The 72,089-nt window shown below is 40.2% G+C and overlaps 1 long non-coding RNA gene across 2 annotated transcripts; it reads right to left on the bottom strand.

The window, feature by feature from the left end:
- Nucleotides 1-25,814: 25,814 nt before the first annotated feature.
- On the bottom strand, nucleotides 25,815-69,353 carry LOC129011615 (uncharacterized). Of its 2 annotated transcripts, none has more exons than XR_010123581.1 (3): nucleotides 69,259-69,353; nucleotides 44,342-44,455; nucleotides 25,815-26,210 (listed from the first exon to the last, which is right to left on the bottom strand). It is a non-coding gene; the product is annotated as an uncharacterized LOC129011615 (long non-coding RNA). The 2 variants fall into 2 exon arrangements; XR_008493379.2 differs by lacking the exon at nucleotides 69,259-69,353 and adding an exon at nucleotides 61,694-62,145.
- Between the last annotated feature and the right edge of the window lie 2,736 nt (nucleotides 69,354-72,089).

Genomic DNA, 72,089 nt, shown 5'->3' with positions numbered 1-72,089 from the left:
TGTCTGCAGTAAGCTGGTAGGCCAGAGGCTGGCTGGTCTGGGTTGGCCTCAGCTGAGATGACTTGTTTCTGTTCTGTGTGGTCTCTCATCCTCCAGCAGGCTAGCCCAGGCTTGTTCTTATGGTAGGGTTCCAAAAGATAAGGTGGATGTACCCAAGGCCCCTTAAGGCCTAGGCTTAGAAATGACCCCCACCCCCGTCACTTCCATTGCATTCTGTTAGCCAAGGCGAACCACAGGCCAGCCACATCCAAAAAGGTAAAGAACAGATTCTCAACTGAAGGGGCAACAAAATCACACTGCAAAGGTAAGAATATAGGGAGGCCATTAATTGCGGCCACTGATGCAATCAATCTACCAGAATTAGATTTACCCACAGCAGAAATGTATGTCAAAGAAAGACAAGGGCATGGAACCAATGGACAACATTTGACCCTGTAGGTACATGGAAGAATCCATCACCTTCTGAGTCAATGTGAAATAATGCCATCATCCCTCCACCCTCAGAGTGGTAGGGTGTGTCACCAGCTGTCACTTGGTCAGTGGCTGTGCCATGCTTTTTAAATACTGGCATTTTTTATTATCATTATTATTGGTGGACACAAGGTCTCAGTTGATTCATAGGCAGCGTTTAGTAAAAATACTCTGGCAACAAATGCTTCATCTAGCACCACTATCTCTAAAGCATAGGACTGGCCATAAGAGATGAAAAGTGGCCTGTTTGCACATGGATAAAGGCCCTAAGACCTCTAGACAGATCCACTGTTGAAACCTCTATTTTCTATGTGTTCTATTCTATGTAAAATTTGTATGTTTTTCTAAGGTTCAACTGGACATGACTTTCACATGATCATTCCAGAAATAAACAGACAAGGATTTAGTGACTCTGTCAAAGCATGTTGTTTTGTTAACTTACAAATGTTGACACTGACTGTTGACAGGTAGTTAGGAACTGTTTATAAAAATTGTAGGCAAAAAAAATTGTAGGCATTTTCAAGTGTGTATTTACTCAACCCTTAAAAAATTAAACTTAGACTTTCTATAATGTGTAGGAACACATCATCTATTTTGAACTTAATATGACACATAAACATGTTTATAAGAATTGTATTCCTTTCTGAAAAGTTGTTTTAATCCCAGTCAAAGAATTTTTATGTGTTTTGGAGCATGTATTTATTTAATCAAAGGTTTAAAAATTTTAAGAAGTATAAAAATGGCTGAACCATGTGAAGGAATTCTGAGAAACCATGGATGAGATGCTAATGAAATATTGGAGAAGAAGTTCAATAAATCCCAAGACTAAAATAAAATTCTAGGATGATAAAGACAGTGAAGGAACATTTGAGAAAGAGAAGAACACTTGGAAAGAAGAGGAAAAACTGTAGATAAAATCAAAGAGAAATACCCAAAGCAAATAATTTTTTGGAGAAGTACTTCAAAGAAAATATATGAGTTAAAATATGCACAAGACAATGCAGATAATGTCAACAAGTTATACACATAGAATAAATACAGTCACATTCTGTTAATAATTGCTAAGAGCTGATAGATGACATACATTATGTCAGAGATGGCTAGCATACAACAATGTGAGATGATCACATGCTACTACTTATTAATCTGAGGGTTATAAATCATCTTACATGTGTTAGGAAATTCTTATATCAGCTCAGCTGATGTTGTGGCATCTTCCATAAAGCCAGGAAAATAGGACTGGGGCATGGACCCAGTCACAGGGCACATTAATAGCATACCTGGAAGAAGACCAAAATCTTAACCCATAAACTTCTTTCCTACTCTTGGTTCTACTTCCCCAAAGCAATCCCTTGAGATGGTAGATTGATTGCCCCTGAATTAAATTGCCAACTTGTAACTGTTACTTTTATTCATGCAATGCTGCTGGGCTGCAGAAACTCCAGTTTGAAATAGTCCTTGGCTTTGCCTATTAGCCCAGCCACAGGAAAAGTTAAGTGCTGGAAACCAACACCTTCATGTATTTCCTCATTTGATTTAGTCAAGTTCAGTGGAAAACTCTTGTGCCTATTTCTATGCCTGGAAAGCCAGCTTGATGACCAGAGATGTTGAGTCAGGAGCCTGGACACAGGGAGCTCTTGGCCACTCCTTCCTTTGTTGCCAGCTCAGCTCATCATGTCCCATGAAGACTTTTGAGTTGACCGTGATGAAAGAGAATATGTCGACAGAAAATTCATGCTTGGAAATATTTCTTACACAACTTCAATTTTTTTTCAATGAAGTTTGTAACCCATTCAAGAACTAACAGGGTAGCGACAATGTGTACCAATCAGCTAAGCCCAATCTTCAGACCAAAGGTACTATGTCACCTGCTGGGTACCCAGAACAGTGGAATGTCGTTCCATAGCAAGAGGGTTAAAAAAGGCAAAGGCACCCACAGGCACCAGATTCAGAAGGGAAGGCACTCTCCCTTTTGAATTCATCCTATTCTTCATATAAAGAGAAAGGGGGAATTATTATCCCTAGGGTAGAAGGAGTTATTATCAACAGATTTCAGCAAAGTTGAAAAGGATTGAGGAAATGAAAGAAGATGACCATAGGAATAGGACCCATAATGAAAATTACTATCATTACCAAGAAAATAACGACAGTTGGGAGCATTATGTGTAAAATACAGAAGGAAGACCATAACAATAATGAGAAAGCAAAGACAGAGTAAATATGCAACACAGAAATCATAAAGGTGTATGTGTGTGCGACAGAGATTCAGAGACAGAAACACAGAGATGGAAACATAAGAGAATAAGGCTGACATGCAGATGCAACTTTCTTTCCCTAGGTTTACCTGATTACAGCAATGAAGCCATTGTCCAATCCTATTCCTGAAGGTTTGGGGCTAGAAAAGAGAACAGGAAAGGAAATCAAGAATAGAGAACGGACCACCATGTTAAGATTGGCTGTAGCTGCTGAACTAACCTTTAGAGATTGGAAGGAGAGGTCTTGGACGACTTTGGACACACATGAAACAAAGGGGATTCCCTTAAGTAAAAGCAGAGCAGGCATTCTGGTGATTGACATTAGATAGGAAGAACATAGATAACCTGGGCTTCCAATTAGGCCATTTTCTTCCCCGTTGAGAACGGACCCACATGGCTTGGTTACGAGCTTCACTCAGGTATTTTTCTGCTTGTTAAAAAAAAAACCCATGGTAGTTTTAACCCCTGGGTCTGCATGAGGAAGTGAATGGAGGAGGCAGGGGCTCTATCCTCTTGTGCAACTGGCCTACACTGACCCACCAGCTCATGGGCCCAAGCCACCCAGACACCTCTGTGCCACCCTCCAGGTGTTTTTTCCCTACCCAATCACATTGCTGAGTTGTCCCAGGAATGGAATGGAGCCATAACAGTGTCTGGCAACTACACACAAACTCACAGTGCCAAAGTAGGATTTGGGGAATGAGTTCAAGCAGCTGCAAGATCTAGCCAAGGGCATAGAGACAAGAGCCACAGTGGACAAGGAGGCTGGAGGGCAACCCGAAGACCATGAGTTATTCAAAAGAAGATGAAAGAGGAAAAAGCAACTGAGCCTTTTCTCAGCAGATGGTTCTCTGTTGTCAATTGACTTTTATTTTTCCTCATCAGTTACCACAAACTTTAAATTCCACCTCACAGTTGTGTTTGCTTAAAATATTCCTTCTGGGACTTGTGAATTTCATGTTGCTTCTCGTCATTAGCCTATGTTCCTGAGTTTTGTTGTTCTTTGTTGCATATCTGTTTTCCTGAGTAGTTTCTGGTCACCAGATGACTTTGCTACTCATCCCTCTCCTTGGCAACTCATAAAAAAAAAAATAGCAGCCAGTACTAATCCCAAGGATTAGCTCTTTATTATTGCATTATTAATACTGTGTTTCATTAGCTATACTTTGTTGTTTTTCTTTTGGCCTGGCTTCTGGTCTTGATTTGAACTGTGTGATTTTAAATCTATAGTTTAATACAGTTGAAAATGTTTACACATATGCTATGTATGTATGTACACGTGTGTGTGTGAAATTATTTCAAACAATTATGTATTATATACGCCAGGTTTTTTAAACTTCCTTTTTTTTTCAAATAGGCCCAACATATCTGAAAAGTACAGTTCACCCTTCTGAATATGCATTCTCACATATATCTTAAATATTTTGTAAGAGTTTCTCAGTCACTTTGGAAGCTGTTTGAGAAGGAAACTCTCAAATGAATTTTTCAGTCTTTCATAAAGACAGGCAACTATTTCAAAATCAGGCAACATCCTCTAGAATTCTAATTTCTGCAACAATGTCATGCCCCCTCCAGACAGGCTTTCTACTGAAATGTGCTTCACTCCCTGAAAAAGCCCCTTTAAGCCCTTGTAAGTATGGCCTATTTTTTCAAACAATGTAATATGGGGGGTGAAATTCCTGATTCATTAACTAAAAAATTTACTGCAATGTCACAGATAATAAACTCTGAATTACTTTTCAGTCAATCATAGAGTAAAAGACTCCTTTTTGAAAAACTAGAAGTGGATTTGTTTGTGTGTACGTGTGTGTGTGTGTGTTTTGGTCATACATGTTCATGGCAGAAAAATTCAGAACTAAGAAGAAAAAAGAAAATGAAATTGCCCATCATCTGTAATATGGCTGATGTGTTCATCTCATCAGTCTTCACGGTTTAGGATTGAGGCTGACAGATATTGCAGGTGAGCCAGATGGCTCTCAAAAGCAGCTGAAGTATTAATAAATGCTCAACCATTAATTTCCCGGAGAGAGTCAGAGCCTTCAATTTGCTCCAATCTCTCTAATGATAGTACTGATAATAATAACACTCATAATTATTATTATCAGTTCAGCTAATATTTGAGTATTTATCATATTAAGCCACTAGTTAAACACTGGGCAGACAGTATCTTATTTAATATTCACAAATGTTTTATGAAGGAGTCATGATTATTCTCCCCATTTTGAAGGTGAAGAAACTGAAGTAATAGCTCAAGTTCCCATAGGTGGAAGGGGAGGCTCTTAACCTGGTGATCTGTTTCCAAAGGCAGGTTTTACTGCCACACCAGTGGACTGTCAAACTTCAGTGGCCATAAAAATCACCTGGAGAACTCGTTCAAATGCCAGATACCCCAGCTCCAATTCTTGACACTCTGATTCTGTAGGTCTGGGCTGGGGCCTAGGGATCTACATTTTCAAAGTGGCCCAGAGGCGATACCGATGGAAATGGTACACCAGCAAAGTGCGCTACTATTCTGCCTACAGGAACGCAGAAACCGTGAACTCCCTTCAGATAGCTCTCTAGCCTAGAAGGTCTTTATCCACAGTGCTTCTTAACCTTTTTGGAGGGATCCTGAGACCTCTGAGAATCTGATGAAAGCTATAGACCTTCTTGCAATCAAAATGCACCAAAAATTTTTTTTGCATTCGTTTTCAGGGATTTAAAGCCCATAACCCCAGATTAGGGCTCCTGTTTTATTTAGTCTTTCTCTACCTCTTCTTTTCTCTTAGCCTCATTATTCCCACTTCTGAAATAAGGACACTAACCCTGCTGACTGCCTATTTTGCAAGGCTACTTTGAGGATAATTTTTTTTTTCATACAAGGGTTTTGAGATACAGAAATAGAAACACTGCATGTAAACTTCATGCTCATAACAGAAATAGAGAAAGAGGGAAGAAAAGATGTGAACAGAAGGGGTTCCTCAAGAAAAACTTAGCACTTGTTAAGAAAAATGACGAGCAAACAAGCATGGGCATAATCACAACAGTCGTTTGCCATTTGTTGAGCATCTACCATGTGCCAGGCATTGTTGTTCAAGCCTTAAAATAATTTTTTCTAGTGTTCACAACAGCCCTTTGATGGCATCATCCTTATTATACAAATGAGGAAATCTAGGCTGAGAGAAATATTAAATAATTTGCCCAGTATCAAAAAGCTAGTGAAGTGACTCAAACTCAGGTCTGTCTGTGTGCAAAGCCCATCCAATTTTTATGATGTGAGAATATGGCCACGGCTCCTTTCCAGACCTGATTCCATACACGGACAAGTCATTGGTTTCTGGGGCCAGCCCCTGGAACAGGGAGCCTTAACCACCTCACTCTTCCAACCATCAATTTCCCTCCTATGATGATAGTTTGCAGCACTCCAACAGGCCTTAGTTACTATTATCAATCAGTTGCTTTGCAAAACAACAGAAGGCACTGGAAATACTTAGGTTCCTGGTGGCAGGGCCACAGAAGACAAATCATGGCATTATAAAGGTTAACATCTTTAGGCTTGCTCTGTGGCAAGTCTACTCTCGAGGCGCTTGGGACCAGCTGCATGAATCATACTTCTAGATGTCGTTCCAACTAGTAGGAAACAGCTTTTCCTTTAAATAAATTTCACTTTCAGAAAAGGCTTTAAAGCACATTACAGATAGGCCCATGAAACATTTGGCTACATGTAAATCCTTCCACAGCAAAAGGAAACCTCCTTATGTACCAAAAAAGGGAAAACTAAGTCCAGGAAAGTCTTAGCTATAAGGACCAAAGAGATATCTGGTGGAAAAGAGTGCTTCATTCTCTTTCTGTTTCAAACCCATAACCATTCTTTTGAAGGACTCTTTAGTAATAGATTTTAATAGCAAGAACAATAACCCAGAAAAGTGTTAACTGAAGTGTTCGGCCCAGCAAGTCATCTGTTCTCCTTCCCACAAGTAACCCTACGCCATCCTCCTCCACTGCCTCAGCCCATCCTAATGTCTTTTCCTAGGGCTGCTTTTCACATCCTTGTTTTGTGGAATAAAGCAGTAACCCAAGCTTGCCTCAGCACGAACAGATGTTGCAGGGAATAGCTTCAGCTTGAATCCTGTCTCTCTCCCTTCACCCCACAACTCCTCTCCTGTCAACACCACCAGCCTTTGCAAAGAAATTTGTAACTCCAAAGGCACTGGTTATTTTTTTGCACCATCTGATGAACCTTCTTCAGCAGAGTTTTTTAAAAGGAGAGCTGGCTCCACTAAATATCTTAGCCTATTGTTGGCTGGTTAGTAGAAGAAATTTGTTACATCAGTCAGTTGATTTTCTTGTTGCCAAAGATAAGATTTTCTGATCTGGCTCTGCTATTTATTAACTAATTTCATGAATTTCAACAAATTATCATATGTCTCTGAATCTCAATTTTCTCCTCTATAACACTTTCCCTTACCTCTGACATAAGAGATCATGTTTTCAAACACCATAGAAGAGGGTACAAATATAATGCCTTATTATAACAATTATTGCCATCAATTTTGTATTACATGTCATCCAGAGATCACTGAGATACCCAGGAGCAATGGCTTATTAACACAACAGACAAGACCATCCTAAACCCAGGCCCTGATGGATAAGTTAGCAGGCTCAACAGTTTTCTGAACATAGAATTTAATATGTAACAGATTCAATATTTTATTAAACATAATAAAATGCAAAATCGTGAATTTCTAATTGCTTACCACTTACTAGAATATAGTGGAAAAAACACAATAGCTGGAATTCAGGAATCAAAAGTAACACATCAGCAGTTTTGCAAATAATTGTCTAAAACCAAGGCAATAGTAACTGGGGAGGGAAACCCTCTAATACCTAACTCAGAAAGTTTGATTCAGCCCCTCATTGGCAAGCTGTAGGGGTCAGGGTTTCATTGCAAAGAAAAGAATTCAATCTGGCTAACTTAAGCAGAAAGGGATTTATTACAATATACTAAATGGCTTACAGAACATTGGGAGGGCTAAAGAAACAAACTCTAGGTTCTTCTAGAAACAACTTACAAGTCACACAACAGAACCAGGCCTCCAAAGTTGCTGCCTGCTGATTGGGAAGCTGAGCTACAAACACACCCACTGCCATGATAATAGACTTGGGCAAGCCCTGACTGTGGCTGCCGGCTCCAGGACTCCACCAGTTGTGAGATGATCTGTGCCAGCAACAAGGGTGCCCTGCTCCCTGCCTTCCCACATGCATACCCAGTCCACACCCATGGCTAACGGCCAGGCAGTGGGGCCTTTGCTAATACTGGTACAGAGAAACCACATGCTTCCTCAACCATCCTTGCCAGGAGAAGTGATGCACTTTGAATATTTGTTCTCACCCAAATCTCATGTGGAATTCTAACCACCAATGTTGGAGGTGGGGCCTAGTGGGAGATGTTTGCAACATCGGGGCAGATCCCTCATGAATGGCTTGGGCCATCCTCCTGGTGATAAGTGAGCACTCACTCTGAGTTCACAGTTCTGGCCATTTAAAAGTGTGTGGCATCTTCCCCACTCCCTTGGCTTGCTGCTGCTTCGCCATGTGACATGCCTGCTCCAGCGTTGCCTTCCGCCATGATTGTAAGATCCCTGAGGCCTCCCCAGAAGCTGAGCAGATGAAAGCACCATGCCTCCTATAAAGTTTGCAGAACTTTACTGCAGCGAGTCGATTAAACCTCTTTTCTTTATAAATTACCCAGTCTCAGGTACTTCTTTATAGCAATGCGACCACAGCACAATACAGGAAGCAATGCCTCTGCTTCCCTTTGCCTTCCAAATAAGAATGCATCTAAACCACATCCACAACTCTGACTGCAGAGGACTCCGGGAAATCCAGTTTTTAGCTTTTAAACCTCTGCATTATAGAAAGGCCCAGCAGAAGAAGGTTGAAATGGATGTTGAATGACAACCCCTCAGGCCCATTACATAAGTCCTTGACTAAAAGACTCATCTTTGCAATCCCTTCTCCCCACCACCCACCAAGACACCTGGAAGGCATATGGGAAAACTAAGGTGACAAATATAGCAAGGGTTTGGTTGTACAAATAAATGGCACATAGTTGGCGGAGCTGTTTACATTAGGCTTCTCAGGAGGGTAGGTTACAACCAAGTTGAGTGAACTTCCCCTGTATGGTAATCAGGGAGCAAAATTTAAGAAAAAGCATTATTCTTCCCCTTAGGTCCATCAGGGGACATGGGATCATTTTTGTCCCACTGGGGGTCTGAGTTCATTATGTGGCTTTACTATATGCCCTATTCACAAGCCAATATAGGGCAACTTCTTTTCCAGTGAGACAATCAGATTACTTACTGGGCAGGACTTCCTGGTTCATCAAGGGCTCTATTAGAGAGGATAGTAGAAAATCATCTATTTGTTAATAAATACCTAGTCAAAATAGTCTTCTCCCTGCAAGGACAGTTGCTGTAGTGTTGATGTTTGTATGTATTTCACAATACGGTCTTGCTTTCAGTCTCATTACTATAATGTTGTGTTTGCACCTTCTGTCATGTGACTCTGAATTCCAAGTTCCCACCACACATTGAACAAAACTCTTTTTTTTTTTTTTTTGCAGCGAGGTTTTGCTCTGTTGCCCGGGCTGGAGTACAATGGTATGATCATAGATAACTGCAAGCTTGAACACCCGGGCTCAAGTGATCCTTTCACCTCAGCCTCCCAAGTAGCTGGAACTACAGGCATGCACCACTGCACTCAACTACTTTTTTTTTTGTTTTAGTAGAGACATGGTCTCACTATGTTGCCCAGGCTGGTCTTGAACTCCTGGGCTCAAGATCCTCCAGCCTCAGCCACCCAAAGTTTTGAGATTACAGGCATGAGCCACTGCGCCCAACCTGAACAAAATTCTATTGTGCTACTCCATGCCAGGTGCAGGAAACACAGAAATAAATAAAACAGCACAGTCCCCGCCCTTGTGGAGCTTACAGTCTAGTGACAGGTTCTGAAAAGATGCTTGGCATAATAAACAATACCATTACAGCTCTGCAATCTGTGTGGGAGTTCTGAGAACGAATTCCTCCAGAGCTACTCACCTTTGGACTTTGTTCCCACACATTAAGAAGTCTTAGCTACAAAATAAAATTGCTTCAGTGTTTGAATGTGGACAATCCTCTGAAAGAACACACTAGGTCAGGGCAATCTATGGACGAGGTGTCGCTTGCTAGGTCCTAATGCTAACTCTGGGCAGATATTTCTGTTCTGCAGTGAGGAACCTAGAACTGAAATAGCCCGTAATTGAGGAGTGGGGCTTCTGGTGAAGGTTCTGGTGTAGTTACATCACTGCAGAAGCCTCATGGAAACTCCACCTCACTGATGATTAACTGGCCACATATCACTTCCATTATCTTCCTGGGAAACAGGATGACAAACAAGCAAAAACAACCCAGTCATGATTTCCTTCACTGTCTGAATCGTACCTGCTTCCATTTAGCAAAAGAAAAAAAATCATTTTTAATTAAATTTCCCTCAAAATCCACATGGGTTTAGATTAGAGGGAGGTGTTAAACAAAAAAAGGGAAAGTTTTGCCAAAAAGATTTTAAAGGAGTTCTCTAGAGAGTTAGCGAAATGCAGACTGCTAAGCTCCCCTACCCCCAAGTCAATTCCAGTTTGTTTTGCATTTACACTGGAATTTGTGGTGACATTTCCTTCTATTGAAACAAGACACACTAGTCACATTGGGCTTTCCTGGTTCCATATTGGACAAGAAAAGGCCTAAACTTTGTGTGCAAGACTTCTTTCCAGCTCTTTTCAACAATCTTTATTATGAGCAAGGCAAGTGCTGGACACTTAGATTACTGAGATGAGTAAGTTATGATCCTTGCCATCCAGAAAAAGTGCCTGCACCTCACAAAGAGACCAAGTCAAGTTCCATTAAAAACAAAGGGCCCTGTCTGACAATGGCTACACATGAGCCATTCTACCTGGGCTTCAAGCAAGTATGGACATAAATTAAGACCAACCAGATGAGAAAAGCAAAGGCTGTTTATTCAGAGCTTGCCATAACAAGGGAGTCAGCTGCCACCATTTGCATTTTGGCAGAGACTCAAAAGAGGGCAGGAGAGTGAGAAAGATTTAGAGTGGAAAAAAGGGAGAGTCCATTCCCACTTCCTTATGCTGACAGGCTCCAATCAGGCCATACCTGGGGCTGTGCCTGAGGAAGCTGTAGGTGAGCTAACCAGAAGCCTGGCATTCTATGGGATTGGTTAGGGGGCATAGTTGGCTTTCTCTGATTGGTCCAAGTTGGAAGTCAGGATAAAAATTAGGGAAGCTGCCAATTATTAATCACGTCCTGGCCATTTGGGGCTGATTGTTATAGAAGTTATTGTTTAGCTTCTTGGATCATGACTAAAGATAACAATCTGGTTTCCAGCAAGTCTGACTTCTAGCAGGCTGGCTACCTGGGCTTTTCATTGTAGATAAGAGGATTGGTTTTTTAGGCAGGTTGCTGCAGGGTGTGGGTCAGAGTTCTATTTTTATAAGGGGTCCAGCCGTCGTCCATTTGTATATTCAGCTCTCACAAGTCTAGGTTTCACTTCTGTCCTGGCCCCAGGACTCCATTTGGCATTGGCTCCCCTTCACAGTGCAAGCGCGAGAGGTTCCCACCTGGGCCTCCCTGGTGTCTCCTGACACGCTGAGCTTGCCCCTGACTGACTGCCTCTGAGAATGGCTGTTTTTGCATCATTGCTCTTATTCCACTCTGTGTAACATAAGAAGAATAAGCCTTGTCCACAAAGAAACAGCAAATTATCATCTATACAACAGCAAACCCTTGAGTCATTCAAAACCCTATGCCAAGGACCTGGTTTATTTCTAATGGTTTTAAGCATCTGTGGGCATAAGCATCCATTTGCAAGCATAATAGCAACACTATGGCAAAACAGAAAATACAAACATTACTGAATAAAAAGGCACTTACAGAACAACAATGTATAGTAGTCCATTTTAAATAATATGTGTATACATAGAAAAATATAGAGAATAGACAAAAATCTCAGTTAAGTTCTCTCTCAGTTATAGAATTAAAGGTGTTTTGTTTGTTTGAGTTCCTACTTTTTTACTATCAGTGTGCATTTCTTAGGAAATAATAAAAATTTTCATTTATTGAAAGTCTATAGCATATTAAAAAAAACAGGACCTTCTCATAGCAAAACATCTGACTCGTTAATTCAGTAATAGCTGCCACCTACCATTCTCCACTTCTATAGTTATTATCCTCTTAGTAACTACAGCAAACCTATGAAGTGGGTGTTTCTGTCCATCTTACAGATGAGGAAACCAAAGTGCAAAAAGTTTTTTAAAGGACAGGGCCAAGAGCAAAAAGCCTGAAACCCACGGCCTAAAGTGAGAATGTACATCCCTGTTTTCCTGCTTGAATGCTGCCTTTTCCTAAACCACCCATGGCCCCACCCCACCCCATCCTATGCTTATAAAGACCCCAGACTCAGCCAGCAGAAAGAAGAAGCAGCTGGACAATGGAATGACTGTGGCTGGACATCAGAGAGAAGTAGCTTGACTTCAGAGGGACAGCTTGACGGTGTAACTTCAGAGAAGAATCCAGCCCTGCAAGGGGTGGATTGCAGCTGATCCCAGTGAGTGGAGCTTGTTTCCACCAGTATTGAAATGGTCAGCCAGTTCCAGCACTAGTGCACTCCAGTTCCCTCCTCATCTGCTTGTGTGCTCCCTTCCTTGAGGAGCTGAAAGTGGGCAGGCTGAGTAGACAAGGCACCCCCTTTGTGAGTCCCACAAACGGGTCAGGGAAATATCCTGCTTCATATGGAGGTTCTTCAAAAAATGAAAAATAAAACTACTATATGATCCAGCAATCCCACTTCTGGATATTTATCCAAAGGAATTGAAATCAGAATCTTGAAGAGCTATTAGCACTCCCATTCTCATTGCAGTGTTAGTCACAATAGCCAAAATATGGAATCAACCTAAATATCTACTGACAAATGAGTGGATAAAGAAAATGTGATATATACATATAATGGAATGGTATTCAGCCTTAAAAAAAAAAAAAAAAAAAAAAAAGTAATTCTGCCCTTGGGACAACAAGGATAGACCTGAAGGACATTATGGTAAATGACATAGCCAAACACAGACAAATACTGTATGATCTCACTTATATGTGGAATGTGAAATATTCAAACTTACAGAAGCAGAGAGTAAAGTAGTGGTTGCCAAGAGCCAGAGAGTCGGGGGAAACGGGGAAGGGATGGTCAGAGGGTACAAAATTTCAGTTATGCAAAGTTTGGAGATTACTAAACAACATAGTACCTATGGCTAACAATACTATATCATATACTTCAAACTTTCTAAGAGGGTAGATCCTATGTTAGGCATTCTTACCAGAAGATAATGATGATAAACATAAAGGGACAGGAGGAGACTTTGGGAGGTGATGAATATGTCCATGGCCATGATGGTGAGGATGATTTCATGAGTGTATACTTGTGCCCAGGCTCATCGAATTGTACACATTAAATATATACAGCTTTTAAAAAAAATTTATTATTTGAGATGGGGCCTCGCTATGTTGCCCAGGCTGGTCTTAAACTCCTGGCCTCAAAGTGATCTTCCCACCTCGGCCTCCTGGAGTGCTAGGACTACAAGCTTGTCACATGTCAGTTATACCACAATAAAGTGTTTTCTTTTAAATGAATGCTAATCGGACTCTTGTTCTTTCCTCCCCTGAAACAATTAATTTTCAGATTATCTGCTGCTTAATTTGGCTATTTTGATTCTACATTTTTGAATGTGAAAAAGGAGTGGATATTCATGAAAGAGATCTGGTGTGGGAATTATGCAGAACTTGAAGCAGTATAATTTAATTGTGTAAAATGACACAAGAGGAAAACACAAACACTCAACTTCAGAATTTGTGAACCCTGTTATAAGGTTTTTGGAAACTAAAAATGTCACACCATCTTAGATACCAGATCTATACTAGGAAACTGAAATTTAAAACTGTGCAATTATATAGAGTATTCAGCACACATCCCCAGGGGTCCCTTTAATTTGCGTAAACTAAATAAAAGAGATAAATGTTTGCATGGAGCTGGGGAAGGTTAGAATCTTGAATCATCTGAGTAATTTACTAAAATAAACCTCACCATAAACTTTGCTTACTTTCTTGACCCAAAATCAAGAGACCTAAAAGTAATGAAAGAATGAGAGGAGAGGGTTTATATATTTTTTACGTTTATGAGACAGCTGTGTCTTTTACTGCAGAAAATGTCACTGTCAGGGTTAAAGAATAATTTTCATCAAAAACTCTCTTTTGTTGATTGCTTATAAATATATGGTCTTTTTTTTTAAAAAAAAAAAAAAAGGCTCTAGCTGTCTTTTGGTCTTGAATGTCTCCGACTCTCAGACTTGGTCTCTGCTCCCCAAGGTAAATTACTTTGCAGCAATTGAACAAAATAACCTTCAGCAAAAATGCTATTTTTCACATTCAGTGAAAAGCATCTCTACCCTTAGTGTTCCTCCAAGATATCTAAGTCCAGGACTTCAGACTTGGCAAATGTTTTTAGAAGCACCTATGAAGAGAAACAGAGCCAAACCTGACCCCACTAGCTGAGTGTTTTATTTAAAATGCAAAGGTTTTCATCTACAGATAAACTAAGTGCTGTAATAGGAGTATTTCTGCTCAGTGGTGAAGTCTACCAGAAACAAAATAGGCTACCAGGTAAATTGAACTCACTAAAGTTTCCTCCAGACACTAAAAGCCAGTTAAGTAAGACAATTGGAATAATTCATGCCTCCATAAAGCAAAAGGGGCAATATGAAATGTGATTCTTAGATTGGAAAAAGAAGTATACAAGAGTCAGAAACATCATTCCAAAATAAAAGTGTGGGTGGAGATTAATTAAATGTTAGAAGTTGCTCTGATATGTTTTAGTCCACAAAAATGAATTCTTTCCTGCCAGGACTAAGTGTCAGGTAGCAACCTCAAGTCTAGCCACTTGAGGTTGTCAGGTAGCAACCTCAAGTCTAGCCACGGAGTTGGCAGACATACCTGGCACTTCTTTTGTCCCCACTTTCAGCTTAGAGTTTGCAAAAAAGCCTTTCTTCTCCAGCTCTTCTTTGTCTTTATCTCTGGTATTTGACATCCCCCAAATCCTTATGATCTACTGTTATACCCATCCCTATATACACTTGGTTATATTCTCTTAAGAAGATAACTTCAAAATATATAAATCATAAATTGATGAGTTATAAAGAGAACCTGACACATTACAACTATAGTGAAAGATTTTAATGTTCCCAAAATAAATGAGGAGGAAATAAGTAAAGACATAAAAGATTCAAACATAGAATAAACAAGCTTAATATAAGAATGTGTATCACACACAGAATGTCATTCATTTTAACTACACACAAAACAATTTTTTAAATATCTTTGAAGTAAATTAAAGTAGTCTCAACAAATGCCAAATAACAGACCACAGTCTCCAAGAAAATAAGGAATTAATTAAAATTTTTAATTCATATATTTAAAAACTAAAAAATACTTCTAGATAATTCAAGGGTCAAAGAAGAATTGTAATAAGAAATATAAAATATTTATAATTAAACAGTGGAAGCATTTGTATTCATGTGCAGCTAAATAGGAAAAGGTATAGACTTAATATCAGATTAGGAACAGAAATTTGTAAATTATTAATTAATACATTTAACTCAAAACATTATTTTAAAAACTACAGAGTAAGGGCCGTGTGTGTTGGCTCATACCTGTAATCCCAGCACTTTGGGAAGCCAAGGTGGGCAGATCACTTAACCCCTGGAGTTTGAGACCAGCCTGGGCAACATGGCAAAAGCTCATCTCTACAAAACATACAAAAATTAGCCAGGCATGGTGATGCACACCTGTAGTCCCAGCTACTCTGGAGGCTGAGGTGAGAGGATCATCTGAGCCCAAGGAGGTCAAGGCTGCAGTGAGCTATAATTGCACCACTGCACTCCAGCCTGGGTGATAGAATGAGACCCCATCTCAAAAAAAAAAAAAAAAAAAAAAAACTCAGAGGAGGGAAAAGGAATAAAATGTGGTAAAAGAGGAAATTAATTAAACAGAAGAGAAAAAAAAGACAGTATCAACAAAATTGCTCTTTCTTTGAATAGATAAGTCTTTGGTAAAAGAGAGTAGAAGAAAGAGAGAGTGTGTGTGAAAAATAAACAATATTAGAAATGAGGAGAGACTAAGTATAGATACAGTAAATGTTTTAGTCTATTCATGCTGCTGTAACAAAATACCATAAACTGGGTAATTTATAAACAAAAATTTGTTGCTTACAGTTCTGGAGACTGGGAAGTCCAGCATCAAGGTGCCTGCAGATTTAGTGTCCGGTAAAGGCTGCTTTCTGCTTTACATATGGCATCTTCTTGCTGTGCCCTCATATGGTAGAATGGCTAAGAAGCTCCCTTCCATCTCTTTTATAAGAGCACTAATTCCATTCAGGAGGATTCTGCCCTAGTGACCTAATCACCTCCTAAAGGCCCCACTTCTTATTCTATAGCACTGTGGATTTGGTTTCAACATATGAGTTTTGGACACAAACATTCACATTGTAGCAGTAAAGATTTGGCAAACTGTAAGAGAATACCATTAACAAACTTGCCAGTAAATATGTAAGAACTTAAAGATCATGGAAAGTTTCCTGGAAAAATATTACAATTTCTGAAAACTAACTCAAGAAGAAGTAGAAAACCTAAAGGGAAAGTAACTCAGTAATCTAAGAAAGAAAGAAACAAACAAAAAAATCACCTTGCCCATAAAGAAGCACCAAAGCATGAGGACCAGACAGGCTTATAGGCGTATTTTACCAGACCTTTAAGAATTAAATAGCCTTTTTCTTTTTCAAACTATTGCAGAGACCAAAAGATAGGAAAGTTCTCTACTTCCTTTCATGAGGCCAGCAAAATTTTAATATCAAAACTGAACAAAAAACAGCAAGAGAAAGTGAAATTATAAGCTCAATCACTTGTATAAGCATAGATGGAAAAATGCTACATATAATATTAGCAGTCAAGCAAGTTTTAAATAGGAATGTAAGGATAATTTAATAGACGTAAAACCTATAAATGTAAATACTGTATTTATAAAGAAAAAATCTCAAATAATACCATATTATGTGATAAAAAGATCAACATCCTCTTATAATACAGAGTTTTAACCAACTAGGAAGAGGAAAAAAACTTCTTTTATCTAGAAAAAGTATATATATATAAAGTAAACCTCCTACTTTGCTATCAATGATGGAAGCATCTGCTTTAAAGTCAGAAACACAATGAAGACCCTGTTATTTACAAAACTGTTCAACTTCTAACTGGAGGTCTTTCCCAACTCAATAAGACAAGAAATAACAATAAGAGAAAAATAAACAGCGATTCAAAACTGTCATTAATTGTAGAACTTATTGTCCACAGAAAATATTTTGAAAATTACAAACTTTTAGAACTAATAAGAGAATTCTGTAAAATTGCAGAGTACAGGATCAATTAATAAAAAATAGATCAATGACATTTCCATACACAAGAAACAAACAATTAGAAAATGAATGACAAATTAAAATATCTATTCCATAATAAATGGAATTTTTTAAATCTGTAAGGTTCTTGGGAATAAATCTAAAGTAGTATTTTACTTGAAAGTATGAAATTATATACCTTTAATGAAAAATGTAAAGGGAACACTCAAGTAAATGGAAAGATATGTCACATTCATTTACCAGAAGGCTTAAAATATCATGAAAACATCATGAAGATATCAATTTTTCCCTAAACTGATCTACAAATTTGTATTTTCCCTAAACTGATCTACAAAATATTCCCAGTGAATATTATAGCTTGTCATGAAAATTAACAGGCTTAATCTGAATTTTATTCGGATGAATAAATGATCAAAAGTGGCCAAGGAGATTAAAGAAAAGGAACTTGTTCCATCACATACCAAAACTACTATAAGGCAGTAGAAGTAAAGCAGTGTACAGAAAGATTGACAGGCAAACAGAAAAGAATGGAGAGCCACTGTGCCAAACACAATGATACTAGGTGTGCATTAAAGCATCTTAACACAATGCCTTGCACCTAGTAAGCACTCAGTAGACATTTATTAAACAAAGAGTTTGTGTTTTTAATATTACCATTTGATTTCACTTCAGCATTTACAGGTTGCTTAGAATTTACTATATGAAACAAGACAGCAACTAAAGCAAGAATGTATCTTGCCCTGTCACCCCCAGGCTCAAGTACAGTGGCTCAATCATAACTCACTGCAGCCTTCAACTCCTGGGGTTCAGTGATGCTCCTGCCTCATACTCCCAAGTAGTTGGGTCTACAGGCATGAGTCACCATGCTTCTCTAATTTTTAAACTTTTTTGTAGAAACAGGGTCTTGCTATATTACCCAACTGGGTCTTGAACTCCGGGCCTCAAGTGATCCTCCTGCCGTGGCCTCCCAAAGTGTTGGGATTATAGGCGTGAGCCACCTAACCACAAGGATGTTTTAGTTTAAAAGTCATTATTCTGGAATGAGAACATAGTCTCCTTCCAGTGTTTCTCAAGCTTCACAGTGCATCAGGGTTACTAGAAAGACTCATTAAAATGCAGATTATGAAACCCCACCCCTAAGGTTTCTAATTCAGTTGGTCTGAAATGGGGTTACAAGAGTTGAATTTCTAATAAGTTTCCAGGTGATGCTGATGCCATTGGTCTGGAGACTGTATTTTGAGAATCACTGGTGTAATCCTTCGGGGGTGCTTAGAGAAAGTAAAACACTATTTTTTTTTAATCTGAATCATATATAAATATATATACACACACACATATATATGTATATATAATATAATAAGATATATATATACCAATACATATAATATGTAATAATGCAATTATTAAAATCATACTCCTTATATTACAAATTTATGAAATAAAAAGGACAAATAGCTACCAATTATTGAGTGTTTATTATGTGCAGGGCACTGTGGTAATTGCTTAAGATACATTACTTATTTTAATCTTAACAACTCTATGAAATAAACATTATCATCCCTATTTTCCAGATGAGTAAATGGAGCCCCAGAGAAATTGTAAGTGGCCTAGCCAGCTAGAGAGCCATGACACTAGAATCTATCAGACTCCAGATCCCAAGCTCTCAGCTTTTGCACTACATTGCCTTTATCTCTGAAATAACAAGTGGCTGTTCCTGATCCGCCTATCCACAAACCTGACAACTGTTTACAATTTAAAGCACCAATAATTGGAGCCATCAAGTCCACTCTGAAAGTCAGATTATGGGGAAAGGCAATAAACACCTTGCTTCTTTTTACCTGAAATTAATCATTCATTCTGCTGAGAGGAAAGAAGACTCAAACAAATTGAAGATGTTAATAAAATATCCAGGTAGTATTGGTCTTCTTGATCTCCCCAAACCACAGAACAAAGATTCCTATGCAATACATTCATTTCCTCCCTCAGTCCCACTGCAATCATTTGCAAACACAATGAAGAAAAGAACTAAACTGCACTTTTTGGGAAAATGTTCTAGCATCCTTTTGTTTGCCTTTCTCTGTGTAGCGAGCTATTACAGAAACTCTGAAAGTCTCTAAGTGTAAGGGGATGGAAGCAAAGCCACTACTTACTCTTTTGTGATCCTGAAAGTTTGCTGATAAAAGAGAATGAAGGAGCAAGAGGATATGTAGCCAGATTGGCCCAGTCAGAAAGTAAAATTTCAAGAAAACAGAGATTGGGAAAATTGAGACAAGCTGTTCTTTAAGAAGGAAGGAGCAAAGTGTCATCTTTATTTTTAAAGTTGATGGCTTTTCATTTTTCAGACTTTTATAGTTTTAAGTTTTAAAGAAGGAAAAAGTGAAAACATTAAAATACTGAATGGACAGAGCAGAACTTCCCTTTAAAATAAATACACTTTGTTTTATTGTTGGGAAAACTCTAACGAGTGCCAGACTATTAACTAAATTCTGTCATTTTTTGAAAGAAGAAATTTCCAGCATATTTCCAGAAGGTAGATTAAACTGGTATCTACTTAATATATCTTGGAATTATAAAATTAAAAGAAAATATGCTAAAATACTTTGAAAAACTACACATCTTAAACCTCCTGCATACCGTGTTCATGCCAAAACCTGCTTCCTTTGTGTCTGAAATATGAGGCTATTAGCAACATTAACCTGAAGGAGACTACTGCCTCAGTCTACATGGGGATCATTTTGCTACATGTCTAAGAATGCCAGCTCAGTTGGTGTTGATCTTATAGGTGTACTGGGGACTGAGAAATCTGATATCTAATTAGCACTAGTATTTATGCATTGCTCAAGATTAGACCTTAAATTCATCCTTAACGCCTCTTTCTCACACTCTGCTTTGAATTGACAATTCCTGTCAGCTCTGCCTTCAAACTTTATCTCAAATCCAGCTCTTTTTCTCCCCTTCACCACTTGCACCTTAGCTGGAGCCACCATCATCTTTCTCTTAGACTGCTGAACTAGTTTTTGTCCTGCTGCTGCTCTTGCAAAATATTCTGTACAGAGTGGTCAAAGTGATCCTTTTAGAACCTAAGTCAGATAGTGTCACTCCACTGCTCAAATTCTCCAACAGCTGCCCATCTCACTCAGAATGAAATCCAAAGTCATGACCACAGCCCACAAGGATCTAGTAGATCTGACCCCTGGTTACCTCTCACACCTCAATTCTTACCTGTCTTTAAGTCCTTCGTAGACATAACCGCCAAAATGCTGCTGAGCAATCACAGTAACACTCCTTGCCCCATTCATTTCCCTTCTCTCACAATTATTTCTCCTCTCTCCTCAAAGTCCTCTCTCATTCCTGCTCCCAGATGATGCTCTTGCTCCTTGTTGTGCTAAGAAAGCTTTAGAAGAGTCCACATTCTCCTATCTCTATATTTACCCACCTACCAGCAATTAGAAGAGTCCACGTGGTCCCATCTCTATACTTACCCATCTACCAGTGTCCATGTCCATTGATTTGCCCTCCCCATGGATACACTGGCCGTGCTTGTATTTAAGGCCAATCTCTCTTCTCATGCATCAGATCCCTCCTCTCTAACCTTCATCAATTCTTTTCTCTCACTCCTGTATCAATTTTTCCCTCTCCCCTGGATTATTCTCATCAGCGTACAAACATCATATGATTTCTCCCTTCTTAAAAGTAAAAGAGCTCTCTCAACTTTGCTTCTGATTTGTACCACCTTATTGCAGCAAAACTTCTCTTAAAAAAAAATCTTTACTTTCTCTCCTCCCGTTCACTCTTGATCCCACTACACTTAATGCAAATCTAAACCCAGTGGTCAGTTCTCAGACTGCGCCTCGTGTGACTCACCAGCATCGTGTGGCATAGTCCATCACTCCCTCCTCCACACATTTTCTCTGCCTGGCCTCCAGGATGCCACAAAATTCAGGTGTTGCTCCTAGTCAGGACTTACTCTCTTCTGCTCCCCTCCCCTATTCCCACCCCAGAACTCAGCTTCTCTGGCCTCATCTCCTATCAGGGTCCCCTCATTCTCTATCACTAGTAACACAAGTTGGCCTCTTTGCTGTTCCTCAAATAAGTCAGTTTAAAAGGCCTCATCTTTGCTCTCATCTCTGCCTGGAATGCTCTTTCCTCAGCTCCTTTAAGTTTTTGTTCAAATGTCACATAATCAATAACATCCTCCCTGACTACCATATTTAATATTGCAATATCTACCAACCCTTAAACTTCCTACTCCCATTTATTTCCTTCATGGCATTTACCACTTTCTAACATACTACAACATTTATTTATTCAATTTAAGTCTTCCCTTTGGCCAGAATATGGTCACCTTGTCATTCAAAAGTTATTTGATGCAGATTTTTTATTCTAGACACCTGGCCTGTTAACCATGTAGCAAATCATTGTCAAATTAATGAAGCTTTAGCTTCTAGCATATGAGTTAAAATAAATATCACTATTGGAGACATTATATCAAAAAGCTGAGACATACTTAGGACCCCAAATTAATGAACAAAATATTCATTAATAAACTATATTAAGTTCCCAGAAGATTGCTCAGAGCTGGCTTGGCCAACATAGAGAACCGTTTCCATAGCCATAGTGGGAAATGCTAATCTTGAAAAGAGATGCCTCTCAAATCTTTAAGTGAGCCAGTACCCTAGGTAACTAAATGAGTAGAGAAAGGTTCTATTTTACACATAAGATTATCCAGTTGCCAGCCCTCAAATATTGTCACCCCGTGAGCAGTTTGCTCTTAAATTCTTCAAGTCTTCAAGGAGACATAATCATTTTACAGAAGCCCAACTCAGAAACAATTATACTGCAACATAAGCAGTAGAACCATTTCATGCCAAGCTAATGACTCTGGGACATGCAAGGCATGACTCTCTGTACAAATCCACTTTAGAGCAGAGGTCAAAACCATTAAACTAATGGTGAACTTGAGTCCCTGGACTCTGAGTGCCCCATGACTCCAGGGGATTGAGATTTGTAAGAAAAATACTAAACATAGAGCCATGTATAAACACTCTAAAGGATTCTTTATACAAATGCCTTTTTGTCTAAAATCAAAACTCTAGAAAATAGAACATAAGTTTCTACATTTAAATTGTTAAAAATCATTAAAAAGACATTCAAGAGTTAAAGAAAAAGAAAAACATTCTCAGCATGAAGTATGAAGATATCGCTGCTTGACTTTAATAAGAGTTCTATTAAATCTGTTCTTTTCTGTTTAAAATGTTCATTATAAAGCTGTAGTCCCTTTACATTTTCTTAAAAATTCAAGCTTTGCAACTTCTGAGAGCTTTGGTGATAGTGTGATGAGCTACCTTCCCCCTCCCCAAGAAATGTCCTTATTGAGACTGAGTTTCCTTGGGGATGGCGGGGGGAGGGGGTGGTGAGTGACCTGGCCATATGATGTCAACATACTACCACAGAAGACAGAGATGAAAAACCATGTTCATGGACTTTTAAATTTAAATTTAAATATGTAAAATCCTTATAACAAAAAACACTCCTACACAGAAACTAGCTAGCTGTTCACCAAGCATTTTCTATTCTTGCCCCAGTTTCCCAGCCTCCCTTGAAGTTAGCCATAACTGAAGGCCAGCCAATGAAATATGAACAGAAGTGATGTATACCATCCCCAGGACTTAGCCTACAAAAAATTTCTGGAGCAATGTCAGCTTGATGTAGATGGGTGCGGCAACCTTAGAAGCCCTAGGTCAAAGATGGCAGAGCCATAGATGGAAGAAGCCCAATAAGGAGCCATAAATGACTACTTAGAAGAGAACTGCCATTGAAAGAGAACGAATATTGGACATTACATAGATGTTAACATAATTTTATTGGCTAGGCATGGTGGCTCATGCTTATAATTCCAGCACTTTGGGAGGCTGAGGTGGGCAGAGAGCTTGAGCCCAGGAGTTTGAGACCAACCTGGGCAATATGGCAAAACCCTGTCTCTATAAAAAATACAAAAATTAGCTGGGCATAGTGGCATGTGCCTATAGTCCTAGCTACTCAGGAGGCTGAGGTGGGAGGATTGCTTGAGCCTGGAAGACAGAGGTTGCAGTGAGGCAAGATGGTGCCACTGCACTCCAGTCTGGGTGACAGAGCAAGGCCCTGTCTCCAAAACAATAAAAATAAAAACCTTTATTAAGTTTTTTTTTTCTTGCTGTGTTACTATAGCTCTCATTACCTTAACAACATTGTATCTTAGTTCCGAATGGTAAAACTCAGTGAAGAATTAAATTACTAATGCCTAATCTATTTAAGGTAAGCAACTGTACACCAAGCTCTAACATACATTGTCTCTTAGCATTCAAATTCAACAGGCTTGCAACAGTTGTAAAGAGACTAATACCAGGGTCTTCTTTTTAATAGCTAAAGCTTTCAATTAGCGAAACACTTGAAACTCCCATAAATAATGTAAAAACAAAGATTTTGGGTTGCTCTTGCTACTGTTGAATAAAAAGAGTCATGGCCTTCTTCACTCTGATCAAGCTTCTCCCAATCCAAACCCTAGAGTAGCCTGAGCATTGGAAAGAGTGGGGGAAGAAAAATAAAAGATCTAGGAGAAGGAAAGGGTCCTTGAGCCGCTGATCATCTGCACAGGGTAAGGGAAGAAATTTTGGATTCAATATAAAATTGAAGTTCTGATTTTACATGAATAAGACTTTTAGTGCCCAAAAATATCTTAATAATTAAAACAAGGAAGGGTGAAATAAAAAACAGATAAACAAATAGAAACATAGATATAAATCTTACCATATCTTCCAGTCACCATGCTTACATCTGTAATCCCAGCACTTCAGGAGGCCAAGGTGGGAGGATCACTCTTGGCTAGGAGTTTGAGACCAACCTGGTCAACACAGCAAGGCCCCATTTCTACAAAATTTTTTTAAAAACCTAGCTGGGCATGGTGGTTCATGCCTGTAATTCCAGTTATTAGGGAGGCTGAGATGGGAAGATTGCTTGAGCCCAGGAGTTTGAAGCTGCAGTGAGCTATTATCATTTCACTGCACTCCAGCCTGGTCAATGGAGAAAGACCCTGTCTCTAAAAATATAAAATAATTTTAAAGAAACGTAATCATATCAGTAATAACATTAAAAGTAAATGGTCTAAATATCCTAATTAAAAAGCAGAGATTGTCAGGCTGGATTAAAGAACACAACCTAATGACATGCCATTTATAGAAATCACACTTTAACAAATTAACAATATTGGGAACAAGAAAAATAACATCGCTACAAATTTGACAGTTATTAAAATGATAATAAAGGAATACTATGAGCAATTTTATGTCAATAATTTCAACAACATAAGGAAAAAATGGACAGATTTCTTGAAATATACAAATTATCAAAACTCACTCAAGAAAAAAATAGGTAACCTCATTAGTCCTATATCTATATCAAAAGGTGAATTTATAGACAAAAACCTTCCCAAAGAAAACTTCTGGCCCAGATGCTTTTATTGACCAATTCTACCAACATTTAAGAAAATATAAAATCAATTCTATACTAACTCTCTCCAAAAACACATCCAGATTTGAAAGTGAGAAGTAAACCTATTGTTATTCACTGATGACATGATCATCTATGTAGAAAATCCAACAGATCTACAAAAAAAGCTACTAGAACTAATAAATAAACTTAAGATTGTAGGATAAAAATGAATTTGCAAAAAGTCCATTTTTATTTCATACACAAGCAATGAACATTTGGAAATTGAAATGTTAAAATATTTGTAATTGCATAAAAATATTCTTAGGGATAAACTAAACAAAAGATTGAAAGATCTATAAACAGAAAAATATAAAATATTACTGAGAAAAATTAAAGAATATTTACACAATTAGAGATATATACCAAACTAGTTTGGAAGACTCAAAATTGTTCTCCCCAAATTGATATATTATGGCAATATCAAAATTAGCAGACAGAAGAAGGAAACAATAAAGATTAGAGCAGAAATAAATCAAACAGAGAATAGAAAAATCATAGAGAAAATCAACAAGAGTTGATTTTTTGAAAAGATAAAATTGGCAAACCCTTAGCCAGACTAACTATAAAAAAGAAAGAAGAATTAAATAAATAAAATCAGAAATTAAAGTGGAGACATTACAACAGATACCTAAGAAATTAAAAGGATCATAAGGGACTATTATAAACAATTATATGTGAACAAACTGGATAACCTAGAGGAAATGGATAAATTCTTAGGAAAATACAAACCACAAAGATTGAATCAGGGAGAAATAGAAAGCCTGAACAAACCCATAACAGATAAAGAGATTGAAGCAGTAACTTAAAACCTCCCAACAAAGAAAAGCCCAGGACCAGATGGCCTCACAGCTGAGTTCTACCAAACATTCAAAGAACAATTAATATCATTCCTTCTCAAACTTTTCCAAAAAATGTAACTAGAGGGAATACTTCCAAACACATTTTATGAGGCCAGCATCACCTTAATACCAAAACCAAACAAATATACCATAAGAAAAGAAAACTAAGGCTGATATCTCTGACGGATGCAAAAATTTTAATAAAATATTAGCAAACTGTTTTCAACAACACATCAAAAAGATTATACACCATGAACAATTGGAATTTATTCCTGGGATGCAAGGCTGGTTTAATATATGCAAATCAATCAATGTGCTACATCATATTAACAAAATGAAAGATAAAAACCACATGACCATTTCAACAGATGCAGAAAAAGCATTTGACCAAATCAACATCATTTATGATAAAAACTCAACAAAATAGGTACAGAAGGAACTTACCTCAACACAGTAAAGCCCACATGTGAAAAGCCCACTGCTATCATAGTCAATGGAGAAAAATTGAAAGGTATTCCTCTGTGATTCAGCACAATGCAAGGATGCTCACTCTTGACACTTTTATTTGATACAGCCAGAGCAACTAGACCAAAAAAAAAAAAGTAATGGGCAACCAAATCAGAAAGAAATAAGTACAATTGCCTATGTTTGCAGATTACATGATCTTATATAAAGTAAATCCTAAAGACTCCACAGAAAGAACTGATAAACAAATTCAGTAAAGTTGCAGGATTCAAAAACAACACACAAAAAAATAGATGATATTTCTATATACTAACGATGAACTATTCAAAAAGGAAATTAAGAAAACAATCCCATTTACAATAGCAAAAAAAAAATACTTAGGAAAAAACTTAACCAAAGAGGTTAAGATTTTTACACTGAAAACTGTAAAACTTTCATGCATAAAATTAAAGACACATACCAATGGAAAGACAATCCTTGTTCATGGGTTGGAAGAATTTATGTTGTAAAAATGTCCAAAGTGATCCACAAATTCAATGTATGGCATTCTTTACAGAAAAAGAAAAAACAATCCTAAAATCACAAAAGAACCTATCACATATACTATTTGTTTTTATTATTATACTTCAAGTTCTGGGGTACATGTGCAGAATGTGCAGTTTTGTTACATAGGTATACATGTGCTATGGTGGTTTGCTGAACCCATCAACCCATCACCTACATTATGTGTTTCTCCTAATGTTCTCCCTCCCCTAGCCCCCGACCCCCAAACAGGCCCTGGTGTATGATGTTCTCCTCCCTGTGTCCATGTGTTCTCATTGTTCAACTCCCACTTATGAGTGAGAACATACAGTGTTTGGTTTTCTGTTCCTGTGATAGTTTGCTGAGAATGATGGTTTCCAGCTTCATCCATGTCCCTGCAAAGGACATGAACTCATCCTTTTTATGGCTGCATAGTATTCTGTGGTGTATATGTGCCACATTTTCTTTATCCAAGGACCCTCTATAACCAAAGTAATCTTGATCAAGAAGAACAAAACTGGAAACATCAATACTTTCTGATTTCAAAATATATTACAAAACCATAGTAACCAAAATAGTATGATACTGGTATAAAAACAGTTACATAGACCATTGGAACAGAATTTTAAAATCCAATGTCCAAACTCAATAAAAATAGAAGCAAAATAGGAAACTGGAAATAAATCTGACTTGTAACTATAAAAGCAAAAATTCTAAATAAGTATTAGCAAAGAGAATCTCTCAATATATCAAAAGACTAAGTTGAGTCTCTTTCAGGAATAATAGGTTGGTTAACATCAGGAAATTAATAGATCCATTGAATTAAGTGCAGCAAAAAAGTAAAAGATAAAACACATGTCCAATCAATAAATACTTAAAAGGCATTTGACGAAATTCAGTAGCCAGTCCTAACTAAAATAGGGCTAGAAAGAAACCACTTAAATTCAACAAAGAAATTTTCTAAAAGCTAGCAGCAAATTTTAAAATCATAGCTAGATAAAGATTATCTGTTTCACATTATTTTAACACTATTATAGGTATTATAGTATACATAACATGAAAACAACTGGCACAAGTATTGGAAAAGATGAGAAAAAAACTCTTTTTGGTGGTTACGTGATTGTATACCTGCATGCACAGAAAAAAAAATCAAAAATTGTAGTAAAAAATTTTAAAATTAATTTTAAAATTTGTTCTAATTTCGGAATTCAAAATAAATATTTTTAAAACTTAGCAGTTTTTCAGCCAGGCGTGGTGGCTCACACCTGTAATCCCAGCACTTTGGGAGGCTGGGGTGGGCGAATCACCTGAGGTCAGGAGTTCAAGACCAGCCTGGCCAACATGGTGAAATCCTCTCTTTACTAAACTTACAAAAATTGGCCAGGTGTGGTGGTGGGCACCTGTAATCCCAGCTACTCGGGAGGTTGAGGCAGGAGAATCACTTGAACCCAGGAGACAGAGGTTGCAGTGAGCCAAGATCATGCCATTGCACTCCAGCCTGGGCAACAAGAGCGAAACTCCATCTCAAAAATAAAATAAAACAAAATAAAAGTTTATTTATAGTATGCAAAAATCTCTTACAAATACATAAGAAAAATGTAACCCAATAAAATAATGGGCAAAGACAATTCACAGATGGGTAAATCAATGGCAAACAAATAAATGAAAAGATATACAAATTCACAAGCAGTAACCATGTATATGCAAATTACAGTAACAATATGATTATCACTACAGCCATCAGACTGATAACAATTTGAAATGCCATAACAGCTATTGCTGGCTGGACATAATGAAATGGGTACTCTCTGAGATTGCTCGTGGGAAGGGGACGTGTTTGGACCTTCAGGCAAAGCAATCTGGCATCATGTCTTAGAGGTAAGACACGTATCCACACTTAGGCCACTTAGCAATAACATTCCTGTGTGTTCCATAAAATCAATTTCTTTGTGAAGACATATGTAAAAAGATATTAACTGTAGCATTGTTAGTAGTGGTAGAAGAAAAAGAAAAACCAGAAACACAAGCAATGCCTATCAATAGGAGCATGCCTTTAAAAAATTTCAGTCACTGAAAATGATAAATTATAACTCCACCAAACAACTTGGAGGGTTTTCAAATGAGGTACTGTTGAGTGAGAAAAGCAGGATGCAGAAAAATATGTAATATATGAACCCACTTTTTTAAAAAATATATAAAACAAACTGTATATATACATATACATAAATGTGTATATACTATAGTGTATGTGTATGCATGTATGTCATACGTTATATAAGGATTATATAAGGACATATAAAAATATGGAAAGATGCATTCAATGTTGTTTTAAAGGCTGTTTAAGGGACAGAAAGGATGATGTAAAAGGAAAGAAGAGGATAAAGCAAACAAAAAAAATTGCAGTAAAAAGAGAACTTCATGATTTTAAAGGCATGCATTGACGAAATTATGTACATATGAGTACATATAATTAAAATATACTTTTTTTTTTTTTTTGAGACAGATTCCTGCTCTGTCGCCCAGGCTGGAGTGCAGTGGCGCGATCTCGGCTCACTGCAAGCTCTGCCTCCTCAGTTCACGCCATTCTCCTGCCTCAGCCTCCCGAGTAGCTGGGACTACAGGCGCCCGCCACCACACCCGGCTAATTTTTTGTATTTTTAGTAGAGACAGAGTTTCACCGTGTTAGCCAGGATGGTCTTGATCTCCTGACCTCGTGATCTGCCCACTTCGGCCTCCCAAAGTGCTGGGATGACAGGCATGAGCCACCACATCTAGCCAAAATATACTTTTTAATATGTTCAAATATATAGGATTTAAAATATTTTAGAGAAAAATATGAATACATCAAGAGACAAAATTCTGCTTCTCTAATGATCAAAGAATTGAAAGAATGAGTTACCATTTTTCCTTAGAAGATTAGAAAAGATTTTAAAAGTTGATAATACCCATTGATTGTGTGGATGTAGAGAATTAAACACTCTGGATGCTTTGTGCTTTGTGAATGTAAATTGTTCGAACCTTTCTGGAGCATACTCTGGCAATATTTATGAAAAGCCCTTAAATAATCAGTGTACAATCCTACAGAAATGTACACAGAATAAGGATAGTCAGTAATATCAAGAAATTGTAAGCAAGTTACCTAAATGAAATAACATATATAAAGGGCATAGCGCAAACTTGAAATATTATTAACATTCAATAAATGTTCTAAAACTGAGGGATTTGGTTAATCAATTGGTAGTTGATATGGTTTGGCTGTGTCCCCACCCAAATCTCATCTTGAATTGTAGCTCCCATAATTCCCACGTGTCATGGGAGGGATCCAGTGGGAGGTAATTGAATCATGAGGGCAGGTCTTTCCTGTGCTGTTCTCCTGATAGTGAATAAGTCACAGGAGATCTGATGGTTTTATGAAGAGGAGTTCCCCTGCACAAGCTTTCTCTTGCCTGCTGCCATCCACGTAAGCTCTTTCTTGCCTGCTTGCTCCTCCTTGCCTTCCACCATGATTGTGAGGCCTCCCCAGTCGTGTGGAGCTGTGAGTCAATTAAACCTCTTTCCTTTATGAATCACCCAGTCTCAAGTATGTCTTTATTAGCAGCATGAGAACAGACTAATACAGTAGTCAAGCTCAGGAGGAGAAAAAAATAATGAAGTATTTAATAAATAGTACTAGCATCCTGGAATGGAAAACAATGCAAGTTTTTAAAATGATAATGCAGATCTATGTTCTGATTTAGAAGAACATGAACAAAACCCAAAATATTATTAAAGGGAAAAAGGAAATTGTAAAGCAGTATCTTTGAAAATGCATTTGCAATTAAATTTTGTAGAAAAATAACTGAAAAGAAGTGCCTGAAAATGTTAACAGTGGTTATCGCTGAATAGTGGAATTTTTGAGGTTCATTTCTTTTTTTCCATCTATGTTTTCTCATTTTTCTCACAATGAGAGTGCATTGTTGCATAATTTTTAAATTTTCCAAAGCATCACAGTGTGGATGAATGTTTAGAAAAGGGAGTCAGAATCCTAGCTCCTTAATGTAATAGCAATGTGACATTAGGCATTTTACTTTTAAAAATCTGTTTACACATCTGTTGATTAATGATACAGAACCAAAATAAGCCATCTCCTGATCATTCCAAATCAACAGGCATTTGCCATACTTGAATCCACAGGCACTGGGGAGGAGGGTGCATGCTGACATTAGCTCACACTAGCAAACTTCATGTTGCTCAAACAGATATTCAAAAGACAGGCTCAGATGCAGGAACTTGTGTAGTTATTTTCAAATGTCTCATGACTTGAAAGAACAGGTGTTGGAGGAAACTGTGTCTACATACTTGCTAGGAAAGCATTCTCAGGTTTCTTTCCTAATCATGGAAAAGATGATACATTAATGGGACTGTTACCCCTACTTTCTGAAAACAGCCAAGCAACCAGATGCATGAAACCTATATTCAAGAGCAATGAAGTCATGGTTAAAAGTCCCAAGCATTCTAGCAATGAAGCTAAAAGAATTATATAACCTACAAGTTCCAACAAGTTTCCCCAGGTCCACCATGTACCTAATAAAACTTTTCTGAGGACCATTAAAAGACAATTCCAAATTCATCTATCAGGACCTTTGGATCAACTCCAACAAAATACAGAATGTCCCTGATGGGGCTGTTTAGAGATACAATTGCTGCATGCTCAAAATTACTTTGGAAGACAAAAAGAATTTTTGATTTATAAACAGAAAGAGAAAAGGAGAGGACATTCCATTCTGGAACCAATAACCTACAATGACAATGAAGAGTACGAAGAGGGGTTGAGACCTTTATGCTGCTCGGGGAGGACAAGGGAGGTAGGGCAGTGAGACACTGCAGGGACACCCACATCCTCCACCGGCCCAGCACCGTCCTTGGAATCAATGATCCTCTAATTTTCTTTAATACTGAGAGCAAATAATTCTGCTTTGGGAAAGAATGAGAGGGCCGAGCCTCAGGACGAGTTCTGTGTAGAATCTAATAAAAATGATGTAAGCCTGCCGGGCGCGGTGGCTCACGCCTGTAATCCCAGCACTTTGGGAGGCCGAGGGGGGCAGATCACGAGGTCAGGAGATCGAGACCATCCTGGCTAACAAGCTGAAACCCTGTCTCTACTAAAAATACAGAAACAAAAAAATTAGGCGGGCATGGTGGCAGGCGCTGTAGTCCCAGCTACTCCTACTCAGGAGGCTGAGGCGTGAACCCAGAAGGCGGAGCTTGCAGTGAGCCAAAATCATGCCACTGCACTCCAGCCTGGGTGACAGAGCAAGACTCTGTCTCAAAAAAAAAAAAAAAAAGATGTAAGCCAAACCCAATGTGAAGCTGAGCAACAGCTTATCTCTCACCTGGGCTTCTGTGATGGCCTCTTCACTGGTTTCCGTGTGTCTGCTGTCTACCTTTCAGAGAGGTCTTTTTAAAACACAAATTAGATCACGTCCCTCCCTGAAGCTTCTCCTCACACTTAGAATAAAATCCAAAGTCCTCACCTTGGTCTATAGGGTAACCACAGGTGTTAGTTCTCCTGGGACAATCCTGGTTTATGGCTATTGGTGTTGCTTCCCTCTGATCTCCCCATGAGTTGGTCATTTCTTCACTTGATCCAGGTCTCTGATCAAACATCATCTCCTTAGAGAGGCCTTCCTTGGCCTCTCTGTTGAAAAAAACAACTCCCTAATCCCTTCCCCTGCTTCACTTTTTTTTTCCAAATATCTTATCACTACTTATTATGTCACATTTTTATTTCTTAATTTGTCTGTTTCCCTGACTGGAACTGTGCCCTGGGAGGGCAGCTCTTTGTGGTCTTCACTAACACACAACCTGTATTGAGAGCTGGGCTTGGCACCTGGCAGTGGCTCAGTAAATATCTAATTACTCAATGAATGAATATATAAATGAATCTTTGGCTCTGCATAGCTAGTATTCATTTACTCCAAACTTGTATTGAACATTGCTTAACCTAGTGATTTGTAGAACTGATTCTGCCAAGTGCCATTTAACACTGTCAAACCAAATTTATATTATAATTCTGGTTGCTTTGCTAGTTTTTAGTTGTTATGAGCATTATCTGTGGACAATGTCTCTGAGATAAGTCCTGAGTATGGATTTCCAACAGGAAATTGCTGCTCTGTATGGCAGCTTCCCCCAGTCCCACAGCTAGGCTTGAGGGTCCTTGTCTACTTACTATACACCCCTACCCTTGAACTTCACCTCTCTGTTTGCATGCCAGAAGAGATTAACAAGGAGCTAAGAGTAAGCCTGATTTTGTAGTTTGTATTAAAGTGTCCTGGGAAGCACATACACACACAAAATAGAAGTTACCAAAATCCCAACACATCCAATTTCTGTGGGAACAAGCCAAGCATCCCCATCTTAAGGGTAAGGAAATTAAGAGAATTTAAGAGATATAATTGAGTTCATATAACTAGTAAGTTGCAATGCCCAAACATACAGATACATATTTGTCTGGCGTCAAAATCTATGCTGGCTTCTAACAAAAACAAGGAGGCCAGTCTTTAAAGGGAGATGGATTTATTTTTCTACAAAATTTTAAGTAGCCCATGCCCCAAAGGGGAACCACAGAGCTGAACAAATGACCTGAAAACATATTCTTGACTGAACAGTAAATAGTTGTCAACCATGGTTCCCCAATGACCCAAACTCCAACTGAGCCTATCCACAAGTTCAGTTTTCCCAAGCTTTGAAAAAAGGCCGTAGACAGATGGGCTCCAACTACTGCAGCCCAGGCCTTTACACTTTTTTTTTTTTTTTGCCAACAAATGGTTGCTCTTGAATAATTACACTAGAGGAAAAAGTTGGCCTTCAGTGCAACTCTCAGTGAACTTAAAGTTACCACTTAAATTACTCAAAAACTAGAATTTCTTCTTACAGGCCTGAGACTCCAGCAGCAAGGCCTCTATGAGAGAAACTCCATCCCCCATGGGAGGTTCAGAGAGTAACTCCCCCAAGTTCCTGTTTCATTACTCTGTCTCAAAGCAGGCACTTGAGATCCCAGCCAGCCCTACAGCACCCCCAATTCTAAGAACTGGACTGTATCTGACATTGCCAGACTTTCAGCAGTGGGACGGGGAGGGCTCCTCTGCATTATGCCTTTCTCTTCAAAAGGATTAACCTGGTGATGATCAACCTCTGCACGAGGATGGTGGTGCCAACACTCTGGCTCTCAGAGTTCTCCTTACCGTCTACCCTTGAATTTCACAGGTCAAGCTCATTGGTCTTCTCTTGTCTTCCTTCTATCTCCAATTCTAGGATCTGAAAAACAACCTCACATCTCTGGGGGCTCTCCATGATATCCATCAGACCCCTGAACCAGTGGTAGTGTGGACGGTTCCTGAGGAAATGAAGACATGGGGTGACTGGGAGCCCAGGAGCCAACCTCTGCTGAAAGCCCACCCTCTTGGCATGGGTCTCCAAGGCTTCACACACTCTCTTATAGAGGCTGCTGCCCTCAGGAATGAGAAGGCACATGCTGAGACACAAGGGGATTGAAAAGAAGTATTTCCTAGGAGTAAGGAGGATGTACCCTATATCCTGAGGCCAAGCCAGCTCCTGCTGGAGAGGTTAAAGAAGTGGCTGAGGGTCTCACCAAGGAGCAGCAGGGCTGAGATCAGCACTTTATCCACACAACTCTTACAGGATTGTAACAGGTTTGTATAGAAATCTAGTCTTCAAAACACTTTGTTATGCAATCATACCTTGACTTACACAGAGTGAGGTATGAATGATCAGAATCCCCCTTTGACAAAACCTAGAGCAGTGCTGGCCACAGAGAAAATACTGAATGAATATTTGTTGAATAAGTTGCAGAATGGGTGAAAGGAAAGAGAGACTCAAAGCAATCAGGGAGTTGAGAACAGGATTCGCAGGTATCACCTTTAGGCATGTGCAGGGAGGGATCTCAGGTCCAACAACTCACCTCTTGACAGCCTCATGCCTTGTCTAAGAACCTGCAAGGCTATTAAACCCAAACTCTCTAATTACTGAAAATAAAAGGCAGCCAAAACAACACCTACCTGTCACTACTCTAATTTTCAGATTCCTCCCTATTTTGTATCCCTGGGTATTTCTTTTACTTTCTTGAGGCTCAACTATGCACTTTAAAAAAAATGTCTGTTATGGTCTAGCTGGCAATTCCAAGCGTTTTTAGCAGGAGGGCTTCAGGTTATCTTGTTTGTCTGCATTACTGAAAATGGAACTATGTTTCTTTTTAACATGTTTTTCAGGGATAATGGAATTACTGTATTTACCCTAACATTACTCACCTAATGTCACCCTACTTCAGTACATGTTTGAAAACAATATGCTAGTGAGTGCATATTCTGTTCTGTCCCTAAGCTCAATGAAAATGCATGTTCCCTGAATTGCCTTACTTCTTGTGAATATCCCCTTCCCTTCCCACACTAATTCTCACGCAGTTCCATTCCTCTTTCCTTCTTCTGTTCTATTTTGGAGATGCTTCGTCCCCTGTTCTCAAAATTCGGGACTTAATCACCCAGCCCAGGTCCAATAACAGTCTTCTCCCAATACAATGCAATGACAACCAAGTGCACAGACTAAACCAGATTATAATTTCAGACTTGATAGTTTGCAAGGTACTTTCACATAACATTATCCTACTTTAATCTTCTCAACATCCCAGTAACATGGGTGCTATTGTCCTCATTCTAGAAGAAAAAAAAAAAAGACCCAGAGAGTTTAAGAGGCTTGCTAAAAGCTAGAAAGTGGTGAAGTTAGCTTCAATTCAAGTCTCCTCAATCAGCATTCAATTACCCTGGGACATAGCCAGCAGCCTCTGACAGCACCCCCACATCCCAGAGAGCCAAGTGGATGTACCAATCAATTCTCTTTATACCTATTATAATATTTTAAAAATACTTTAAGCAAAGAATTTAATTTACAAATCTTTTAAGACTAAAATAGTCTAAGGATGGAAAAGAGAAACAGCACGTCTTGACCTGCACAATATTTCCCCAAAGGAATTTCTGTATCATTTTATCCTTTTGCAAACTTTAGAAACAAGGCTACTTTATATTTATTTATTTTACATGAAACTGTACAATGGAATTTATTTGTTTGCCCTTAAATATCTGTTGTTTTTGTTTTGTTTTGTTTTGAGGGACTATTTTTAGTTTGCAACAACATTGACTAATGGGGGTAGATGATGAGCCAAAAATAGGTGACCTTAATCAGGCATTCAAAAACCTAGGTTAGCCAACAAGTGCAGATATCTCATCTGGAATATTTCTCTTTGAAGACATACTTACTACTCTTTGGAAATTCATAATACAGGCCCAACGGAATCGCATTTTCTGAAACACTGTTTCCCAAAATGTGTTCTGGGCAACACAAGATTCACGAGATACTTAACCGGGGGCGAGGAGGAAGCAGTCTGTGAGCAAATCAGTTTGCAAAGTTGTGTTTTCTGACAATGAGAATAAAAATAGTAATTATAACAGCTAGAAGAGACTTAGGCCCTAGCAACATCGTCATTCACAACTAAAATAAGAACAGCAATAGCGAGCACTTTGCTCAGTCCAATTGTACAACCTAAGAGGAAAGGCCAAGCTGGTATCAACACTTAATGAGAAGGATTCACTCCACAATCTTTACCACAGAACATTATATCCATCCTTAGCTGCAACACAGAAAGATCAAGAGTCTGACAAATGTTCTGTAGCACGTTATTCCTTCATAGCATGTAATATTTTACAGTAATTTTCTTCCTTTTTTCATTCATTTACTGTCTCTGTCTCCCACCTAAAATGTAAGCTCCAAAAAAGGAGAATCGCGGCGTTCCAGCTAACTAAGCATGTGCTTGACACACAGCCATGAATAGTTGTTAATTAAGTGGACGAGTGAAGTTCCCTAATTAAGGCCTGGCTTCTAAGGTCTAAAATTTACTAGGACCCATCAAAGAGACTGATTTTCAAGAGTAACTAGAAAAACACATCATTCAAATTCCCAGAATTTTATCTAAACTTTTCAGCTTTTCTCTGCAAGCCCACACAATTTGCACTCATAAGGTCAACCTGGTTTCACCGTGTCTCATGGAGTCATCCTGTTAGGCCACAATATGGGGTCACACGGGTGTGGCTGACTTCCAGTTCTGCCAGCCAAGTTTGCATCTCTTTGTATTTTAAAGAAATGTGCTTGATGGAGATTCAACCAGATAGAGCCTGAGGACCACTACCTGAGCTCTGCCCTTCATCCTGTGAGCCAGTCCATGGGACCCTGGGTTCTAGAGGACAAAGCAGCCCTCAGCTCTCAGCCATGACAGAGCAAATCCTCATGGAGCCCTAACGGAGGACCGTGTTCCCCACAGAATGTTCCCTGCAGAGTGCCACATCCACACCTGCTCAAACTGATTTCTCACTCTCTGCAGTGGAAACTTCACTTGCCAGAGTCTTACCTTCATTTTAAGCAATTCCCTTGAGAACAAAGGAACTCAGTCCAAAGGCCAAAGTGCCGATCAAATAATGAAAGTAAAAGAATAATTATAACAGCCAACACTGCTCCGGTATTTCCTAAGTAGAGTCTAGTTTTTGCTAAGCCCTGTGCATGCATGATTATTGTATTTAATCCCCTCAAACACCTTACGATGCAGCTTCCGCTGTTATTGCCATTTCACAGATGAGGAAAGAAAGGCGTGATACATGTTAAGTCAAACAATGGCAATGGCAACCCAAGGCAACAATCACAAAGCACTGCGTGCCCCATTCTGCCTTCCTACAGATCCAAAACCTGCAGTGACCGAGGGGATAGAAAAACGGTACCTAGGCAAGGTTTATGCCTCCCCTGGCCACTCAGCGGCCATCTGAGAGGACTTTATTGTATTGATTCAGCTCATCTCAGATGCATATACCATAGGTCTAAATTGACTCCTAGAACTGCGTTAGTCATTCCAGACACTTTAATCCATTACTTAATGCATTACTCAGATCCTGCTACCAGAGAGGGAATGGCAAGAAGTCAAGGTCGGTTAAACACGGATGAAAACAATAATAATCTTGAAAACACCTGCACCTGTGAAGAAAGACCCATAGTTGGGAAGCCTCTCACTGTCTAAATGTTTCATCATTTGTCATTTAAAATGCTTGCCATGGTCTTATTTTTAAGCACATAGTATCTTTGTGTTAGAGATCAAATTTTAAATAATCATCCTCTAATTAGAGTAACCCCCAATCAAAAATGAGTCACTGACCTTTTCCTCAGTGTTTTATTTCAGTAAGCCAGAATAAACACATGAAATTGTTACTATGGAGACCAAAGGTACTAAAGGGACCCAGCCTCTCATTAAAAAATTGACACACCAGCAGGAAAAAAAATGATGGATGTTGTAGTTATTTTAGGGAAAAACGTGTCCCAAATGTTGAGGTTAAATCAGCCACCCCTTTTCCTCCAGGGGAAAAAAAAAGTTTCCAATGCAAATGGTTTGAATTAATGCCACGGATATTTATAACAACAGTCTGGTTAGGGAATTTATTTGCTATTCATCAAGCCAATGTCCCTGAGGATTAAAAGAGCCCAAAGAAAATATTTTTAAAATAATAAATGAAATGTCTTTTGGGTTGGGAAGCCGCTATATTCATATTCAGCACCACGACTGCTGGGCTGCGTCCTCAAAGCCCAAGGCCTCTGGGACTGGACAATTCCACAGTGCCTTTGGAAGAGATGAACAGAACACATGTGTCCCAGCTGACTTGCCAGTAGGAGAGCTGAGTTTTCTTAAATTGACACCCTCAAGTAGTAAATAAGAAAAAAGAAACCAAGAGTGGCCCAATATGCAGATCTAAAAGTGGAAAAGGCATTGACTGTTTCTTTTTTAAACAACTTCTTTGGTTGGGTTCTGGAGAGAAAAGGTGGAGAGGGAAGAGGTGTAACTCTTCTAACATATCATTGGAAAATGCCATCCTCACTTTTTAAAAATAGCACTGCATGATGAAATATTGTTTTGGTGACATGATTCCTAAAGAAGCACTGCCCATCATGGTGACTGTGATGGAGGCCTGGGTGAGCAGTGGTGTAGACAGTTGCACAGAGGAGCCCAAATGTTGCTCAAGACCCAAGAAAGCCCTGTGGGGTGAGGACAGCACCAGGCTCACCTGCCCACCTGGTCTCCATCCAGGAGTCCAGAGACCCAGGACCAAACTGATCCTGTCTTTATGTTCAATGTGGAGATCTTGTTCAGGTGTGGATATTTTTGGTATTTGTTTTGATTTTTTAAAAATGTATTTTAAGTGTTTAATATTTACCTATTTGTAAATGTTGCATTAAAATATTACTTATCCCTTAGCCCAGCAGGTGGTGCGCACCTGTGGTCCCAGATACTTGAGAGGCTGAGGTAGGAGGATCATTTGAGCCCAGGAGTTTGAGGCTGCAGTGAGCTATGATTGTGCCACTGCACTCTAGCCTGGGTAGCAGACTAAGACCCTGACTCAAAAATATGTAAATAAGTAAATAAAATATTATTTATATTGATTACTGCATACTTAGTGTCCCCTGAAATGCTATGCCCAGGACAAGTGCCTCACTTGTCTCACCCTACTGCCTCACCCTCCAATGTGGGAGTCTTTCGGGGTGGTTCAGAAGAAAAGCACCCTCTTTGTAAGACAGGCAGTAGAAGAACGCTCCTCAGGGAGAAGTGGGTACCCAGATCCCCCCTCAAGGCAACAGCTTCTACTTAGAGGATTTCTCTTCCCTCAACAAACCATTCCAAGCAGAATCTGCAAGACACAATCAAACTGAAAGCAAGACTGGACTTCTGGCTTTGGACCCCTGGTTTCAGACCCTGTCTGACATTTCATCAGGCGGACATCCAAGCTTCAGTTTCCTTCTGTGTTCAATGAGGATAAGAAGAAATCCACCTCATGGCCCACTGTGAGGGTTCAATGGGGTAATCGTGTCAGTAGCTGAGAAGCATGAATATTTGATCTTGTCAGCCATTATCACTGTTTTCCAAATCTTGGTTCCTCCACTAGTGACTTTACCTCTTGGAATTTTAATCTCCTTTTCTGTAAAATGGAGAAATAATAGTACTATCTCTTAAGGTTGCTGTAAAGATTAAATGAGTTACTGTACATGAAGTACCTAAAACAATGTGTACATGTGGTGTTAACTATTACTATTACAACAATCACTACAACTACTACTGTTGTTCATACTATTAATAGCTTATTCTCCCTCCTCCTCCTCCTGCTATGACTACTACTGGTAGTTAGGTAGTTAATACAGTTGCAATGAGAGCTAAAAATGGCAACTCCCTCCTCTGTGTGAGAGATCCTTAGCCTATGTTTAAACATTCAATTTGGTTTACTACATGCTATGCTTTTTAAAATCTTTTAAGCTATTCAAACATTTTTATTTTCTACATATAATGCCAAATAACCTGTTGAACTGATTGCCCATTTTTTTAGCTGAGTTGTTTGGGTATGCTGTGGACAGAACCCGAGACAACAGAAGAGTTAGTGAACTTCAATTGTTTATAAAGGAGCGGCATAAAAATAATCTTTAAAGCTAAGGGAATGTTAATATTTAGATCCATCTAAGGGAAAATAATAACAGTTTGTGATTTCCTCCCGCCTCACTTCCAGGGCAAACATTTTTAAGGGAGGATTTGATTTTGTAACATAAATTGTTTTCTATATAACCCCAAAGACATGAGTGATTAATAGTGAGCTATAGAAAGAGATGCCCATAATTAGCAGCTTGGGTACAGTCAGATATAAACATATATTTTGTTTGTGAAACATGCATCTTGAAAAAAAAATACATCCTGCTAGATGTCACAAAAGGGTCAAGATGCTAAGAAAAAAAGTAAAGACAAAATTTTTAAAATGAAATCAAAATCAAATATGATAAGTACATGCATACCCAAACCACACTAAGCCTGAGACAAAATTTTATCCAGGTTTTTAATCATCATCATCATCATTGTTGTTGTTGTTAATTATTACTTGTATCAATGTTGGTATAATATGGTGATTCTGATTTTTATTTTAATTACAAGGACCTTAACCAAACATGTATCTTGAATGCAGATAAATAAATGCTTTTCATATAATGAGTCATTAACATTTTAAGACTGTAAAATGCATATGGCTTATATCACTAATAATAGAATTATTATTAATTATATTACAATTCACTAATATTCACTAAAATATTACTAATAATCCACTAATAATCACTAAGTCACTAATAATTGTTCACTAATAACTCAGTAACGTATCACTAATAATTACATTATTAATATATCACTAATAATTCTATTAATATATTACTAATCTATTATATTAATATATCACTGATTCTATTAATTCACTATAATCTAATAATTCTAGTATTAGTGATATATTAGTGAATTAGTGAATTATTTCACTAATAGAATTAAAATTAATTAGTGAAATAATCAGTGAGATCAATTAGTGGAAAAAATTAGTGAAATAATTTACTAATAATAGAATTATTAGTGATAATAATGACATAAGTCACATCTGACACTTACTGGGCACTTATGAAGCATCAGACACTGGCCTAAGTTCTTTAAATGACTCCTTTAATCCTTATGAGCATTCCTGTAGTAATTTTCATTCCCACTTTATTGATAAAGACACTGAGACAGAGAAATCAAGTAACTTGACCAATGTCACATTTTTATAAACAGAGTTGGGATGTGAACACGGGTGTGTTGAACATCAAAGCTTGCTCTCCAAACCACAGTGCTAAACAGTGAACCACCTGAGTAGGCAGCCTCACCTGCTCACCATGAACATTCTGTATGCCAAGGTCAGCTCTCCTAGTCCTGCTCCATGCATTCATATGGCCACTCCACATATGTTAGGAAGATGTTCACTCAATTCAAACAGCGACAACACTATGTTCCACCATTTTATTACATTTGCTAACCAGGAGAGCAGGACTTTTACTCAGGACCACTGCCTCTCACCATGCAGGATAAGCACCACACATATCCAGGGGAGCCGCTCCCAGAATATTGTTTGGCAGGCACACCCTGCAGTTGTGCAACATGGCAGCCCTGCCCTGACTGCTCGGAATGTGGTTTGTGACTCGGCACCAAAACACTCCAGCCAGTGATTGGACCAGGAGTATACACTTGACCACAGGGAACCAATCAGATTCTTGCTATGTAGACACGGACCTGAGAAACACAAAAGAGTCTCCTCTATCCGTGAGGTCACTGCTAGAACTGAACAGGTGTGAGGCCGGGGGAAGGCCATCACAGTCTCTGCACAGGCTGGAATGGCAGAAGACTCTAGGAATGAAGAGGGACAAGCAAGGCACACAAGGAAAAATCAAAGAGCCCACATAGCCCATTACAACAGAGAAGGAAGTTCATTTTTAACTTTCCAAGAATCCCCTCAGATCCTGCTTTACTCTTCTGCTTGGTTTCTGAGAGATTTTTGTGTACTTTTTCAACAAACCCGTCTTTGTATTTGCCCGAGGTTAAGGGCATACTGATCTTTGCAGGACAGAGAAGTGTCCATTCTTAATCAGATTTCATCAAATGGAACTTTTCTTTATTACACAAAGAGCAGGCTTGAATCTCAGTCCCCAGATTCATGTGTGCAAGAAATGTAACTTTATTTTTCCATACCACAACTGAATTTCTATTTTGAGGGCCTATGCCTGTGACAAGGTAGCAGAAGCCTAATCTCAGTCACATGGGGATTCTAGGGGTTGAGCAGGGCTGAGCAGGCAGGGATGGGGTGGTGGACATTGGGTCCTCAGTCATCTTGAGCCAAGCACAGTGGCATCTGCTTTGATGCCCCAGGGCCCACCTGGTCCTGGCTACCATGCAGTAAGTTCACTGCTGCCCAGCCCACATTCCCACCTTTGCCTCTGCTCTTCTTCCTCCTTGCACTCCTCTCTGGTGCCCAGTAATTCACTCACTGCTCCACACCATGCTGGGGTGTGAGAAACTGTGGGGCCATTCAAAAACCCATCTACTTGGATCAAAGAATCATTCTTCCCATGGAAACTGGTGCTATTGAAGGCCCTTCATCGCCATACAACCACGTCTTCTTTGAGCACTACCCAGAAACTGAGGCCCAGGCCCTGGGTAAACACAGCTCCCACAATTCTATTGGGGGTTCTGGAATTGTACTTCCCAGGGTTCAGTCTGGGTAGGGACTGAGCACCAGTCCTCTTTCTCAGAGATGATACACATAGACACTTCCAAATATGTCCCCACAACTCCCTGATGCTTCTTGACCCCAAGGAATCTTTACCCGCTTTGGGGTGGATAACTGGCCCTCCCAGCTTAGGTATTTTAGCTCATCTGTACCAGGTTCTTCACTTTCCAGAGGGACCTAGCTTTTGGAACTCAAAAGGCAATATTTGACTTCTTTTTCTACACTTGCTCTATGACAGACCTTCCCTAAGACAATGAAGCCAGACTGACCTAGTTTACTGAACGGAAGAAGAACCAAGGGACCCCAGTAAATGCTAGAAGAATACTCAGTTGATATTTCAAAACATTGTCCCAACACACTGCTCTGGGATGCTTTAGCCTCACAAAGCTTGGTTTTGGCCATGGGTTTTGGTCTCGCTGTCTATTTTGTCTAGATGATGTTGGCCAAGCTAAAGTGGGGGTACCTCTATCTTTCAAAAGCAGAGTTGATGGCACTATGCTTCTTCCATTTTAAACATGATAATGGTAATAATGCAAGCTGAAACATTCATCTAGTTTTCTTTAAGTTGTGCCTTTAGAGTAAATCTTGCATTGTGAAGTCTTGGAGCAAAATAAATTGTAAATGGAGATTTGTCTTCTTTTTGTCTCACATCTATTGTGATAAGCATTAAGAAAATGTTTCCTTTGCTTGCTAAAATAACTGTCAGTCCACATCAAAAGGCTCATAATTTATCATCCCTAATTCACTTCTCCATCTTTTTAAATATATTAAGTAGTAATTTTCCTTATATATTTCACTATCTCATATGAATAAGATTTCAATGTGGACAAAAGAATTTATCAGTGATTTATAGAAAATACATCATCATGAAATAGCACTTTAACAAAGAAATTAATCATACTGCTTTATCAGAGTCAATATCAAAAGTGAGAGCTGTGTCTAAACCTGACTGAGATATTTACTTTTTCTTATTTTCTAACCCCAAAAAGTCTTACATTTTCCAAGATTCCCACAGAGGCTTATACCTACATCGGAATCTCTTAACCAAACAACTACAATAGCTCATTCTTCCCTTGATTCATTCAACAGAGATTTATTAAGAACCTACTGATATGATTTGGCTGTGTCCCCAGCCACATCTCATCTTGAATTCCCACGTGTTGTGGGAGGGACCCAGTGTGCTGTTCTTGTGATAGTGAATAAGTCTCATGAGATCTGATAGTTTTAAAAAGAGGTGTTTCCCTGTACAAGTTCTTCTCTTGTCTGCCGCCATGTGAGATGTGCCTTTCACCTTCCACCATGATTGTGAGGCCTCCCCAGCCACATGGAACTGTAAGTCCAATAAAACTCTTTCTTTTGTAAATTTCACAGCCTTGGGTATTTCTTTATCAGCAGCATGAAAATGGACTAATACACCTACTGTGTTGGGCACAAAGATGCAAAGATGACTAAGGCAAGAAACTTGCATTGTAGGCCAGTGGAGCAGACAGGGGTGACAACACAAAGTTAAGTTCTATAACAAAGAACTTACTAGCATTATATTCTGTTTTCTGTGTTCTGTCCCAGTGTCAGTTCCACCATCCTTCCAGCCTCCACTCTGGTGCCAGTTCCTTTCCTCCAATTCAGTCCAGATTAAACCCCCCTCCTAGAAAAAAAAAAAAAAAAAAACAACCTCAGTGGTTCTTCAAAGTGACAGTGGCATTTCCCAATCTAGTTTAGGGAAATACTAGTTTCAGGGAATCTGAAAAGGGGACCTGCGGTTTTTTCCCCAAGTAGAGGGTAAACTTTAACATGCTTGAGTTTTTCCTTGTATGTCTTTCCACTTACAATGACCCTTGCCATTCTCCTTTATTTCACTCCTCTCTCCTCCATCTGAACTCTTATCTATACTGTAAAACCCACTCAAATGTCATCTTCTCCATAATGCCTTCCCTGATTTTTCCAGTCTTAGTAAATCAATCCTTTTTAACATTCCCACCTCTTGTTGCATATTGTAGCACCAATCACTTTGTATCACTCTTTTATCTGCCTCCCTCAATAGATGGAAAGCCCCTGGCCTTTCTCTTTTAGCTCCAGCATGCAGTGCATTGCCTGCCACATAAATGATTGTATACACATTGAGCATTTCATATCAATTGTTCACACATTTTTAAAAACTCCATTACTTTCTTTCAAGCCACCAGAAAAATCAGGCATGAATTTGGTGTGCACCTTTCTCTTAAATTTAAATTCCATGTTTGAAACAGGGTTCCTATCAATAGACAGGCATCTGTGATGACTACATAGGGATCCCTAAGTCGCCCACTCCATCTTAGAGGTTTTCTTTTTCTGCTCCATTATAAAATCACGTCGTTAATTTCTATAATAAGTGTTTTTTAAATTGTATTAAATGTTGCTAGGTATCTCCCTATAAGCAAAAAGGAAAAAAGCAAGGAAACTGTATTTCATCCCTTCATACTTTACGCTACTGTCCCTGGTAGCATAAGTGAATATTTGTTGGAAACGTTTGAAAAGCTGTACTCTGGGAAAAAAGATAACCCCATCCCAAATCCCAGTTTAGAGCCCAACTGCATGCTCCCTGGGCTCCCCAGGTTTTTCCTCTGGATTTTCTTTTCTTTAATAAGTTTTTATCTGCTTCCTAGTTTCCAAGCACTTTCAGATAATCAGACAAACAGCGGGGCTGTGGTGGTCTGCACACTGGTCCTCCTCTACCTGCCCCATCTCCCCTCCCCTGTTGCCTCCTTTTATCACGGAGACTCAAAGGGAATTCGTTCACTTTGCCAACAACTCAGCCACTTCCAACTCAGCAAAGAGGCTGACTTATTTCATTCCCTGATAGGAAAAGAAACATGACATTCTCATTATTAAAACACCACTTTTTCTGGCTACAATGGGAAATTTCAGCATCACATATCCCCCAAACATTTTGATTTTTAGTTAAATGGTATGTTTTCTCCACATTGTAAACCCTCCTCTGACATACATGTGACACACACACACACAGAGTTTCTCATGGAGTTCTAAACAGCCTGCCCTCCACCTTCCCCTTCTTTCCTATTCCCCTCTCCCCGACTCTCCAGGTCGGCCCCCTGGCAATCTGGTGTAGCTCGTCAACCCTGCAAGCTCATCCTCCTTGGTGCCTTGACGCCTGTGATTTCTATCCTCATCTTCAGGCTTCCAAACACAACTCAGGTCTCCTCCATAAAGCCTTCCTTCACTGACTACATGTACACAATGACCCTTCTCTAACACACAACGTATTTTAATGCTCAGTGCCTATGTTAGCTTTTATTCCAAACATTTCTAGCCTTATGTTCATTGTTATGTCTTGACTTATCCAACCAGTCAAGCAGTGAGCTGGAGGGAGGGCATGAGCTCTGTAGTCAAACAGCTATTAGTTCTGGGTCCTTATCTCTGAGCTACAAGAAGTTCCGTTTTACTTTGTTTTAAATAAAGAAATTAACACCCTCGCCCCTCACAAAATCTAACATTTCTATGAGCATTAAACGAGGTCTCCCATGTGAAGCACCTGGACTTCATGCCCTTCATGAACTATCTTACTGCTTCCCTGACAGCAGGACCATGTCTTACCCCAGTCCTGGGTCCAAGGAATGCCTAGCACAGTAAAGCAGGATGTTATCAGAAGCAATGGTTGAAATGCCAAGAATTAACAAAAAGCTGGAAACATAATCCTCCTTGGCAAGGAAATGAGACAAATCTTTAATCATTCAAATCAATGTGCCTCTAGAAGTGAAATGGAACATGAGATAGCATAAAAAAGCAGATCAATCACAACACGCAGATCATTTCTATGCTTAGAAGCCTATTTTTACTGAGCACACATAGAAAAACAAATGTCTAACACCTTTGGCAAAGGCTGCCTGGAGTCCCACAGGGGTATGCATGAAAAAGTCTCCTGCCTTTTTAACTAACCAAGTTCTGACTAGGTTCTACAGTGCATCAGATCAAAAGGCAGGGATTTAAAATACTACAATCGACATTAAGTGCATTTCTTTAGTTTCTAAGTGAGTCAGAAAATGCGGCACAGTCAAGCTATAGACGTTTGCAGGCTAAGTCTTCTCCTTAACCTCAGGAGTCAGGACAAAAACAACAGGCCCTTAGTTTGAGTCTTCTCAGCTACACAATGGGTGCGAGGTGAGTGACTATTTCCAATTTGCATGATTCCTATAATTTCCCATAATGAAATGGAGGAAAATGCCACTCATCCACATAAGAAGTCTCACTGAAAAGCAAAGCACTTCTCTCTATTTACTTAAGCACTGGGCTAGAATACAGAGAAGTACAATAAATTCTAAACATGGTGCACATCTGGTCCAAAAACCACAATCAGTTTATTGCTGCATCTGAAACATTTTCAGCAACTGTCATATAATACATTTTCACACATTTCTAACAAGACATTTTCTTGGAAACAAAATAGACAGGTATATCTGTCAGTTCCATTTCTTGCAAACGAAACAGAAAAAATGTTTGGCTCAGATGTCTGTACCGTCTTTAGAGCAGTGTAGCTATCATATGAGGAGGGTATTAGTCAAAGATGCCAAAAGCTCGGCGGTTACTTCCAAAGAGTGGAATTACTGGCTATACAGAAAAATAAGATACATGCATGTATCTTATGCATGCACCTCCCTTCTTTCCCATTCCAACAGAACAGTTTATTGCACTTACTTGAAAGAGATGTACCAGGGTCTTGTTAAACCCATCTATCCCCCAGTATGAAAATACTGCGCTCCCTATTAAGTAGAATCTTCTCATCCCTGTGGCTCTTTGAGCAGAACTTTATTCAACATTTTATTAAAAACTAAAATGCAATTGAAATCACACTAAGATGCTTAAAAGCTCCACATTTTTACCCTAAACCCCTCATGGGCATTCACAAGGAGAGAACAGAAAGGTATCTGATAGCCAGAGAGCCCCAAACCCAATAAAGAAGGCTGCCAAAATGTCCCAATATAGGCCCCAGTGAAACCATTTACTGGCTCACTGTTGGCTGCATAATCTGCCTTTAAGCACTTTCTCCTCTGCAAAAACCCCAGAACTCCTTTAAGAGCCATGTCTCAGCACACAAAACTTTCAAGTGACTCACCCTTCCCTCCCCGTTCCCTGGCCCAGCCCCGCAGCCCCTCACACCAGCCATGCAGTCTTTGACCTTTCCTGATAACCCACTCACAGCTCATTCTGCCTGCAGGGCAGACAAGAAACGCACAGGGGCAAGATTACTGAAGCTTTGACAACATTCACAAGAAGAATAGACATAGTCAACCCCCGTGCACACTTCTGAGCCTTTGCCTGTGTGGCTGCCTCCACCAGGAATGCCCTGGCTGACTTTGCCTGGCGAATGACTCATTGTGCTTCGCAGCTCAGTTCAACCAGGGCTTTTTGGTGACAGCTTTCCCTGACACCCCTTCCCTTGCTGAATGAGGTGGTCCATCCTCTGGCATGGGGCGGAGCATCCCATACATCCTGCTCCCACTCCAACCTATTGCACTGGTATCCAATAGAAGGCAATATGTGTCACTGTTTCTCCCGTACCAGCCTGCAAGCTCCTTTAGGCAGGGCCTTGGTCATGTTCTTGTATCCCCAGCCCCTGGGATACTGACTTTTATATGGAAGGGACTCAGCAAATGTTTACTGAATAAAAGAATAACGGCAGCAATCCAGAAAATTCCTGACTGTGCCCAGACTGAAGGGCTCCAGTTGCTTCTCCATGAACAAAAAAGAGAACCTCAGGAAATGGCCAGTTGAAAGTTTTCAGATCTTTCAACCAACAAGAGCTGATGGTAAGGATGTCCAATGGACTGTATGAACATGAAGGAGGAAAATGCATGCTTTCTCAAGCTGGGCCTGAAGTCTTGCTGTTAGAATTAGAGAAATATGAAAGTGATAAAGGAGACCACCCAAGAGAAGGGAATTTGGGGGACTGCAGTGAATAGGAGACTGAAGGGTGAGCACTCTCCACTCTGAAAGACGGCAGGTGAACGAAAGGCCAGGATCCAGGCGAGAACCCAGGGCAGGGGAAAGTGGGACAAGGATTTGTCAAATTACAGCACCCTAGAATGGCAAAGGGTCTCTTGAAGATAAAAAGAGGTACATTCAAAAAAATTTTAAAAGACTCTCCCCATGTGAGCAGATTAGTTTAAAAGACAAGCACAGAAGGGATTGGGGCCCACAGAAAGAAGGAACCCCATGTGGTGCTCATTTGAGTTGAACAAAGGGACCTGCACTGATGAATATATATGAGGCTGGTCCCGTAGCTAAGTTCCCATCCAGAAGAGAAGTCAGAGGAAACCAGAGAACTTCAGAAGAGCTTGGTGAGCGCCGACGGGCTCACACACACGGGGCTGTGGGAGCCCACAGCCCACAGTCCGCAGCTCTGAGAAACGCATCGTGTTCCGCCTGTGGGGCAGTGTCCTCAAAGCAATGCAGGTGTGTTTGAAGGAGAACTCCTAGCAGCAGCTGAAATAACCAAAAACAGGGTGGTAAATGGCTGCCCTGGGCCAATACAGGGACAAATTGGCAAAGTAGAATGTTCCTCGCAGAGCTCTCTAAATGTTTGAGAATTCTACCATCTTTCCTGAGGTGCCCGGGAAAAGGCGAACTGGAAAGGTAGAGCCTGTTAACATTTCATATGGTTTCTGAGGCATCTTAATTTTTAATAAAAACTTCTTAATAATGTTCTGGATAAAAGACCGTGGTACTTAAAAGATTCTTTTTATAATGCCAAACTCTTTGTGCAATGTATGTATATATTTTTTAAAAGACCATAGTCTGGCAAATACTGACAGCCTGTAACACATACCACATTCTCCTTCCGCTTACTCCACCGCCTCATACTGTGGCCAAGGGCAAATCCATTCAATTCTCTGGCCTGACTTAGCTTCACTTCAAGGTGAGGAGTTTAAAGTGAAATGTAACACAGTGGTAGTTTCCAACAGCCTTTGCCACTGAAATGTGTTCATCCAGCTGACATTGTTTAACCCTGGCTTTTGGTACATTCTGGAAGGCCCAAGCATGTGAAGAGACATGCATCTCAGGCACATTTCCAGGGATGAAGGCTATCTGGGGGTCGGCAGTCCCAGCTGAATAAGACAGCTGCTAGTAAGTGGAGGATGGAATCCTTGACACCCTCCTCTCCTTCAATTAGTGCTTCACAATTTTTAAAGTGCCTTCTTTGAGGCTTGGAGAAGTTGTTCGATTCACAAAGATTCTGCAGCTTCATGCCAGGGCCAGAAACTTCACAGACTTTCTTCCTGCAGGGTGAGGCTCTGAAGACAACCTTACTGCAACACCTGTGGCCCAGGTTGGTTCAACAGTGAAGTGTACCGAGGAGCAGCTCAACTCTGCAGCTGTTCGGAAGTGGCCCTCGAGCTAGACTCAGAGGACGAAGAGACCAGGGGAAACTGTCATAGCAAAGGCATCAATGCACGATGGATTGAGCACTGTGTTCAAAGAACACAGTGCTTCCTTAGCCTTCCTCAGCACAGAAGAGAGGTGATCCCAGAACATGGTTGGGAATGAGAAGTGGAAAGCCAGGTTGTAGAAGATCAAACATTTAATTTTTTAATTTTTTTTTTTTTTTTTTTTTTTTTGTGGAGACAGAGTCTTGCTATATTGCCCAGGCTAGTCTCAACCTCCTGACCTCAAGCGAACCTTCGAACCTGGCTACAGGCTCACACTGCCATGCCCACCTTCTGCAACTTGGCCAAACATTTTAGGAAGAGAACATTACATTTCATGGGAACTAAGGATTGGGGAATTGCTAAGACTTTAAACTTAAAGAGTAGAGTAAATATGTCATTCACTTAGAAAATGAGTCAGTTGGTTGCATTTTATTACCTTTTATTTAAGGAAGAAATGTCAAGGATCCTGGGAAAGGCAGGGTTCCCTCAATAACAAACCCTGCAAAAGCAATGGATTTTTCCAAGCTATTGGTATCCCATTTGTGAAATTCGATTTTCTTTTTTGCTTCTTGAATTCATATTGTGAGTTTCAAAAGTCTCTTCTTAAGAAAAAATTTGATTTTTCTTCAAAGGACTAAGAAGCTAATAATATCCTGTGAACATAGAGCAAACACACCAAACTTGAGAAAGAAAACCAAGTGACAAGGAAGTGGGAATGTTCACATTTACTCACACATATGGAACTTGACTCATTTTCTAAGCGAGCAACACATTGATCCCCACCCTGTAATTTAGCATTTTTGTGCCTCAACGTTCTTATCTATAAAGAAGGAAAAATAATAGTACCTACCTATGGGTTGTTGCAGGGATTAAATAACTCACTGTATATAAATACTTGGCACAGTGGCCAGGATAATAAATGATAAACGTTAGCTATTATTCTTATTCCAATGAGTGGTTTGTATAAATCACAAAAAGCGATCCTTGCACACATGGGTGCAAGCAGTTTCCAGTGGTTCATTAGGTCTATGAAATTTGATATTCCTTGCTTTTCCTTGGCAAGAATCTTAACTAGAAGAAGTTATTGATCCAGGTAGCAAGATCCACAGCTCTACATGACTGTTTCCACTCACTGCAAATTTCCAAAAGTAATCGTTTCAGGCTGAAATTGTCCATGCCAGATCTCAACCCTGTGGAAACAGGCTTGCATTGGAAGATGAAAGCAGAATCCATACCCTGCTTCGGAGTACCTAGAGTGGAATAAATAGACTTTTTTCTATCCCAAAATAATGTCTTTTAGCTGAACTTTAAAAAATCATTAAGCATTTTAAGTTTAAGCTTCCCTGAGCCCTGCATACAATAAATGTGGGACCACCTGCTTTGCCAGTGATAAAAACACTTGCTTTGAAGCTCTTGTTGTTTTTAAGGTGTTTTTTTTTTTAAACCTCCCTGAGACAAAGTGTTCTCAAGTTGAAAATTTACTTTTCATGTCCCAGTCTTTCAACTAAAATACTCTAGATTTTAACAGTTACATCTCTGATTTTTTTTCTCATTTAACTTAATATATTTTACAGCTTTGATATGCTGGTAAAATGATTCTGAAAAGTATTTTTAACAGAGATTAAATGCCAGAAGCCCTCTGCTCTACCCCCTAGATCTATGCAGCCACGGGTCCTTATCCTCATGAAGCCAAGATATGCAGATACAGTGTTTGGAAAAAATCAGTTTTTCAATTGCCAGACCAAGCAAGACCTGCAGCTTAATCACCAATATCCACAGCTCCTAATCCAATGCGCTCCACAATGATAGGTTACTGAGTAAATACATGAATGGGCTTTGGGTGGACCTCACTAGCAGATGGTTTACTGACTGTCATTTACTTGCCTGAATACTTTTTTTAGAAATGCTATAAGGTTTCTTTTATTATAAACACTACATTTCTCTAACATAAGAGTCTCTTCTCTCTTTGTCCTGGTTACCACCAGCCACCAGCAGCCAAGTTATAGGAGCAGTGGCTACACATGCTCAAACCCATGACCACTCAGGGTTATGGATGTTTTCACTTCATGGCAATCACAATCCAACCTGCCCGAAGGAAAGCGATTGAGCAATACAGCCTCTCTGAACCTTCTCCCCTCTGCCATGCTGCCCACAACCAAAGAACCGATTCCGATCTAAATTAGGAGGGGAATGTTGATACAGGAGAGCAGCATTCAAGCACCTCCTCTCACTTGACTCTGAATCAGAGCAGCCACTAGTTCTATGTCAACTCCCAGGGGACAAGGGTGCAGAAATGATGGCCCGGAAAACTTGCCCTCCTTTCACAGCTCCACTTTAGACAAATCAGAGCTCTAGGGAGCCTAAAGCTCCTGAAACACAAAGACCAAGTTATTTGTTCCTTTGTATTTTCAGGGGCCTAGTGCAGTTGGTCGGGAGTTTGGGGGGGTGGAGGAGCTTAGGGAGGGAGTGCACCATAAATATTTGTAGGACAAGGAAATAAGGAGTGAGAAAGAGGGAGGAAAGAAGGAGGAAGGGAAGGGAAGGGGAGGGGAGGGGAGGGGAGGGAAGGGAAGGGAAGGGAAGGGAAGGGGGAAGGGAGGAAGGAAGGAAGGAAGGAGGGAAACTGAGCCTTCCCAAGCAGGCTCCAAAGCCCCTATCTTGCTAAAATATTACTTCGAGCACAGCTGATTAGAAAACAACCAACCAGCCCTACCTACCTGCTGATACCTCAAAATTGTGTTAATTCCTTCTCCCTTTTGTACCCACTCGTCCATCCCTAATTTCATTTTTTAATGCCCTTTTTACAACAAAGCAGGCAAATGGTCAGCAATCATCTGATCTAAGGATATAATTTGTTGTCCAGCACTCATGATCAACTGTGTTAGTCTTCTCGAGCTGCTCTAATAAAATACAATAGACCAGGTGGCTTAAGCAACAGAAATGTGTTTTCTCACAGTTCTCAAGGCTGAAAAGTCCAAGATCAAGGTGCCAGTGAATTCAGGTCCTGGTGAGGGCTCACTCCTGCGTTGCAGTCACCAACTTCTCACTATGTCCTCAGATGGCCTTTCCTCAGTGAATGCATGCGAGGCAAGCAAAAGATCTCTCTCTCTTCCTCTTATAAGGCCACTAATCCCACCATGAGGGCCCAACCTGCATGATCTAATCTAACCATCATTACCTCTCAAAGATCCCATCTCCATTATCATCACATGGTAGAGGGGTTAGGGTCTCAACATATGAATTTTGGGGAGTACATAAACAATATTTGTAGGACAAGGAAATAAGGAGTGAAAGAGTGGGGGAAAGAGGGAGGGAAGGGAAGGGAACGGAAGGGAAGGGAAGGGAGAGGAAGGGAGGGGAGGGGAGGGGAGGGGAGGGGAGGGAAGGGAAGGGAAGGGAAGGGAAGGGGGAAGGAAGGAAAGATAGGCAGTCTATAACACCAACATCTTTTAAACCTGGAGATCTCATTCATATTTGCAGCTTCTCCTGAAGAATGAGAACACTTGCCAGCCCTTCACCTGTGTTATCACCTGGAATAAACTGGATGTGTCTAAATGGAACCTGCCTCCTTTGGGGAGCGCATACCCCCACCAGGTCACCACAGCCACCATGACCACCTCATGCCTCCCATCCACCTGTTTCATTAATTTGTGCCTGGACCATTTTCAGTTTTTTGGATGACATGGGTGAGGAGGAGGAAACTCAGGTAAATGATAAAGTTTTGACTATCAAGATGGTGAGTTACCTTGTGTCTCTGTGCATGTTGGCTTACTTTAAATGTAGTGTACATTTGGAGGTGGGAGCTGAGCAGGGAATTCTATAACACATGGAATCACATTATGGAAAATCATCAGAGGCCTTTACTTGAGCTTTTGAGGTTTGTAGGCACGGAAAATTAGAGCCCTAGGGCATGTGATGATATCGAGGAACCAAAGACCAGATTCTTTGATTAGGGTTCAGGCTCTTGGAATCTCCTGATTGTTTGTCTTATTATCCAGGAGAAATATTAGAAGGCGAGTTAATGATACTTGCTGCTGACTCTGGATTGGGAAGGAGCCGCCTGAAGTATCAGTGGTTGGCTAAAGAAAAGAAATAATTACAGGCTGGCTAGATTAGAAATTTAATCTCTATAGTATTTTCCCACAAGTAAATGAGATTCAATTTATAAAATATCAGGGAGGATAAAAACTATCACACACACTCATCTCTATGCCCCTTAGAAAACTGCCTACTTTGGGACCGTCAGCTATGTGTTCCTTAGAGCTACATTCCAGAGGGTAGCCCCATACAGAGTGTAACTCTCAAACAGGGGACACTTAGAAAGGGAAGCCCTTGAACCTAACTCACCAGGACTGAACCTCCGAGCATGCCCTCCACCATTCATGATTCAATGAACACTGGGCACTTCCCTGGGCCAGCCACTTGTGCCAACACTAAGAATAGAGACAAGGAAGAGTCCACCTCCGGGCTTAGAGTATGGTTGGAAATGGGTCTTTCTTTGGAAAGGAAAACAACAGAGAAGGAACTACATCCCTAACTTTGAAACTTCTGGGTGAACTTGGGATTTCCACACTGGGGAGCCTTGTCTTAATGTGAGTTCCTCCAGCACAGCTTGCCGAGGCCTCCCACAGTTTGCAATCAGAGGACACCTGACCAGGTCTAGGGAGGCTGTGAGACTTGGAGAGTGGCTGGCCTAGCCCTAAGCTGTAAAAGAGGGGAAGCTGCCATCTGCACCCACTGCCCCCCACCTCTCTGTTTTTTTCCTCCAGGAATCCCCAACACTTTATGCCGGAACCACTGAGGGCATTTTTTAAAATACAGATTCTCCAACCTACCTCAGCCCTGCTGAATCGGAATCCTTGGATTGGGTGGAAACTACTTTTTAAATAATCTTCTCAGAAAATTTTTATATATCAAGTTAGAGAACCACTGGGTAGTAGAAAGAGCACAGCCATCAGAGCCAGTTAAACCAAGACTGAAATCCAGCACTGACACTTAATTAACATAATTAACCCTAGGGACCTGGGTTAATTACTTAACTTCTTTGTGACCCAGTTTCCTGTACAGTAAAATAGAACAATGCCCAGCGTAGTTATAAACTTAGAATAGACTATGCTAAACACTCATCGCTGAGCTACTATGATAATCTCATCCCACCTCCACCAATGCCTGTCCCCAATGTTTTGTAATCTGGTTTAAATTTAAGTCAAATTTCTCCAGGATTGTTGCCCTAAGAGTATATTCCTATCTGCAGAAAGAAGAGATTTGTTCACTAATTTTTTAAATCCAGGAAATAGATTGTAAATAGAAATGATTCAGGGGATTGAGTTGGTTTTAGCTATGGGTGTGAGCTATGGGTACCCTCCCATGTAGAGACAAAGTCAATTATAACCTGTCTAACTGGGAGCAAGACCTACAAAACTGGTAAGAATTGTGGGAAAGGAGAGAGGTCGCCATTCTTTCTCTTTACATTTCTGTGATGAGCTACCTTTTATTGCATGATAAAAAATGAGAAGAGCTATGGACTAGGAACCAGAAGACCTGGATTCAAACCAGCCATGTGACTTTGGACAAGTCAACCCTTTCTGAACCTCAGTCTCTGTCCATAAAATGAGAGACTGGAGTGCTAAAACCCTACTCCACTGACTAATGGGTTTCACATATTTTCAAAGTACAAAATATTCAACTAACAGCCACATAAATGAGGCAGGCACCAGAGCACTGAAGGAAAGGAAGACCTGCCAGGATGCAAGCTCCCACTCTGGGAGTCTGGATGTAGGATATCTCACAGGCGTCTGACGTCAGGCAGTGTTTACCTTGAATTTGCCAACCCCCAAGCACTTTAGCACTCACAAGAGTTGGCCTCAGCCCAAAGTTCCCAGTAGAAAGAGGAGTGAGCAGAGTGTCCACATGTCACCTGTCTCTGGATGCTCCAAGGGCAGGAGGCAGCCAGAAAATACTTAACCCCAAACTGGGATAGAAATGAGATCCATCCAAGGCAGTAGACAAAAGGTAAACCTGCCCAGCTGGTTTTCCAAGAAAGTTTGGAGAAGTTCATCAGAGAGTGAAACCCCTGTCAACAGAGCCACATGAGAGCTGGCAGTGGTGCAGCCATGGTCTCTATCACCAGCTTCCCAGCAAAGGCACAGACACATCTTTCTCTCTGTCAAGCCAACACGATTTTGTCAAGGTCAACAGCTGGATTACACTTGGGTTGAGGTACTCCTGCTTGAGTGCCACCTGGGGCAGGGGTGGCAATTAATGGGATACTTGGGGAAGGAAGGAATTGAGTGTGAAAATCCCAAAGAAATGAACATTCTACTTCCTTAAGATTATACAGGCCCTGGCGTGGACTTCCTTAACTCTGCTTCCTCTCCACTTTCTAATGTAGTCACCTTTCTTCTGATCTTTCCTTCCACCTCCCCTGTCTTAGAAGACAAGATGTCATCCAAACTGACAGTTTTGCCTCATTGCCTCTGGATAGCCACACACCTCCCTCTCCTGGATTACCACAGAAAGATTAACTCTTCTTTCTGGACATTCTTATTGGCTTATTTTCCTCTACATGTCCTAATTTAAACGTTGGCTTCCCAAAAATCCAGCCTCAACTCTTTGACCCTCCTTTTTGCACATTTCCTCTTGGAACAATCTTATCCAAATCTATGGCCTTGGTCATCATCTTCATGCCACAGACTCTGAGTCAATATCAGAGGTCCCAAATTCAATCTTAAGGTTCTGACTTAAGTTTCAGATCTCAACTGCCCCTTTGGTCTCTCTTGTTAGCACAAAAGAAAATGGTCTAAGCTACAAGAAGGAAACTTACAGTAGGATGCTTTTCAGAAGGGCTTTTCCCTAGGAGGCCTATGTGAGGACACTTCCCATTTTCCCATTCAAACCACTCCCCCATCCCTATCCCATAGCTACTGAAGCAGTACAGGAGTGGTTCAAAAACATTGGTACCTAGATTTGAATTTTATCTCCACACTTAGGCAACTTGCCTAACCTCTCCAAGTCTTAGTTTCATCATCTGTCTTGAGGGGTTGTAATAATATCCACATTACTGAGTCATGATGAACATAAAATGAGATAACCCCTATAAAGTGCTTAGCACAGTGCCCAGCACTAAGAAAGAACTCAGCAATGTTAGCTATTATTATATGGCCATGCTTATTATGCAAAACAGTGATTCACATTCGAACTTCTGCTATCTTAATAGGGAAAAAATTTTCATTTTTATTTCAATTCTTTCTAAATCCTTTAACCCCTTCCTGCCCCATAGCTACATATAATCCAAATGGTAGGCACCAACTCCTAGGCCAGTTAGTGAAAGATGCTTATGGAGGGAAAAGGGCTTCAGTTCTTTTGAGTTTCTCTGCCTAATTATAAGATTTTCCTATCAGCCAGGATGAGCTCATTCGTGCCAAGTATCCTCTTATGCTTGGTGAAGCTGAGAGGAAAGACACATGCCTGAATTCAAACCGCAATGAGAAAAAGAGATGGACATCAGGCAGAATCGGGGAAACAAGGTGCCTAGTACAGGAAGCATGGTTTTTGGATAAGAATCTACATTTGCCAAATTTGTTCTGCCCTCAAGTTCCATCTTCTGCTCTTAAATTAAAATGTCCTTCTTTTCACTCTCAATCAAAATGGGTGGAACTGAGCAAGTTTGAACTCCCACAAGAGACAAGTAACAGGAAAGATGAATTCTTGACCAATTGGAATAATTTTGTTTCTTACACCTTTTCCCCTGGGGCATGGAGGGAAAACGCTAACAGTCTTCTCAGAGCTTCATTCTGTGTGGCTTCCCTGATGCTGTGTGTTTGTTTGTACTCATCACAGTGGGGCATATACTTTCTTCCCTGCTGAAGTTCCAGCTTTCATTTTTCTTTAGCAAGCAACACTTAGTTTGCTGCAGCCTGCTGATTACAAGGGTGCACAGACCCAGATGAATCATAGAAGCAGGCAGATGGCACAAATACAAATCCTCTGCATTGTGTCTTACACCCACACTAACCTTCTCATGTGGCCTCTCTTCCCAGCATCCCTTTCCTTCATTACCTCATCCATACCCAAAGGACAATTAGTGCATTCAGGCACTAGAGACAGCTAACTGTACAAGGGAGAGTACAGCAAACAACCTCCTGGCTCTTGGAATCTAGACACAACACAAAGGCAAAAGAATTGAAAACAGTAATCGTATCTGTGGCAAGTGCTGCAGGGTGCCATCCAGATCTCTCATCAGGTCCTAAGTATTCATCCCCCAGCTGCCAGGAGTGTTGACTTCTGGTGGCTTAGCTGAGTTCCTTTTTAAGTTATGTCCATGGGCTCTTAGCCACGTTTCCCAATGACACCTCCCTCCCAAAGACAGACAGTATCCAATCCAGTACCTGGTCAATGTGTATGTGTTGGGTGGGTTTGGTGGGGTGGGGTGGGGGCAGTCAAAGCTGATCTTTCTGCTTACTTTCAGAGCAACTCTGAATGGCCATCCCAGGTCCAAAGCTCCCCGTAAGATTGGCAGGGGCTTTTATCTGGACTGCACTGACGTATGACTTCTCCTTCTGACCTGTCCTTCTCCTATCATCCCCCAAAAGAATTTTCTGTGTACAAATCTCCATCTCAGAACCTATTTGCCATTGAACCTGACCTAAAACAGTAACTCTGACAAATGAATGCATCAAGGTTTGAGGAAACTAGTATTCCAGAAACGTCCACCAAGACTTGAAGCGCTCCTTAAGATTCATGGAAAGTTAGGGGGTAGTCTGTGGTGTTACAGAGCCAGCCAAATTGGCCCCACAGTTAGATGGATGCACAAGTTAGGCTCTGGGGAATGACAGGACCTGGGACTGAAGCCAAGATGCCTTGGGCTCTGTCCCAGCATTTCTTCTGTGTGCCCTTATGCAGGGTTTTTAGAGCAGTGCTTCTCAAATGAGCAGTGTTGGAGGACCATTTTCACTTTCAATATATCACAAACCAATTTCTTGTCAAGTACACTAAAATAAACTACAACTCCACGCTCCCTAAGTGTGGCCTACACATAGTAACTGCCTTCAAAAGAGCATAGTATGAAAGTAGGGGCAGGGAATAAGATAACTTTACAGTAAAGAAAACTGGCAAAGACTGCCAGACGACCAAGGTCAACATCAACAACAGTGATAAGTCGTGTGCAAAGTATGTAGCCTTGATATGATGTGGTGAAAATGGCACTTCAGCTCTCTGGTCTTCCTCCCCCAAACCCATAAACCCAGTTTAATCATAAGAAAGGCAAATCCCAATTGAAGGACATCCTACAAAACACCTGCCCGATAATCTTCAAATCTTTCAAAGTCATGGAAACCAAGAAAAGTCTGAGAAATTGTCACAATCAAGAAGAGACATGATGATTAGTGGTAATATGGTATCGCTGGATAGGATTCTGAAAAAGGACATTAGGTTAAAAACTAAGAATATCTGAATAAAGTATGAATTTCAATGAATCATAACGTATCAGTATTGGTTCACTAATTGTAGCTAATGTAATATATTAATTTTACTATCTTACACTATCTATAAGATACTGCAGAGTATGTGCGAACTCTCTGTACTATCTTCTCAATGTTTCTGTAAATCTAAAACTGTTCCCAAAATAAAGTTTATTATAAAAAATAAAACAAATGACAACATACCTGGACTTTTAAAGACATATGAAATATAGGCCTAGATAACTTAAAATTTCTCTGTCAAATTACCATAAAAGTTTTTAAAAACTTACTGTCACTTTCTATATTCCAACCACCAGGAGTCAGTGGTTCTCAGACTGGCTTCAGTCTGTTGACTATCTTTAAGGAACTCTCAATTTGACTCTAGGGTTCAGTTTCCTCATCAGTAAAATGGGAGCATAGGGCTACAGGATCATATTCCCCTCTGGATAGCCTCTGAAGTGCTGTGCTGAGTGATCGATCACCTTCTGCCAAAACAGCAGGTGCTCAGAACCAGATGACTAGAATCAAGCCCCCTTCCATGACGATGACATGAGGTCCTCACTATCCAGCATTGTGAACAGCTGTCCTCTGCCTAAACCTCTTGAACTCCAGTAATACAAAGGCTACTGTCTCTGGCCTTTTTTTTTTTTTTTTTTTTTTCCAATACAGAACTAGAAAAGAGGGAAAACATAAAAATAATGCTATGTGTTCAGGCTGTCACAGATGGTCCCCAAGCCAGGGTGCTGAGTGTTCTTTTTCTCTCTCTCACTTGGAACCCCAGAAACCCAAGAGAAGACTCTGGTGCCAGGAGACTGATAGAGTTGCAACCCAGCTGTGGGCCAGGAACCAGAGCACTGTCTGCAGACCGTGAATTGTCATAATACAGACAGGGCACAGTATGAAAGAAGACACATCACATATGGGGAAGCTGATAAAATAATTAGAAGACAAACCTTCCAACGAGTAAGAAAGAAAAAAAAATGGCAGTTGAAAACCAGATGGTGGCAACCTGTCCCATTGAATAGGTTTTTGAGATGTGAGGGGTAGGTTTTAAAACAATCCAAGGAGATAATTATACATCTGAGATGGCCAGAGGTTACTCAATTTCTTGTGGATCTTGGAAAGCCAAGAGCTGATGCCCACAACTAAAGCCCCAAGAAACAGGATGCACACAGAGCAAAGGCCAACAGGGAATTGGAACAAAGAACACTGGTCACCACTCAGGCTCCATGAGTGAGATGAAGGATATTTAAATATTGCAACTTGGAAGGAATTTAAATATTGAAACACTTTGGGAGGCCGAGGCGGGCGGATCACAAGGTCAGGAGTTCGAGACCGGCCTGACCAACATGGTGAAATTCCGTCTCTACTAAAAATACAAAAATTAGCCAGGCATGGTGGCACACACCTGTAGTAATCCCAGCTACTCAGGAGGCTGAGGCAAGGGAAGCACTTGAACCCGGGAGGCAGAGGTTGCAGTGAGTTGAGATCACACCACTGCACTCCAACTTGCGACAGAGCAAGACTCCATCTCAGATAAATAAATAAATATTGAAACTCTTATTCCATGTGTCATTCATATGTTATCCCCTACTAATTATATATTATTTCCTATTACTTAAACTTCTACTACAAAACTCTGTGGTCCATCTCCTAGCAAAAGAATCCATCTACATATTTGACCCATATTTTAGAAATTCTTAGAGATGGAATGTTTCAGCAAAGGTAATATTTCATAAGAGTAACGTATTGGCATAAGAGTGACATACTGGCATAAGAGTAGCATATTGGCAATGTCATGTTACTTGTTTTAATAAATAATCTCAGAATCTCAGTGACTTAACACATAAAGTATGGTTCTGCACAGGTCAGCAATAGGGGCTCTGCTCCAGGCGGTCTTTCAGGAAGCAGGCTTCTCCCATGCTGTGGCTCCTCCATTTTAAACACAAACCAGCAGAAATGGGTAGGGAAAGCAGAGAAAGGAGAAAGCCCACCCACTCTTACCTGCCTTGGCCTAGAAATGACACACTGCTTCGCTCACACTGCATTGGCAAGAACTAGTCACATTGTGTCCAGAATTGGTGGGTTCTTGGTCTCACTGACTTCAAGAATGAAGCCGCGGACCCTCGCGGTGAGTATTACAGCTCTTAAGGTGGCGCGTCTGGAGTTTGTTCCTTCTGACGTTCGGATGTGTTCGGAGTTTCTTCCTTCTGGTGGGTTCGTGGTCTCGCTGGCTCAGGAGTGACGCTGCAGACCTTCGCGGTGAGCATTACAGCTCTTAAGGCGGCGCATCTAGAGTTGTTGGTTTCTCCTGGTGGGCTCCTGGGCTCGCTGGCTTCAGGAGTGAAGCTGCAGACCTTTGCGGTGAGTTACAGCTCATAAAAGCAGTGTGCACGCAAAGAGTGAGCAGTAGCAAGATTTATTGCAAAGAGCGAAAGAACAAAGCTTCCACACTGTGGAAGGGGACCTGAGCGGGTTGCCACTGCTGGCTCCGGCAGCCTGCTTTTATTCTTATGTGGCCCCACCCACATCCTGCTGACTGGTAGAGCCAAGTGGTCTGTTTTGACAGGGCACTGATTGGTGCGTTTACAATCCCTGAGTCACAAAGGTTCTCCAGTCCCCACCAAATTAGCTAGATACAGAGTGTCAACACAAAGGTTCTCCAAGGCCCCACCAGAGGAGCTAGATACAGAGTGTCGATTGGTGCATTCACAAACCCTGAGCTAGACACAGGGTGCTGATTGGTGTGTTTACAAACCTTGAGCAAGATACAGAGTGCCAATTGGTGTATTTACAATTCCTGAGCTAGACATAAAGGTTCTCCACGTCCCCACCAGACTCAGGAGGCCAGCTGGCTTCACCCAGTGGATCCCGCACTGGGGCTGCAGGTGGAGCTGCCTGCCACTCCCGCGCCGTGCACCCGCACTCCTCAGCCCTTGGGTGGTCGATGGGACTGGGCGCCCTGGAGCAGGGGGCGGTGCTCATCGGGGAGGCCGCACAGGAGCCCATGGAGGGGATGGGAGGCTCAGGCATGGCGGGCTGCAGGTCCTGAGCCCTGCCCTGCGGGAAGGCAGCTAAGGCCCGGTGAGAAATCGAGAGCAGCGCCGGTGGGCTGGCACTGCTGAGGGACCCAGTACACCCTCCGCAGCCGCTGGCCCGGGTGCTAAGCCCCTCATTGCCCGAGTGCGGGGCCCGCCAAGCCCACACCCACCCGGAACTCCAGCTGGCCCGCAAGCGCCGCGAGCAGCCCCGGTTCCTGCTCGCGCTTCTTCCTCCACACCTCCCTGCAAGCTGAGGGAGCCGACTCTGGCTTGGCCAGCCCAGAAAGGGCCTCCCACAGTGCAGCGGTGGGCTGAAGGGCTCCTCAACTGCCGCCAAAGTGGGAGCCCCGGCAGAGGAGGCGCCGAAAGTGATCGAGGGCTGTGAGGACTGCCAGCACGCTGTCACCTCTCAACATGACCTCACCAGATACAAGAAGGCTGGGAAATAGTTTGACCCTGTGCCCAGTAAGAAGAAATAGGTTTGATGAGCACTAAGATGATTGCCAGGAGTAATCATAAGAGGCACTCTCAGAAAGCTGCCCAAACATGTTGATCTTCAATAGTTTCACAAGGCTCAGAGAATGAAATGCTCTGAAAACATGGGCACTGTCTAGACAACTTTCTTATTAGCACTTGAGTCAGTGCCCCACCTGTTAGCACTTATTCACAGGATTAAAAGTGTGGGTTCTGAAGTTTGACTGCCTTTACTCAAATCTGGCTTCTGCTTCTTGCCTCCTGTGTAACCAATCTGGGATAAGTTAAACCTCCTCTTTGCAGCTTGGTTTTCTCCTTTTCACTTAGATATTGGTACAAAGGATAGGGATATTGTTACTTTTTTCAGAGACTGTGAAGTTTAAATGAGATAATTCTCATAAAACACTTCACACGGTGCCCAGTGCATAATAATTTCTTAACATTTGTTAAATACTTCTTACATACCAGTGAGTACCATAAGTGCTTTATATTAATAAACTAACTTAATGCTCACAAGAACCCACAGAAGTTGGAATAGTTTTCTCCATTTTAGACATAGAAAAAGAGGCCCAGAAGAGTTAACCAGTCCAAAGTGATACAACCAGTGAGGAGAAGAAAAAAATTAGTAACCCAGGCATCCTGGCTTCAAAGCTAAATTGTTTTACCCTATCATCACCTGCCTTTCGATAAATATCCCCTATTTACTTGCTATTAGCACCTTTATTGAGGTGTAAATGATATAAAATAATGTACTTATTTTATATAAGTACAATCTGATAAGTTTGACATCATACATATATATATACCTGTAAAACTGTCACCACAATCAAGATTATGAACATATCCATCATCCCAAGAAATTTTTCTAGCCCCTTTGAAATCCTTTTCTTCCACTACTCTCCACTCTCCCTATCCCCAGGCAACTACTTATCTGCTTTCTGTCACTATAAATGTCTGAATTTTCTAGATTTGTATATAAATAAAATCATACAGTATGTCATTTTTATCTGCTTCTATCAGTATAATTACATTGAATTTCACTCGTGTTGCATGTGCTAATAGTTCATTTATTTTATTGATAAGTATCCCATTGTATAGCTATACCACAGTTTGTTTATCCATTCATCTATTGATGGACACTGATGGACATATGGGTTGTTTCTAGTTTTTGACTATTACAATAAAGCTTCTATGAATAATCATGTTCACTCCTTGTACAGACACATGCTTTGATTGCTCTTCAGTAAATACTTGTAAAATGACTGGATTATTTGCTATCTATATGTTTAGCTTTTAAAGAAACTAGCTATTTTCTAGAATGATTGTACCATTTTACACATCCATCAGCAGTACATGAGAGTTCCAGTTGCTTCCCACCCTCGACTTGCTATAGTCAATCTTTATTCTAACAGATGTGTAGTGCTATCTCAGTGTGGTTTTAATCTGCCCCTAAGGAATAATGATATTGAACATTTTTAATGCATTTATCTGCCATCCATGTGTCCTTTCTGGTAAAGTACCTGTTCAAATATTTTGCCCTATTTTACTGGTTTATTTGTTCTCTTATTACTGTGTTAAGGGAATTCTTTATATATTCTGTATGCAAGTCTCTTATTAGATATGTGATTTGAAAATATTTTCTTCCAATAGGTAGATATTCTTCATTTTCTTAAGTTTCTTCACAGAGTAGAGGTTCTTAATTTGAATGAAGTCCAATTTATATTTTTTTCTTTTATGGTTTATTCTTTTGGTATGGGATTTATAAACATTTTTCCTAATACCTTGTCACAAAGATGTTCTCTTCTGTTTCCTTCTAGAAATTTTATATTTTTAGATCTTGAAAGTAGGCCTATGATCTCTTTTGGATTTGGATATGTTGCAAGGTTTGAATCAAAGGAGTTTTCTGCTTTTTTTTTTTTCCTGTTTTTATGGATGGATGATCAATTGTTAAGAAGGCTATGCTTTCTCTGTTGAAGTGCCTTTAAACTTTTATAAAAGTCAATTCACCAGATACATGAGATTTATGTTTCCATTATATCTACTTATCTATTGTCCATCTTGATACCATTACCACACTACCTTGATTACAATAGTTTTATGTCTCAAAATTAGGTAGTATGAGTCCCCCAACTTTGTTGTTTTTCAAAATTATCTTGGCTATTCTAAGTCCTTTGCATTTCTATATAAATTTTAGAATCATCTTATCAACTTCTACCAAAAAAAAAAAAAGAAAAAAGAAAAAAAAAAAACCTTCTGGGATTTTCGCTGGGAATGCTTTGAATTTATACATCAATTTGGAGACAATTAACAATATTGATTCTTTCATTCCAAGAATTCAGCATATTGTTCCATTTATTTATATCTTCTTTAGTTTTTCTTAGCAATGTTAAGTGGTTTACAACAGGGATCCCCAGCCCCTGGGCCATGTGGACCAATACTGGTTCATGGCCTGTTAGGAACCAAGCCACACAGCAGGAGGTGAGTGGTGGGCGAGCAAAGGAAGCTTCATCATATTTACAGCTGCTCCCCACTGCTCACATTACTGCCTGAGCTCCACCTCCTCTCAGATCAGCGGCAGCATTGGAGCCTCACAAGAACGCAAACCCAGTTGTGAACTGCACATGGGAGGAATCTAGGTTGCATGCTCCTTATTAGAATCTAATGCCTGCCTGATGATCTGTCACTGTCTCCCATCAACCCATATGGAGGCCCATATGAGCTTGTAGGAAAACAAGCTCAGGGCTTCCACTGATTCTACATTATGGTGAGTTGTAAAATTATTTCATTACATATTACAATGTAATAATAATAGAAATAAATTGCAAAATGAATATAATGTGCTTGAATCACCCTGAAGCCACCCCCTAACCACCCCGGTCTGTGGAAGAATTGTCTTCCACAAAACCTGTCCTTGGTGCCAAAAAGATTGGGGACTGCTGGCTTGCAATATACAGATATTGCGATTATTTTTAGCAACTTCTTTTATATCCATATTATTTCTCTATACAGATTATATCTAAAAGTAGCAGGTCACTAATACTTCTCTTGTGTCTTCACTGGGCCTCCATTTCCTCATCTGTGAAGACAGAATAAAAACAACTGCTGCCAAAGTTGGGCACAAAATTGCATGTGTAAGGCACCTAACGTTTGTGCCTATTGCACAATGCTGCTGGTCTGATTACAGAGTTAATAAGTTTTGTTTAATAAAAGGATGAAGAGGGAAATAGAGGAGTCATAAGGGTGAGGCAACAAAGTGTGGGTTCAAAGCAAGAGGCATCCAATCTGATAAGATTGAGCCTAAAAAAAAAAAAAAAAAAAAAAACCCAATGACCACAGCAGCACTAACTGCTCAGAAATTAACCCCAAGACTCAGATAGCCAAATGAGGTGGTGTGGTGGAAGCAGTTGCAATGCTCCTGGCTAGACAGAGAATACATAGTAAGAATCTGTTGTGTGCATGTACATTAAGAAATTAACAGGTGATGTTCCAGTTATAGGGATGGGAGCAACCAAAAGAAATTTAGCCAGGAAAGGAGCTTGAGTATGTAGCACTGAATACTCTCTGCATATCTGGGTAGACTGTAACCTTGTCCATGTCCAGATAAGAACTAAATAAAGCTGACTCGTGATGCTTCTTAACCTCTATTCATCTGCTGATACAAGGGAGTCCATAACCCACCAGGAAAGGGGGCTCCACCCACTCAGAGTGGGCACTGATAACAAAACACCCAGCAAAATGCTAAGTGCATAGCAACCTACAAGAAACTCTTAGCTGACCAACTGTGAAAACATTTATAATCAGGGTTCTGAATTTTTTATTGATTGGTGGGTGTGGAGAGAATAGATTTATTAATCAAGGTAATTAGCACTTGCTACCACAACAAGCAAACCAGGCATCTCAGAGGCTTAGCAGGATAAATGTTACTTTGACAGGACATAAAGTTGCTGTTTGTTGGGCAGTGCTCCTGAAACTCACAGCTACACCATCTGGAACACATGGCCTCCAAGGTTGCCATACCCGAAAAAGAGAGCCACAGAGGAAACACATTGGCTCTTCACTGCCTCAACTCAGAAGATCTGCTCACACCCATTGGCCAGAACAAATCACATGACCCTGAACTAACTGCTAGGGAGACTGGGGCATATAAAAATGCACACCATAAGCATTAACTATCTCTCCTGCAGAAAGAACTAGGTTCTTTCCCCCACTCCACTCCATTTTTCTCCTGCGGAAGTGGTAGGGAGCAAACAGATAAGCTCTTCAAGCCAAGGGTCTGCTGTGAGGTGTGTTACATGGCCAGGGGTGAAAAAAATATGAAAATCTGGCCATGGTGATGGAGACAGCTCAGTATTTATGGAAGGAATTTTGGAGCACTGCTCTCAATGACAGTATTCCTGTACCCAAATCTTTACACCCAAAAAGCTCTGAATATGTTCCAGTGTACTGAACATGTAACCAAGGGGTGGAAATAGGAAGGATCACACTTGTCATCACTCCCAGTGACCCACTGGGGGATTTCTGTCCTTCCTGCCCCCGTAATTCTGGGTTCTGTAGGCTTTGACCCTAGAAGGGCACATTTTTGCCAGAGGACACAGCAAGTGTCCCATTGAACTATAATTTATGATTGTTCACAAGGCATGTTGGACTCCTAGTGTCCAGGAATCAGCAGGCAAAAAGGGTAGTCAACATATCATCTTATTATATGTCTGCAGGATCTGTAGTTATATCCCCTTTTTCATTCCTGATATTGATCATTTGTGTTCTTTTTCTCTTGATCAGTCTAGCTATGGTTCTATCAATTTTCTTGATCTTTTCAAGAATCAATTTTACTCTTATCTGTGTCTTTATACTTAAACTGCATCTCTTATAACCAATATAGTTCCTCTAATGTTGTTTTATATTTTGTTGATATCTTTTCCTACCTTAATTAGTTCTACTCTTCTACTGCATTGGGATTTAACTTATTCTAATATTTTTGGCTTTTTAAGGTAGCCTTAGGTCATTAATTTAGACTTTTCTTCTTTTCTAATACAAGCACATAAAAATATAAATGTTCCTTTAATTACTGTAGTAACAGTTGCTTTAAAATCTACATCTATTAATTCCAATGTCTAGGTCATCTCAAGATTGATCTTCATTGATTATATTTTCTCTTCAGAATAGGTCAGGAATCTGGTTCCTGCTCTTTGTATGTTGGGTAATTCTGGATGGTTTCCTGGACATTGAGAATGTTTTGTTAGGGAGATTCTGCATTTCTGTTACACTTCTCCCAACAAGTGTGATGTTTTTGTTTTGGCAAAACTGCAAACTCTGTCTTTTGGGCAGTAGCTCTTATCTCAGTTAGGTCACTGACCCTTTACTGAGCTGCTTGCAGTGTGCCACATGCACACAAAGTTTGGGACTCAGCCAGAAAGTTGGGCACCTGATGCATGGAATCTGGAGCTCCCCTCTCTGGCACTCTTCTTTTAGAGGTTTCCTCTCACTTTCTTCCGGCTCTGGCTGCTCTCAACTCTTTCTTCTAGTTCGTCAGGCCAGAAAGACTACGGGCATTGTCTAAGGCCTGCTCTTAAGCTAAAAACCATAAATAGGGGAAGACATACCTTGTCTTATCCTTTCACACATGTGCCAACTAATCCCCGTAATCTGCTTACACTTACTCACCTTCAGATAGTTGTTCTTTGTATTGTTTATCTGTGGTCATTCTGGTAGCAATTTAGCCATCCCAGAAGTGAAAATAAGTATGCACATTTTAAAGTAACAATTAGGCATAAGACATTTAAGTGTGTGAGTTAACTTTTTGTGTTCATTTTTCCACAATAAGAAGACTTAGAGGAGCAAAAGAACACAAGACAGCTTGGAAGTGGAGAATGAGTTTCTGGAAATTGAGAAAACACAGAAAAGGAGGTAGAGGCACCACGACAGCATAATTATGGGTTGAGTTGATTCTGGGTCCAATCTGGCAAGAGTGATGAAGGTTACTGGTAAACATGTGGAGAGCCACATGCTGTGCTCCATACCTGCTATTTGTCCCCCAGCCCCACTCTCCACTCTCACCTGCTGTCTGCCCTGGAGGCCAGTCTATATGAAAACTGTGTCAAGGGTTCCCTTTTCCTCTGGCTTCCATTTGCATTCAACCAGTGGAGAATACCTGCAGGAGATTAAAGGGAGGGAGGAAAGTGAGGTCAGGATATTTTTCCCCCAAGATCTCTCCCTGGTAGGTTTCTGTGAGTTGATTGCATTCCTCCACCAAAGGCCACATTTGCTATCAGGCAGCCCTCTCAAAAACCTCTCTAGGTGCTGGTAAACACTCCCTTCCTTCCACCCTTCTGGCTTAGTGTTGGTAATGGCCCTCTACTGGGGCGCTGAAACATCCCTTGTTGCTTTTCCTAAATCCTGCGCACACTTTTGTAAACAGTTCCTTTATTAAACTCTTCCCAGCATGAGTGCACCATCTGTTTCCTGTCAGGATCCTGATGGATAGAGCACGCTCAGAAAAACAACTTTAACAGGGCCTTAGAAACAGGATGGTAAAATATCAGCCCACTGTCAAGGAGGGGAGAACACATTAAATACCTCCAAAATAATAACTCATAAGCTTTATTCACATGTATTGTCTAATTTAATGCATTTAACAACACTCAGATCACATAGGTAATGATATCATTTCCATTTAAAGTTAAGAAAATTGAGACTCTAAAGCAGGTGGGCCACTGGGATTCCCTGACCTTCTTTAGGCTATAAATCCTCTTATCTCCCCATTACCCCTAACCCATTTCATTCAGACAAAACACACCACCAATGCTGAAATGTAGAGCTCTCCAACTTCTGGGGCAGCCAGGACATTTTTAAAGTTCTTGAAGCCCAGGAAGGGTGTGGCCATCCCAACTTTGCTCTGCTTCTGTTAAAATCCAAATGCTAGAAAAATAGTCCATGGTAAATTCAGCCAGTTTGGAGACCTGAGCGTATTGTTCAGAGATCCCTCTTGCATTTATTTTAAAGAAACTATTTTTAAAAACTAAAATGCAATATGGGAGTTGTAGTGTGTACAGCTCACTGAAGTATTCCTTAAACATCACTCCAGGGCTCCACAGGAGTTCCCAAGCTTCAGGTTGTGAAACTCATGATACAGAATTTAAATCAGCAGAATAGATTAAGACCTCAAGTTCTGGGAATGGGCAGATCTGAGTTCCTTTACATTTGCTAGCAGCCATATTCTAGGCAAGCTGCATAATTTTTCTTATCTTCAGTTTTCTCATCTGTAAAATGGAGATAATAATAATACATCATAATGTTAAATAAATTAAGTAAGCTCAGGCATTTTAAGTGCTTAACACAGAGCCTGGCTCACTATAATCACTCAATAAAATACAGCCAACATTAATATTCAGATTCAAATTCACAGCAAAGATTCATCTTATTATAATATGGCATGTAAATATTAAAAGAAAAATGTCTTTAAATCCTTATAGACACATATTAAAGCTTCCCAATTGGGAATTTACAAAGAAATAGACTTAAGAGTATCCAACATTGCTCCCATTTCCATTTCAATAAAAGACTCCAGAAGTTGCTGGTCCTCTAAATAAGCTTTGTCATTTCCTTAAGTAAACTTTCTGTATCACTGGGTATAAAACGTAACAGAAAGCTATGTGCTCAATTTATTTTATAGTTTCTTACTTATTGTTTTCCATTTCCTGTTTCAAAGCTGTAAACGTTCCTTAAACTGCAGCTAAAATTATTATTGTCATTGAATTACCTAATTTCTTAGTGTAGAGTCTGGATTGGAGGGCACTCCACCCCCAGTGAGCTACAAGTAGGCATGTTGCTAAGCAAGGGCTGTGCAGTTCACTCTTGCACGTGGTTCTGACTTTGCCATTTGATGCAGGTGGGTTCTTTCTGCAAATTGCTCATTAGAAAATCTGGATCCAGATTTTAACCATGGAAGTTATTCTAGAAATATTTAAGGACTGATTGATCCACCAGAAATGGGAACATTTTTACCATGTTTGGTCATCGTCCACAGGGAGACCAGAGTTCTCCCTTGTAAAGGCTTTCAACTTATTAAATATTTTATCTCCAAATTCCAGTGAGTCTTTGGAAAAACCTCCAATCTATCCTTCCCCCTTCGGTCAAGGCCAGGATCATGGAGCCCTGCCCTCTAAGATTGACCCATGGAAAGCTCAGGGAAGCGTACTCCTCAGACATCAGTGTCCAGGCACAAGCAAGGCCTTCTGGGGACATCATTCCGTGGAGCTGGGTGCAAGGCCAACGTCTAATCTATTCCAAGAATCAGAACCCAGTTAATGTCTCTCACACACTCCTCTAGAAATGACCATAAAGTTAATGCCATATCAAATATTTGGGTTTTTTTGTTTATTGGTTTGTTTTGTGCCTCCTTCATAATCAATCTCTATTCTGAAAAATGAGAAGTAAACTGCAGCTGTTGGGATTTTCTGCAGATGGTCTCCCAGATGGACAGCAAGGTCCCCAACATAAGACTCTATACACTTATGATAATTTTTGTCAGCCATAAACAGATATAATCTCAACCACAATGACTTTAGGCATCCCAAGGCTTCAATCAAATAAGTTTAGATGTCCAAGTATTCAATTTTTATTTAAAATATCACCAGAACTTCAGTGACTCTGAAAACCAATCTTTCATTTTTCCTTAATAGTACCACTGGCTGATCAGACAGACAGGACTCCTGATATTCTAGGTATAAAGGTTACTAAACTGTTAGACAAACTGTCTTCAGCGAAAAACAGGTTTCAGTTTTCAGTAACCCAAAATAGCATACCACCGTGGTCACTGTGATCTTAGGTAGATCCACCACCGGTGAGGGAATCACTAAAAAAATGGAAGCTACAGAGTGGTGTTGCCT

The sequence above is a fragment of the Pongo pygmaeus genome, chromosome 14 (assembly GCF_028885625.2).
Source record: "Pongo pygmaeus isolate AG05252 chromosome 14, NHGRI_mPonPyg2-v2.0_pri, whole genome shotgun sequence".
Classification (NCBI taxonomy): Eukaryota; Metazoa; Chordata; class Mammalia; order Primates; family Hominidae; genus Pongo; species Pongo pygmaeus.
Note: the sequence above shows the minus strand (reverse complement) of the source record. Positions and strands in the feature narration are given on the sequence as shown.